At 40.2% G+C, this 72,089-nt stretch overlaps 3 protein-coding genes and 1 long non-coding RNA gene across 6 annotated transcripts in view; 3 read left to right on the forward strand and 1 right to left on the reverse strand.

Moving 5' to 3' along the window:
* LOC104108603 (uncharacterized) overlaps positions 1–510 on the forward strand; it is a 2,499-nt gene extending 1,989 nt beyond the window's left edge. For all 3 annotated transcript variants that reach the window (XR_011408641.1, XR_011408639.1, XR_011408640.1), the window contains one exon: positions 307–510. This is a non-coding gene — a long non-coding RNA (uncharacterized lncRNA). The remainder of the gene's footprint in view (positions 1–306) is intronic.
* A 14,064-nt stretch (positions 511–14,574) lies between these two features.
* On the reverse strand, positions 14,575–15,418 carry LOC104108602 (kunitz trypsin inhibitor 5-like). The gene has a single exon (XM_009617679.4). The coding sequence runs from the start codon at positions 15,356–15,358 to the stop codon at positions 14,729–14,731; it is 630 nt and encodes a 209-aa protein (XP_009615974.1). The 5' UTR covers positions 15,359–15,418; the 3' UTR covers positions 14,575–14,728.
* Positions 15,419–21,895: 6,477 nt separating this feature from the next.
* LOC138894166 (uncharacterized) lies at positions 21,896–27,242 on the forward strand. The gene is made up of 5 exons (XM_070178848.1): positions 21,896–22,153; positions 22,511–22,770; positions 26,208–26,772; positions 26,858–27,009; positions 27,188–27,242. The coding sequence occupies exons 1-5, from the start codon at positions 21,896–21,898 to the stop codon at positions 27,240–27,242; spliced, it is 1,290 nt and encodes a 429-aa protein (XP_070034949.1).
* A 5,043-nt stretch (positions 27,243–32,285) lies between these two features.
* LOC138894167 (uncharacterized) lies at positions 32,286–33,731 on the forward strand. The gene has a single exon (XM_070178849.1). It carries the CDS (start codon positions 32,286–32,288, stop codon positions 33,729–33,731), a length of 1,446 nt encoding a protein of 481 aa, XP_070034950.1.
* Positions 33,732–72,089: the final 38,358 nt, after the last annotated feature.

Below are 72,089 nucleotides of genomic sequence, written 5' to 3' on the forward strand. Positions count from 1 at the left end.
AGTCCGGAAAACTGGTTTTGGTACCAATCTTTACGTGACTTCCTCTCTTGTAGACTTATATTGTCTTCAACTAATTAGGTTACAGAAAGAATGTGTGTTTGAATTATATGGAAAGTTGGTTATTCTGAATGTCCGCCCATTTGTCTTATATGAAATAGAGCTATATATAATAATGTACACAGCATCATTAGATATTATATTCAAATTTAAATCATGATATCTCTAATAGTTTGTTTGCAATTTTCTCTTTTCTTTTTAATTTTGTTTTCTACCCTCTAAATATTGTTATACCTTTTAAATTTGTAGGTGAAGAAAATGAATAAATGGGAGATGAATGCAGTGAAGACCTTACTTAAAGAGCATTGGTTGATCTACACCTTCAGACATTCTAGGACTGTTCATATTTTTGAATATTTTGCAAACTTATATGTATGCTAACTCTTGAATTGTTAGCCAATATTTTATATTTTCTCTTATATATAGATAATACTAGTTGGATATTTTGAATTATGATTTTGTTGATGAATATAGTTTTCTTTCATGGTTTGCATAAATTTCAGCAGATTATATTTTACTCCATTACAATAGCTCGTAAACATTATTGCAATAGCTTGTAATAAATGTTGCAATAGCTCGAAGAATCGTTGCAATAGCTTGAAATAATTGTTACAATAGCTTGTAATGACCATTGCAATAGCTCTAATAACCGTTGCAATAAATAAGCTAAACTATTTCAACAAACTGTTCCAGTAGGTCTATTCCATCGGTTTTATGCCGTTACATTAGTCGTATTGCAATGGTTCATAATCGTTGTGACAACTTTTAATAATCGTTGTAAAAGACCGCAGTAAAACCGCTGCGATAGATACAACTATGACCACGGATCCAAAACCGTTGCAAATAACCGTTGCAACAGACAAATTGCAACGCCTTAACTTGCAACGGAGCCAAAATCGACGCAATAGGACTACTGCAAAGGTTTCTCTATCTTTGGCAACAGTTTTATTGATGTTGCCATAAGCCTGTTTTCTAGTAGTGGGATATCACATTTGCGAACTAGTGTTCCCAAATATGACATCTACATTTGGGTAAAAGAGGAGAAAATGGGACTTAACTCATTTTATACTATTTTTTAACCGTAAGCTCTCTAGAGGCAATTTTTGAAGAACCTTTTCTTCCCAAATTCATTGGCAAGCATTTTAAACTAGTTTTTAATCAATCTACATTTTCTGAGTTTTTAACATCAAATCTAAGAATTTTATGGTAAAAATTAGGGGTTTTGGATAAAATTTTGTAAAATTGAGATTTAGACATCAAATTGAGGTCGAATTATGAAATAAATCACATAACCGGACTCGGGGGTGAATGGGTAATCGGTTTTTGGTATGAATCTCGGGTTTTGACCAAGTGGACTTGCGGTTGACTTTAGTTAAATTTTTTAATTTAGCTAAAGATTGAACCTTTTTCATTCGTGGGTAGTTTCTAAAGCTTATTTTGGATTGTTTGAATAATATTTGGCTAGATTCGGTTGGTTTGGAAGCTTATTCTATAGGAAAAATCGTGGTTGATTGTTCATTTGATTGCAGAAAGAGGTAAGTGTCGTGTTTAACTTTGACTTGAGAGAATTAGGACTTATTGGTCTATCTGCTACGTGAATTATATGTGGAGACATTGTATATGCGAGGTGGCGAGTATATATGCGTTGGCATGGGTTAAAGCATGCGGGATGGGTTATTTACCTTCATGTCATTGGTTATGCCATGTTATGTCTCGTTATTTGCCTTGATTGCTAAATGTCATTAACTTTTAATTTTTCCTTATTTGTTATTTGTCATTTAACTGTTACTTGTTCTTGTTACTTATTCCTTGATCAATATTTGCATACCTGCTATATGTTTTCACCTGTACTAGTTGGATATTTTTACTATTTCATGCCTTTACTTGCCTTTATTGTCCTTACCTTACTTGTTGTACTTCATTACATTGTATCCAACTTTGTGAGTCATTTAGCTATTCTTGTGTTAATGAATTGTTGAGGTTTCTGAGTACGATTTATTGGTTATTCTCTGTTATACTAGTAGATCCTTGGTTCTTTGTATGCTTTAGTACCTTTTGTGTTAGGATTACATTATTGGTTGTGTTGAGTTGTTCATGTTAATGAGTTGATATTGAGAATGGGTCGCGCACCACAACAGTATTGGAAGGGGATTGGATTGCACGCCTTAACAGATATTGATATGATACTGGGATTGGGTTACACGGCGCAACAGATATTGTGATATTGTTGGGATTGGGTTGTGCACTAGAACAGAGTATAATGTGTTGTATTGATTGTTGCTGTAATGTTCCATTCTAGTACTGTGATAGTAGGATTTTTGGATAATGTTATTCCGGGGGCCTCTGTTAGTTGACCTTCGGGTCTCGTTCTTATGAGTTTACTTGCTTTGCCTATATTTCTATTGTGTTTTATTATTATTCGTACAGGTTTATAGTGAGTGTCTTGTCACAACCTCATCACTACTTCGTGGGGGTTACGCTCGACACTTACCAAGTACATGGGGTCGATTGTACTCATACTACACTTCTGCACTTCTTGTGCAGATCCCGGTGTTGGTCCTCGTAGTGCGTAGAGGAGTTCACTCGGATCTGACCTGCCCAGGAGACTTGAGGTAGAGTTGTTTGGCATTCGTAGTCCCTGTAGTTTCCTTCTATTATGTCTTTACTATTTATTTTGCTTCAAACAGATGTATTTTACTCAAACCATGTGTGTAGTATTCTAGTCGCACATGTACTTGTGACTCTAGATTTTTGAGATTAGAATAGACCGTGTTATTTATGGATTTATCATATGCAATTCGGATTTTACCAACCGTTAATTATTATTATTCGGTTTTAAATTGTAAAAGAAAATTGGTTAATTCTATGTCACAACCCCAATCTTCGGCCGTAAGATATTGTGATGGTACCTAGTCTCTAAGAGTAGGTAAGCCTAACATGCATGGAGAAATAACAAAAATAATAATAGAGCTTCAAATTTAAACCAACTAGCTATCATAAAAGAACTCAACAATACTGCTGATAATAATTCCCAAAATCTGATGAGACTGAGTCATAAGTTCTACACGAATATACTATAAAATTTCTAATGCATCACAGTCTAAATAAGAGTAAGCAGCAAAAAAATGAGGATAGAGGGTGACTCTGAGGCCTACAGACGCTAGTAGGTATACCTTGAAGTCTATGAGATATATAGCCAATCACTGATGCCTAACCTGATGTGAAATACCTGGATCTGTACAAAAAGATATGCAGAAGCGTAGTATGAGTACACCACAATGATACCTAGTAAGTATCAAGTCTAACCTTGGTAGAGTAGTGATTAGGCCAGGTCAAGACACCTAATAGGACAAGAAAATGAAGCTGAACAAGTATAGTACAGTCTAACAAAAGAAACGATGAAAGTGAGGCTATAAAGAAATACAACAAGATAAGCTACAACTGAATTTAAAGCAATCAAGGAAATAAGGAAGGAACATATAATAAGAACCTCAAGAAAACAATGCGGACAAATACAAGTGAGGTAAATGAGAGATAACAACAAGAATCACAACTGAGGTACCACCTCGTTATCTCATTTCACAATCATAATCATAATCTTTCCTTATATCACCGCGGAAGCCTTACATTTAGTTTTGAAAATCATTTTCCCTGAAATAGCTACCCGCGTTTTAGCCCACCTTATTACACCGCGTGGCTTCAAGTAGTTCTGCTACTAGCAACACGCGTATCAAGCCCACCTTATATCACTGCATGCCTATCAACCCTTAGCCTTATACCACCGCATGAGTATCAATATCACAATATATCACAACTTGTACCTCAAGTTCCCAAATGCCACAACTTGGCAAAAGAATCAACCATATCAATATTTCCACAACAAATAGCATATGGCTCAACCACAATGTGTATAAGAATCTCAATAATAACAAAATAATGGTGAATAGCTCAACAAGAACGATATCTCAACAATTAACAACCTCGTGTCAAGTGATAACGGCTTTTACAACTTCAACACCAAAAACTCAACAAGAAGATATTCCAAGAAATGACAACTTCAAGTAAGGTAACTCAACAATTAAATAATTAACAAGGCAATAAGGAAAAATTAACTTCAACTAAGCACGCATGGGCAATTAACAATTAACAGATGGAATAAGTGTTAACAATGTCAAATAAAGCATGTAAGGATGGATTAACACATGTAAGGTTAGATTAACAATGAAAGATATAACATGTTACGACAATTCGATTAAAGGCATGAAAAGAGTTTAAATAGCATATGGCTCAACCACAATGTGTATAAGAATCTCAATAATAACAAAATAATGGTGAATAGCTCAACAAGAACGATATCTCAACAATTAACAACCTCGTGTCAAGTGATAACGGCTTTTACAACTTCAACACCAAAAACTCAACAAGAAGATATTCCAAGAAATGACAACTTCAAGTAAGGTAACTCAACAATTAAATAATTAACAAGGCAATAAGGAAAAATTAACTTCAACTAAGCACGCATGGGCAATTAACAATTAACAGATGGAATAAGTGTTAACAATGTCAAATAAAGCATGTAAGGATGGATTAACACATGTAAGGGTAGATTAACAATGAAAGATATAACATGTTACGACAATTCGATTAAAGGCATGAAAAGAGTTTAAATAGCCTAAACCAGTCAAGTACCATATATAACCCGTGTACCCACTCGTCACCCTGCGTACATGGCTTTCACATATCACAATATAGCACAATCAACCCAAATCCTAAGGGGTAGTTCCCCCACACAAAGTTAGGAAAGATACTTACCTCAAACAAGATAACTCAATCCACTAATAAGCCTTTTCCGTGAATATCTAACTCTGGACGGCTCGAACAAAGCCAAAATAACTTAATACCATAATTACAAAGCATAGGAAACTATTACGGATAATAAAGTTGCAATCTTTAAAGAAAATCAAAGAGGTCAACTCAAAACTCCAACCCTGGGCTCGCGTCTCGAAACCCGACCAAACTTACAAAATCCAAACACCCATTCAATAACGAGTCCAACCATACTAAAATTATCTAATTCCGACCTCAAATCAATCTTCCAATCCTCAATTTATGGTTTAGGAAGTTTTCACAAAATTCCACAATTTTTCCAACTCAAAACACTAATTAAATATTAAAAACATTGATGGATTCATGTAAAATAATCAAATCCGAGTAAAAAAATGCTTACCTCTGATCAACTCCTTGAAAATCCCTTCCAAAATCACCCAAAATCAAGCTCTCTAACTCAAAAGATGAAAAATAACTCAAACACTCGATTTGCCACTTTTTCTGTCCAATGATTCCGCATCTGCGGACCAACAACCGCTTCTGCGGCTCTGCACCTACGGAAAATCCATCGCACGTGCGGCTTTTCATTAAGCAGCTAATATCGCTTCTACGGACTATTTAGCGCATCTACGCTTGCGCTTCTGCGGAAGGAAGCTGCCTAGCCCAAACTCGCTTCTGCGGCTCACATGCCACTTCTGCGGTGCCGCACCTGTGGCCTAAAGTGCGCAGGTGCGATCGCACCAGAACCTCAGCTCGGCAGAAATTCCTCCAAGTCCAAAATGATTCCGAATTCAATTTGAATCATATCTGGGGCCCCCAGAACCCCATCCAAACATACCATCAAGTCCCATATCACATAACTGATCTACTTGAGGCCTAAAAGCACATCAAACAACATCCAATCTACAAATCGCACCCCATTTCAAACCTATTGAATTCATGAACATTTAAATTCCAAAACTAACGCCGATTCATACCAAACCAACTCCTATTGACCTCAAATTTTTCACACAAGTCATAAATAGCAAAGTAAACCTATTCCAACTTTCGGAACGAAATTCAACCCCGATATCTATAAAGTCAACTTTCGGTTAAACTTCTCAATCTTCCAAACCTTCAACTTTCTAACTTTCACCAATTCAATCCAAAACGACCTACAGACCTCCAAATAAATATACTGGCATACACTTAAGTCCAAAATCATCATATGAAGCTATCGGAAAACTCCATTCCGGAGTCATCTAAACACAAAAGTCAAACTCTTGTCAACTCTTCCAACTTTGGAACTAAGTGTCCCAATTCACTCTGAAACTCACCTGAAACCAAACCAACCACCCCGGCGAGTCTCATAACTATAATATAACATAGATGAGTCAATAAATAGGGGAACAGGGCTAAAATACTCAAAACAACCGGCCGGGTCATTATAGCCTCCCCCTCGTAAAACAAACATTCATCCTCGAACGAGTATAGAGACATACCTAAAGTGGTGAAAAGATGAGGATAATGGATACACATATCATGCTCGGTCTCCCAAGTCGCCTCATCGGCTGGTTAACCCCTCCACTGAACCTTCACTGAAGCAATGTTCTTTGACCTCAACTTTTGGACCTGCTTGTCCAAGATGGTCATCGGCTCCTCAGCATAAGTCAAATCCTTGTACAATTGGACTGTGCTGAAATATAAAATATGGGACAGATCATCGTGATACTTCCTGAGCATGAAAACATGGAACACCGGGTGAACTGTAGATAATCTAGGTGGCAATGCAAGCTTGTAGGCCGCCTCTCCCACTCTCTCAAGGATCTCAAAAGGGCCAATATACCTAGAACACAACTTGCCCTTCTTTCCGAACCTCATCACACCCTTCATGGGTGAAACTCGGAGCAAAACCCACTCTCCAGCCATAAATGCTACATCACGAACCTTCCGATCAGCATATCTCTTCTGCCTAGACTAGGTTGTACTAAGCTGATCCTAGATCAACTTGACTTTCCCCAAGTCATCTCGAACCAAATCTGTGGCCAACAACCTAGCCTCTCCCCGCTCAAACCAACCAACTAGAGAACGACATCGTCTCCCAAATAAGGCCTCAAAAGGAGCCATCTGAATACTCAATTGGTAGTTGTTGTTGTAGGTAAACTCCACAAGCGGTAAGAACTGATCCCAAGAGCCCACGAAATCCATAACATAGGCACGAAGCAGATCCTCTATTATTTGAATGGTATGCTCGGACTATCCGTCCATCTAGGGGTGGAATGCGATACTCAACACAACCTGTGTGCCTAACTCATGTTGTACAGCTCTCCAGAAGTGTGATGTAAACTGCGTGCCACAGTCAGAGATAATGGATATCGAAACGCCATGAAGTCAAACAATCTCGCGGATATAGATATAAGCCAGCTACTCTGAAGAATAGGTAGTCACCACTGGAATGAAATGAGTTGACTTGGTCAACCTATCCACGATCACCCATACAACGTCAAATTTGTTCAAAGTCCGTGGGAGCCCAACAACGAAGTCTATGGTAACACACTCCCATTTTCGCGGGGGAATCTCAAGACTCTAAAGCAAGCCGCCTGGCATATGGTGCTCATACTTCACTTGCTGACAATTTAGGCACCGAGCTACATACTTCACTATGTCTTTCTTTATTCTCATCCACAAATAGTGTTGCCTCTAATCCTGATACATCTTAGCGGAGCCCGAATGAATGGAGTACCGCGAATATCAAGAAAACTCCGAATATCAGTAGCTGAAGACGGTATGGGCTAACTCTGCACTGCTTCAATATTCTTTGGATCTACCTTAATCCCCTCACTCGACACCATATCACCCAAAAACACCACTGAATCAAGCCCGAATTCACACTTTTAGAATTTTGCATACAATTTTTTTTCTCTCAAGGTCTGGAGCACGATCCTCAGACGCTGCTCATGATCCTCCCAACTGCAGGAATATACCAAGATGTCGTCAATAAACATAATGAAGAATGAATCAAGATATGGTTAGAATACATTATTCATCAAGTGCATAAATGTTGCTGGGGCGTTGGTCAGCCCAAATGACTTCACAAGGAACTCGTAGTGACCATACCGAGTCCTAAAGGCGGTCTTCGAAATATCCGGATCCCGAATCTTCAGTTGATTATACCCTGACCATAAAGCAGCCTTTGAGAACACTCTGGGACCTGTAGCTGATCAAATAAGTCATCAATGCACGACAATGGGTACTTGTTCTTCACTATAACCTTGTTCAACTACTGATAATCAATACACATGCGCATTGAACCATCCTTCTTCTTCACACACAAAATCGGAGCACCCCAAAGTGACACACTAGGCTGAATGAAGCCCTTATCAAGGAAATCTTGCAGTTGCTTCTTTGACTCCTTCAACTCTACCGGTGCCATATGAAATGGTGGAATAGAAATGGGTTGAGTGTCGGGCAACAATTCAATACCAAAATCGATATCTCTATCGGGCGGCATGCCCGAAAGATCTTCCGAAAATATATTTTGGAAGTCTCTAACTACCGGAACAACTAAACACAACCGATACACATGGTCCACAACAATAGAATCTCCCACAGGCGTGGACACATATACAGGAGAACTCAATGAATCACAAGATATATCCAAATATGGAGCAAAGTAAGATGACACATATGAATAAGTGAAGCCTGGATCAATTAAGACTGATGTATCTCTATGACAAACCAGAACAATACCTATGATAATTACGTCTGATGTGACCTCCTCCGTCCTACCTAGAAAAGCATATCATGTGGCCTGGCCTCCCCTTCTAGGGAGACCTCTACCCGCCTGTCCCCCACTCCTAGCTGGCTATGCGGGTGGAGCGATAACCATGACCCGTTAAGTCATTGGACCAGGTGGAATCTGTGGAATCTAAGTAGTCTATGGAGGTGCACCCCCTTGAGTCTGGGCAGTCCCTCACCATATGATGGGTATCACCAAACTTAAAGCAAGCTCTCGGTAGGCGTGGCTACTAAAATTGGCTCGGGCTTGGTCGGCTGGACTGACCACTGAAAGAATCCCGTGCAAGAGGTATACTAGCTAGTAGCGGTGCATAATGGGCAACCTAAGACTTGGAAGTAGCCGGAGTACCACTAGAAGCTGGATGTGCTGAATGAATTGGACGGCTCATATAGCCTCTTTCATGACGGGCTGTAATTGAGGCGCGGGTACCACTATATCCGCTAGAATCTCGAGGCTTATTGGCCTCCCTGTCCTCTCTCTCTCTCACGGCGCTGCATACCCTCCAACCTCCGTGTAATCTCTACCACCTGCTAATATGGGGTATTTGTCTCCAACTCTCGAGCCATGCTGAATCTAATACCATAGTTGAGCCTCTCGATCAATTGACAGACTCGCTCTCTAACTATAGAAACCAAGGCTGGTGCATGTCAGGACAACTTACTGAATCTGACAGCATACTTTAACACTATCATAGTATCCTAGCGCAGCTGCTCAAACACCGCGCGCCATGCATCCCGAAGACTCTGGGGAACAAACACTCTCAAGAACATCTCTGAAAACTAAGTCCATATGAGTGAAGCTGCATCGGCTGGGCTACCCTCTTCGCAAACCCACCACCACTGATACGCTGCTCCTAACAGCTAGAATTTAGTAAAAGCAACCCTACTCGTCTCCACAATGCCCATGGTGCGGAAAATACTGTGCCACATCTCTAAAAAGCCCTGTGCATCCTCTATATCTAGGCCGTTAAAAGTAAGAGGGTGATATTTCTTGAACCTCTCAAGTCTAAGTTGCTCCTCCTCAGATACCACTGCCCTAACCTCGGGCTAAACCAGAACAATAGGCTATGCTGGCATAACCTTTGGGACTTGATCAACATGGACTCGCTGCTCTAGAGTACGGGCCGTGGGAGGTTGAGCTCCTCCCCTAGCCTGGGATGTGGCTGGGGCAAGCGAAATCAACCCCGCCTGAGCTAGAGTAACAAATATGCTCAATAACTGTGTGAGGGTCTACTAAAGTATAGGGGTGGCAACAGGCGCCTCGGGTGCCTGCCCCTCCCAACTGGAGCTATAGGTGCCTCGTCTGGCGCAGCTCGTGCAGGTGCTCTAGCTTCACCATGTGCCCCTTCTCAGCCTCTACCCCGACCCTGGCCTCTCGTGGCTTTAGCAGGGGGCGCGGGTGTCTGACCGCCTGATCCAGCAGTGCATGTCCCCATCATTTGTGAGAGAATAGAAAGACAAAGATTCAGAAATTCGAAGTCAACAAATTCGCACGATAAGGAATCAAAGAAGTAAAGTTTCCTAACATTTTCGTAGCCTCTCAAAGATAAGTACAAACGTCTCCTTACCGATCTGCAAGACTCTACTAAACCTACTTATGACTCGTAACACCTATGAACCTTGAGCTCTACTACTAACTTTTCACGACCCCAATCTCCCACCGTAGGATGTCGTGATGAAACCTAGTCTCTAAGACTAGGTAACCCTAACATGCATGGAGAAATAACGAAAATAACAATAGAACTTCAAATTTAAATCAATTAGCTATCATAAAAGAACTCAACAATACCGCTAATAATAACTTCCAAAATCTGGTGAAACCGAGTCGTAAGCTCAACACGAATATATTATAAAATCCCTAATACATCACTACCTAAATAAGAGTAAGCAGTAGAAAAACGAGGACAGAGGGTGACTCCAAGGCCTACGGACGCCAAGCAGGTATACCTTGAAGTCTTCGAGATGTATAGCCAATCACTGATGCCTAACCTGATGTGAGGTACCCGGATCTGAACAAAAAGAAATGGAGAAGCGTAGTATGAGTATACCACAACGGTACCCAATAAGTACCAAGCCTAACCTCGGTAGAGTAGTGACGAGGCCAGGTCAAGACAGCTACTAGGATAAGAAAATGAAGTTGAACAAGTATAGTACAGTCTAATAAAAGAAACAAGGAAAGTGATGCTATAAAGAAATACAACAAGATAAGCTGCAACTGAAATCAAATCAATAAAGGCAACAACGAAGTAACACATAGTTAGAACCTCAAGAAAATAATGCGGACAAATACAAGTGAGGTAAATGAGAGATAACAACAAGAATCACAACCAAGGTACCACCTCGTAATCTCATTTCACAATCACAATCACAATCTTTCCTTATATCACCGCGGGAGCCTTACATTTAGTTTTGAAAATTATTTTTTTCGAAATAGCTACCCGTGTTTTAGCCTACCTTATCACACCGTGTGGCTTCAAGTAATTCCCCTACTAGCAACACGCGTATCAAGCCCACCTTATCTCACCGCATGCATATCAATCCCTAGCCTTATACCACCGCATGCGTATCAATATCACAACATATCACAACTCACACCTCGAATGCCCAAATACCACAACTTGCCAAAAGAATTATCAATATCAATGTTTTCACAATAAATAGCACATGGCTCAACCATAATGTGTATTAGAGACCCAACAATAACAAAATAATGGTGAATACCTCAACAAGAATGATATCTCAACAATTAACAACTTCGTCTCAAGTGATAACAGCTTTTACAACTTTAACACCAAAAAATCAACAAGAAGATATTCCAAGAAATGACAACTTCAAGTAAGGTAACTCAACAATTAAATAATTAACAAGCCAATAAGGAAAAATTAACTTCAACTAAGCATGTAAGGGCAATTAACAATTAAGAGATGGAATAAGTGTTAACAATGTCAAATAAAGCATGTAAGGATGGATCAACACGTGTAAGGGTAGATTAACAATGAAAGATATAACATGTTACGCCAATTCGATTAAAGGCATGAAAAGAGTCTAAATAGCCTAAACCAGCCAATTACCATATAAAACCCGTGTACCCACTTGTCACCTTGCGTACACAGCTTTCAAATATCACAATATAGCATAATCAACCCAAATCCTAAGGGGTAGTTCCCCCGCACAAAGTTAGGCAAGATACTTATCTCAAACAAGCTAACTCAATCCACTAGTAAGCCTTTTCCGTGAATATCCAACTCCTAAAGGCTCGAATCTAGCCAATATAACTTAATACCATAAATACAAACCATAGGAAACTATTTCAGATAATAAAACTGCAATCTTTAAAGAAAATCAAAACGGTCAACTCAAAAAGCCAACCCTGGGCCCGCATCTCGAAATCCGGCCAAATTTATAAAATTCGAACACCCATTCAATAACAAGTCCAACCATACTAAAATTATCTAATTGCGACCTCAAATCGATCTTCCAATCCACAATTTATGGTTTAGGAAGTTTTCACAAAATTTCACAATTTTTCTAACTTAAAAACTAATTAAATGATAAAAATATTGATGGATTTATGTAAAATAATCAAATCCGAGTAAAAAAATACTTACCCCGATCAACTCCTTGAAAATTCCTTCCAAACTCGCCCGAAATCAAGGTCTATATCTCAAAAGATGAAAAATAACTCCAACCCTCAATTTGCCCCTTTTTCTACCAAATAATTCCGCATCTGCGGCTCTGCACCTGCGAAAAATCCATTGCAGGTGCGGCTTTTCAGCCAATATCGCTTCTACGGACCATTAAGCGCATATGCGCTTGCACTTCTGCGGAAGGAAGTCGCTTCTGCACGTCCGGTTCTGCGGAGAAAGGACCGCACCGGCGGTCACAGCTCTCCTAGCCCAAACTTGCTTTTGCGGTTCACATGCCGCTTCTGCGGTGCCGCACATACAACCCAAAGTGCGAAGGTGCGATTGCACCAGTACCTCAACTCGACAGAAATTCCTCCAAGTCCAAAATGATTCCGAATTCAATTTGAATCACATGTGGGGCCCCCAGGACCCCGTCCAAACATACCATCAAGTCCCGTATCACATAACGGAACTAGTCGAGGCCTAAAATCACATCAAACAACATCCAATCTATGAATCACATCCCATTTCAAACCTATTGAATCCATGAACATTCAGATTCCAAAACTAACGCTGATTCATACCAAACCAACTTCGATTGACCTCAAATTTTGCACACAAGTCATAAATGATATAACAGACCTATTCCAACTTCCGAAATAGGAATCTGACCCCGATATCAATAAAACCAACTTTCGATCAAATATCTGAATCTTCCAAACCTTCAACATTTTAACTTTCGTCAATTCAAGCCAAAGCAACCTACAGACCTCCAAATAAATATCTGTACATACGCCTAAATCCAAATTCACCACACGAAACTATCGGAACCATCAAAACTCTATTATGAAGTCGTATACATAAAAATCAAACTCTGGTCAACTCTTCCAACTTAAGCTTTTAATTTTGGGACTAAGTGACCCAATTCATTCCGAAACTCACCCAAAACCAAACCAACTATCCTGGCGAGTCATATAACCACAATATAATATAGAGGAGGCAATAAATAGGAGAACGAGGCGAAAATACTCAAAACGATCGGTCGGATCGTTATATTCTATGATCGGCTTGCCTAGCAAATGGATGCTAGGCGCCATCATGGCCCCATGATTGAGATTCCGGGTCGTGACACCAATGCCAGAGTTGATCAAATCGATTAGCTTAGTACCCGGAACCCCAAAATCCTGGATCCACCTATGAGTCCCCAAGTCCCAACTATTCAGAAAAGTTTATTCAACGAAATTCAGGAAAATATGTATAAGAAAAAAAAACACCATATAAATATGGCTTTTGAGAAAAGAGCTTCTTAGAAAACGTTCTTAATAATAATACGAAAAACTGTTCGCTTGTATATTTTTCTTCTTGTGATTCACTTGTTTAAATTAATGTGTTTGATGTGTATTTTATTAATATGATCTTACTATAGTAATGTTTTATTAGTTTACGTTTTAAAATGTGGATACCACTTATCTAAAATTCTGTATATGGCCCTGCTTGTGGATTGGATATGCATGAAAAATATTGAGCATTATTATCCAACCTTCACACATAAAAATGTCCAAGATAGTCACCAACGATAATTTTGAAATTTGGTTTACTGGTCTTTGTAAGATATGAAAAGCTTTCCTAAAACCGCAGAAGGCTATATACATAAACAGTGGCAGGACAATAATTGAACAAAGGAACTATTTGTGCATACTTTTTAAGACCTAGTGGACGCCCAACATTGCAGTAAAACAAAGGAAAAGGAAAGATGATGGTATGTATGGTGTAGACAAGACTTAGTTATGCATGTGACATAAACAGTGGGAGGACAATAATTGAATAAAGGAACTATTTGTGCACACTTTTTAAGACCTAGTGGACGCCCAATATTGCAGTAAAACAAAGGAAAAGGAAAGATGATGGTATGTATGGTGTAGACAAGACGTAGTTATGCATGTGAAGTTATGAACACTTTGAAGTTAGGAGTCGCCTCCTAATTTTAGATAACGTTTTCATATTTTGATTGAATTGCAATAGCTGACATTTGACTTTAATATTCTCTTTGTTGATTTCTTTTCTTATTTGAAAAGAACATATATATCAAATTTTACATTACAAATTAAATTTTATTTTTCTAAAATTTCGTGTCCAATTAAATAGGTTTACCAAATTTAAAATCATTCTGACACTTACAGTTGCCCGATACAATTCCATCTTTTACAGTTTATCCTTTACAGCATACGACAACCTTAAAGTTTTTACCACATGATCATTTTATAGAGGACCTATGGTAGAAATAGAATTATATGAAGCAGACTACTATTTATTCAAAATCTGAGAAGACTGATGTTCCAATTAACGAACACAAGCAAGATTACATTAGAAAAGTAAAACATTAATTATTGGAAAATAAAGCTCCCAAGTAAGCATGAAACTGGAGAAAAAAGCAGGATAAATTAGAAAGTCTTCTTGAACATAACCCTGAAGGGAGTGTCACTGAGAGCCAAAAACCTGACTCCATCCTTAGTGTATATACCAACATCTTTGCAAATAACCTTGCAAATCTTGCACACACTTGGACAGAATAGGAACTTGTAATCCGTTCCAAGTTTCTCAATTTTAAACCAACTGCTCACAGTTTGAGGCCCTGGGTTTCCTTCAACTCCACCAGTCACTATGAAATATTGCTTCAACTTGTCATCATAGGTCCCAAGTTTCCAAATAGTTTCTCTTGCACAAATAGTTGGAGTATAAAACCTGACGTTAAGATCAGTTGAAAGACGAACAACACCTTTTTTGGCATCAAAAGGTGTGAAAACCACAGGCAAGCCTTGTTGGACCTCATCGGAATTTTGGATAATGTCCCTAGGACACGTATTGATTTGCTTAACGTTGGAAGGTAAGAGTCCGCCGCCTCTTCCTCGGATCACTGGAAGAACGAAATAGTTGGAACCAACTCGAACTTTGTCGCCATTGATGTCAAGAACTGGAGATGGCGATGAACCTGCTAAGAATCTTGAGGGATTGGGTATACATAGGGCTAAAGGGATAATTGAAAGAGAAAGTAGTAGAAGTAGGGTGTTCATTTTTCTTAATTCGTGGAAATTGAGATGTCTTACACTACACTGTGCAGTTGATATGAGTCTTCCTGGCAAGTGGATGCCAATTTATAGGTGATGATTTTTGCACGTGGGTGATCTCCAATCTCCATGCTCGTTTGTTTTTATGACATGTCTATAATTTAATACTTTTAATTTAAGTGAATTTATTTGACACGACTTATTAAATTTATCATATTAAATATGTTATAATATTTTGTGTTCTTAATATTTTGTAATTTATATGTTGAGTTCTTAATATATATTTTAGCTTTCATACATGTAAGACCAATTCAAAGCTAAAATAGTTAATTGAATTCACGCCGCAATGTGATTTGCCACTTAAGTGCGCCAGAGGGACATGATGCGGCTTTCATGAAATACATCAAAAAAAGTAATCATTTTTGGAACGAAATGACTTCGTCAAAGGCCTTTACGCGTTTGAAAGATAGTGCATATTAGAACGACATTTTTGAATTCTGACCCTATAATGGTATTCATCTGTAGTGAGGTGGGATTCCGTGGGAATAGGATTTGAAAATTTGGTTTTTTTATGTGTTTGGGAAAGTATTTAAAAGGGAAAGGGTTTGAATTACCCCAAAATAAAGTAATTATGCCTTTCGTTTGATTTGGTATAAAAAATACCCTCATTATTACTGAGATAGCTTAATTATACCCCTCCCCACTAACTGTCTCCAACTAGGATATAAACTCACTTTAAAATATATTTTGCCTAGTCAGAATTCCACGTTGAAAATAATATTCACCATTCAAAAAGACCACTGAAAAAAGACGGAAAAGAACCATCAGTGACGATGACCGAAAAATTCTCCGGCGACCACCCTTCTCTCGTTCATCTCTTTCGGCAGCTTTTTGTTTTTTCATTCAAGCTATCCAAAAATGGACATAATTCATAGTAGTAAAAGTAAAAAAGGTCCATCATTTATTAGATAATAAACTAAAACTGATTCAAAAAATTCTTAGACAATAACAAACAGATTAAAAAAAGAAATCCAACAATCTAAATCAACAAAGATAATCAGGAATCTTGATAGGAATAAATAACACACGCAATAACAATAAAACAACACCAGCAGAAGCTTATAAAACTATTAACACCCAGAGTTAAATCCAATCAGCACAATCCAACAACACTAAGCTAAGGACAACTTAAACATAAACCCAGAGGAGGTGTAACAGGTGAAATTTTCTTGCATTGGTTCAGTAACCGATGCGATGATCAGCGAATTGGGTGATCATGCCGGAAGTTGATGAGGTAGTGGTTACTGATTTGGGTGGCATTTTCCGGCAATGAACACTAGCGAAGTGGTGATGGAGGAGTAATATTTGTTCCTCTACTTTACACTGAAGATGCTATGGAGAACTTTTTATGTATTGTTCATTTTTTTAAACAAAATCCATTTACTTTAATAACTTTCAAGTCATCAACTTTACATTTGAAACAACACTTTGTATACGGTAAAATTGGTTCAACTAGACGAATAAAGAGATGCCACGTGGAGTTGAAGACGGGTAAGATGTGAGTCAGTAAATAGTCGATATCGGGTGCAAGCATGTGATCAGTGCTGGATGAATTCTGAAGACAGAGTAGCCGATGACAAAAATTCAAAGTATTGACATCGGGTAGCATTCAACGAGCAGCCGTTACAGAGAATATCTGCAGTTATAGCCAACCGTTATGCAGCCATCAATGAAGGTTTTATTCTAATTCAAGAAGAGCTTGATTTAGGGATCTTGTCTTCCTAAATAGGGCTAGAAATAGGAGAATTAACATCTATCGTAGAGAAAAAAACATTCTGTACAAAAAAGCTATAATCTGCTCTTATTCTATAGAATTGCTTTCTTTATTTTATTCTTAATTTTGTTCTTGCCACTACTATCGGAGAAGATAAACACTTAGCCAGACTTGTATTACCTTTAATTTTTTTTCATAATTTTATTTCTGTTCTTATTTATTTCGTATTTTTGGATCAAATCGATTCACTTGTCTATACACCATGTTACAAATTCAACTGTACAATTTTACGGGTAAATAGTTTGACGCCCACCATGGGGCATAGACAATTGTGTAATTGCTTTGATCCATTCATCTGATACTAGCAAATTTTGATTCCCTCCTTAGTAAAAGAAAAATCAGGTATGGCAGCTAATGATGTCAACAATGTCTACAACGTTGGAGCACATAATGAACAGGAATATGTGTTCCAACATGATGATTCAACCAGCGAAACCCGCAACGAATGAGATGAAGCAACCCCAGTTCACGAAGGCCAGTATCCTCGACATATGAGGGGACCAACTCCTGATGATGCGGATGATGAACACGTTGTTGAAACGGTCAAAATCTTGAGAGAACAACAAAAGACGATTATGGATCACCTCTCAAGGCAAGATCAGGTGATGACAGAATTGAAACAGGTGTTATCGGGTGCTTCCAATAATGCTAATGGAAGGGCTCTGATTCCTCCCAGTGTTTTTGCGAATCAAACGGTTCAAAGAACCGATAACGACACTCCAAGGGAGGAAATCGGTTTTGACGAGGCAAGAGGTACCAGTAGTGGATCTGGGAACAACAACTTAAATGACCTTTTCAAAATCGAGCTCATGAGATTTATGAGAGAAATGATGAGCGAAGGGACCAAAATGCTAAAGAGTTCCATGCTCGGATGGGTCAAATCCCGGAAGCTCCGTCAGTGTTAAAGGGACCAGATTCAAAGAAGTATACGCTGTCACGACCCAAAATTCACTATAGATCGTGATGGCGCCTAACACCACCGTCAGGTAAGCCAACGGTAATTTACCAATTTGATTGCTAATTTTATTACTTTCGAAATCACAAATTTTAATAAGAAAAGGAGATTTACACTTCCAAGTCACGGGAACATACAATATTTGTAATTTATAAAAGAAATGAAAGGCGATAATAATGTACGAAATCCTAAGCATCAATTAGTATAACCCTAAAACCCGGTGTCACAAGTGCATGAGCATTTTCTAAGGGAGTACAATAGTAATATAACATCTGTCCAGAATGTAAATAAGACATAATAAAATAAATAGTACGATGGTAACTCGGTGGACTGCGATGCATAGCCTGAATTGCAGCTCACATAAAGTCTTCTCAGCAGATGCGCCTACGCCCATGATGATCACCAAATGAACCTGTCAGATCCTGCACATTTAGTGCAGAAGTGCAGCATGGATACGTAAATCAATGCGTACCCAGTAAGTATCTAGTATAACCCCGGAGAAGTAGTTACGAGGGGTCGATATCGACACTTACTAGGACCAATAAAATAATATAATAATTCAGAACATATATAAAGTGCACAACGATAGTGGGGTAAATCTGTAAATTTTATAATATTCCAAATATTTTTTTTAAAGTATAAATTTCTCGATCTTGTATTCAACCTTAATAGCTCAGGAAATTTCAAGTGTCAAAATCAAATAACTAAGGAATACCATAAAAATGTCGGGCATCAGTGGAAGGTTTATCTCGTGAATATTCGGACTACTAGCGATATAACACACGATTCTGCCGAGGTCGTTAGGCCCGATCCAGAATAATGTGTACACTGCCGAGGGTCAAGCGGCACGAACCATAGATGCATCTATTATACTGTCGAGGAATTCGGCCCGCTCCACAAGGAAGGAAGGAAGTTACCGAATTACAAGACACGTGTTTACAATACAGTATATGAGCATAAAACGAATATAATCTTTATCGTTTCTCAAATAACTCACCCACAACTCAAAGTGTTAAGGCTCAGCCTATTATACATATATTTATTTCTAAATCAAATTCAGTTATAACTTTGATTAGTTAAGCCAGCAGAACGAGTTCAAATAATTCAATTATTACATGATAAAGTCCTAAGTCTACCCGAACATAAATACGCTTTAGCTACGTACGTACTCTCGTCACCTCGTGCGTACGTAGCACCCACAACTAGTTGCACATAACAATAAATATCACCTAGGGGTAGTTTCCCCCTCACAAGGTTAGACAGGAGACTTACCTCGCTCTGAAGTTCCATAACCGGTTCCAAAGCCTCTACAGCACCTCAAACTGATGCCCTTCAATCCAAAACTAGTCAAACAATGTGCAAATCCATAAATATATACTATATTACCCATAATTAATCAATTTATAACAATTTCCAACTTTGTTCGAAAAGCCAATAAAAATCAACTTTCGGGCCCACGTGCCTTCTCAAAGATAAACTTTACCCACAATATTACGAACCCAAATATATGATTTATTTCCATATCCATGTTCAAAATCATGGTAAAAATCCAAAAATACGAATTTCTAGATTTTCCACTAAAATCCCAAATTTCTATAAATTCTCATGCTAAATCCATATATAAACCATGTATTTAACTCACAATGTGAAGAAATCACTTACCCCATAATAGATGATGAAGATGGCACTCCAAAATTGCTCCAAAATCGGCTCCCATGGACGAAATAAAGTGGAATTGAGCCAAACCCCCATTTTAAAATAACACACTGCCCAGCCCAGCCCAACCTTCGCACCTGCGGTCCATTAGCCGCTTTTGTGGCTCCGCACCTGCGGAAATTCTCATCGCAGGTGCGGTTCCCACTAAGCACAACCAAGTTCGCTTCTGTGGACAGAACGTCGCACCTGCGCCGTCGCTTTTGCGACTACTCCTCCACTTCTGCAAAAAATCCCCCAACACGAAGCCTCGCACCTGCGGAAATATTCCCCGCTTTTGCGGCATCGCATGTGCGAGATTCTTCCGCTCCTGCGCCTTCACCCGCTTCTGCGCCCATGGTTTCGCTTCTATGCTTGCGCAGATGAGGCCAAAGCTCTGCACCTACGGCCCTTCTCCTGGCTGGCTTTCTCCGCTTCTGCGACGACCCCTATCGCACTTGCGTGTCCGCACCTGTGACCAAACCACCGCAGGTGCGGTGACACCATATTTCAGCAGTTTCCAACATTACCTCAAATCCAAATTTCAATCTGTTTCAAACCCAAGGCCCCCAGGACCCCATCCAAACATTCCAACACATCCCCAAAATACGACACGAACCTACTCGGGGTCTCAAATCACACCAAACCACATCAAAGTTGCGAATCGACGATCGAAACCTTTCTTTAATCTTTCAAAATTCCAAACTTCGACGAACGCGTCTGATTCATATCAAAACATTATGGAATGACACCAAACTTTGCACACAAGTCATAAATCATAATACGAACCTATTCCAAGGCTCGAAATCCCAAACGGACATCAATAACACCAAAGTCTACCTCAAACCAAACTTAGGAAATTCTAAAGCCTTCCAAATGCCAACTTTCCATAATAAGCGTTGAAATACTCACGGGTGATCCGATACTCAACCTGAACCTACGCCCAAGTTCGAAATCATCATACGAACCTACTGAAACCTTCAAATCCCGATTCTGAAGTCGTTTACTCAAATGTCAAACCTTAGTCAATTCTTCCAACTTAAAGCTTCCGAAATTAGAAATTTTCTTTCCAAATCAACTCCAAACTTCCCGAAATTCAACTCCAACCACACGTACAAGTCATAATACCTGAGGTGAAGCTACGTAAGGCCTCAAACCGCTGAACGATATGCTAGAGCTCAAAATGACCGATCGGGTCGTTACATTCTTCCCCACTTAAACAAACGTTCGTCCTCGAACGTGCTAAGGACTGCCTCAGAGTTGTCCAAAATCACTGTTTAACACCTCGTGCATCTACCCGTACTACCACAACCCAGTTGAACAATTAGCCCGAGCCATATTAAAGATTCTCCCTTTTATTTAGTCGAAAAGCCTTAGAACCAAATTCCATCCTCTGAATTTCTCTACAAAACCTGATTCTAACATACGAACACCATATCAATCACTACACATTGTACCAAAACATGATCGTACACCTTTGCTGAATTCACATCATGCACCGAATAATTCACATGCCCATAATACATCCTACGACCACAACAGTTGAAATCTCATGAATTAGATGCCCGCAACACGCCTCATAACACATATGAGCCCTGTTTCAATTCTCGCAATATTGCCACGATGAAAGAGACGTCTACCTCAAACAAAACTTAGGAAATTCTGAAGCCTTCTGAATGCCAACTTTTCACAATAAGCATCGAAATGCTCCCGGGTGATCCGATACTCAACCCGAACCTACGCCTAAGTCCAAAATAATCATATGAACCTATTAGAACCTTCAAATCCCGATTCCGAAGTTGTTTACTCAAAAATCAAACCTTAGTCAATTCTTCCAACTTAAAGCTTTCGAAATTAGAATTTTTCTTTCCAAATCAACTCTGAACTTCCTGAAATTCAACTCTGATCACACGTGTAAGTCATAATACCTTAGGTGAAGCTACTCAAGGCCTCAAACCTCTAAACGATACGCTAGAGCTCAAAATGACTGGTAGGGTCGTTACATACGCAGTTGCCGCTTAAACCAAGTGCGGCTCAAGAGTTGATCCCAAAGAGGTTTAAGATGCCAGATATACCAAAATATGATGGGACTTCGGATCCACAGGAACACATCACAACTTACACTATGACAGTAAAGGTAAATGACTTGGTCCAGCATGAGATCGAATATGTTTTGTTGAAAACGTTTGGCGAAACTCTGACAAAGGGTGCCTTAACTTGGTATTCTCTCTTTCCTGAACATTCCATTGATTCTTTTGAAATGCTTGTAGATTCATTTATCAAAGCTCATGGTGGAGCAAGAAAGGTCCAGGAAAGGAAGGTGGATATATTTAGAATATCTCAGGGAAAATTCGAACTGTTACGAGAGTCCGTGATCTGGTTTTAAAAGGAAAAGATGTTGTTACCAGCACTACCGGATGAGTGGGAAGCGGAGGCATTTACAAAGGGTCTCTACCCGTTGAGTTCCACTGCATCCTAAAAACTGAAGAAAAGCTTGCTAGAATTTCAGGAAACCACATGGGCAGATGTTCACAATCGTTACGAGTCAAAGATCATAATAGAAGATGATCAACTTAGCTCCTCGGTGTCTTCAAAAGGACGAAATCATGACCGAAATAAAGATAAATTTAAAAATAATTTTGATGCAGATCGGAGGTACTCTATATGTTATTTTCAGCCTTACGAGAGGACTGATGGGCCTGGTAATAAAGGATTCCAGTCATCGGATAGGTTCGCTTCCTATAAAAGGGCAGATCATGGTCGGATTAGCAGATCGTTGCAAGAGAAAGAGGCGTCGGGGTCTCGAGATTCACCATATCCTAGGTTATATGATTATAAGTTTAATATCAGCCTGGTAGTATTGGTGTCGGCTATGAGAAATATTAAAGAAGCTATGTTCCTGAAACCAATTCGATTAGATCCTAGCCAAAGAAATCTGTAATAACCCGGCCGGTCATTTTGAGTATTTTAGCCCCGTTCCCCTATTTATTGCCTTCTATATGTTAAATTGTGGTTATGTGACTTGTCGAGGTAGTTGTTTTGGATTTCGGGTGGGTTTTGGAGTGGTTGGAATACTTAGTCCCAAAGTTGAAAGCTTTTGTTGAAGAGTTGACCGGAGTTTTGACTTTTGTATAGACGACTCCGGAATGGAGTTTTGATAGTTCGATAGCTTCGTATGGTAATTTTTGACTTAGTCTTATGTTCGGATATTGATTTGGAGGTCCGTAGGTCGTTTTGGCTTGAATTGGCGAAAGTTGAAAAATTGAAGGTTGGAAAGTTGAGAAGTTTGACTGAGAGTGACTTTATTGATATTGGGTCCGGATTTTGGTTTCAGAAGTTGGAATAGGTTCGTCTTGTCATTTATGACTTGTGTTCAAAATTTGAGGTCAATCGGTATTGGTTTGATGCGTTTCGGCATTGGTTTTAGTATTTGAATGTTCATTGATTCTATAGGCTTGAAATGGGATGCGATTCGTAGATTCAAATTTGTTTGATATGATTTTTGGCCCCGAGTAGGTTCGTTATATGATTTGGAACTTGACGGTATGCTCAGACAGGGTCTCGAGGGCCCCGGGTGTGATTCGGATTGAAATAGGGTTCATTTGGACTTGGTTGATTGCTGAAAAGCTGCTTAATCTGGTGTAATCGCACCTGCGAACTTTGGGCCGAAGGTGCGGCACCACAGAAGCGACCTCTGAGTCGTAGGTGCGAAGAGGAGCTGGGTTGAGCTAGTATTGCAGGTGCGGACACCTGGGTGCAGGTGCGCACCCACAGAAGCAATTTTCTTTATGTAGAAGCAGATCTTGGTCAGCTGCATAAGGACCGCAGGTGCGGTCGAACGTCCGTAGAAGCGATCACCTGTCCGCATAAGTGGTTTATATCCACAAAATCGGATTTGCCTGGGCTTAATGAAAAGCTACATCTGCGATGGATATTCCGCAGGTGCGGAGCTGCAAAAGCGGAATAACTATGCAGAAAAGAGATGGATCGAGGGTTTTGTTCCATTTTTCATCTTTTGAGTTAGAGAGATCGATTTTGGGCAATTTTGGAAGGAATTTTCAAGGAGTTGATCGGGGTAAGTATTTTTGACTCATATTTGCTTATTATACATGAATCTATCATTGTTTTTATCATTTAATTAGTGTTTTGAGTTGGAAAAAAATTGGGGAATTTTGTGAAAACTTTCTAAGCTATAATTTGAGGACTTGAAGGTCGATTTTAGGTCGGAATTGGATTATTTTAGTATGGTTGGACTCGTTATTGAATGGATGTTCGAATTTTGTGAGTTTGGTTGAGTTCCGAGATGCGAGCTTGGGTTTGATATTTTGAGTTGACTCTTTGATTTTCTTTAAAGATTGCAACTTTATTATCCTGAATAGTTTCCTATAGTTTGTATTTATGGTATTAAGTTATTTTGGCTAGATTCGAGCCATCCGGAGTTGGATATTCATGGAAAAGACTTACTAGTGGATTGTGTTAGCTTGTTTGAGGTAAGTATCTTGCCTAACTTTGTATGAAAAAATTACCCTTTAGGATTAGAGCTGTTTGTGATATTTGTGATATGTGGAAGCCATGTACGCAAAATGACGGGTGGGTACAAGGGTTATATGTGGTATTTGACCGGTTTAGGATATTTAGACTCTTTTCATGTCTTTAATCAAATTGGCATAGCATGTTATAACTTTCATTGTTAATCTAACCTCATATGCTTTATTTGAAATTGTTAACACTTGTTCCGCCTCGTACTTATTATTTTTCTCTTCTATGCTTAAGTTGAAATTATTGCCTTCCTAATTGTCTTGTTATCATGTTTGTTACTATTTGATGCTACATTTTCTTTTACTTCTTCTTCTTGTTGTTGTTGTTGTTGTCTTTTTCTCCTTTTCCTTATTGTCCTTTGTCTCCCTTTTCTTTCTTTCTCCTTCCTCCTTCGTCTTCGTCTTCTTCCCTTTTCTCTCTTTTCACCTTTTCTTGAGTCGACGGTCTATCAGAAATAACCTATCTACCTCGCTAGGTAAGGGTAAGGTCTACGTACACACTACCCTCCCCAAACCCCATTTGTGAGATTATACTGGGTATGTTGTTGTTGTTGTTGTCTTATTATATTGTTACTTCATTAATTATGGAATTTCTTACTTGAAGTTGTTAATTAATGGAACATATCTTGTTTATCTATTGGTGTTGAAGTTATGAATGTCATTATCACTTGAGACAAAGTTGTTTATTGTTGAGATATCTCTCTTGCCGAGCTATTCACCATTATTTTGTTATTGTTGAGACTCTCGTACATATTGTTGTTGATCCATAGGCTATTTGTTGTGGAAACATTGGTATTGTTGATTCTTTTGGCAAGTTGTGGCATATGAGCACTTGTGGTGCGAGTTGTGATTATGTTGTGATATTGATATGCATGCGGTGGTATAAGGCTAGAGGTTGATACACATGCGGTGAGATAAAGTGCGCTTGATATGCATGTTGCTAGTATGAGAACTACTTGAAGCCACACATTGTGATAAGGTGGGCTAAAACGCGGGTAGCTATTTTGGAAAAAATGATTTTTAAAACTAAATACAAGGCTCCCGCGGTGATATAAGAAAAAAATGTGTTTGAAATTGAGAAATAAAAATACGAGGCGGTACCTCGATTGTGATTCTTGTTGTTATCTCTCATTACCTCACTTGTATTTGTCAGCATTATTTTCTTGATGTTCTTATTCTGTGTTTCTTCCTTGTTGCCCCTATTACTTTAAATTCAGTTGTAGCTTATCTTGTTGTATTGCTTTATTGCCTCATTTTCATTGTTTCCATTATTATACTGTAATATACTTGTTCAGCTTCTTTTCTTATCCTTGTACGTGTCTTGACCTGACCTCGTCACTACTATATCGAGGTTAGGCTTGATACTTACTGGGTACCGTTGTGGTGCACTCATACTACTCTTATGCACATTTTTGTGCAGATCCAGGTACCTCGACCCAGGCTAGGCACCAGTGAGTATAACATTCAGTTCAGAGACTACAAGGTACACCTACCCGGCGTTTGCAGGCCTTGGAGTCACCCTCTGTCCTTATTTTTCTACTGCTTACTCTTATTTAGACAGTGATGTATTAGGGATTTTACAATATATTCGTGTAGAGTTTATGACTCAGTCTCACCAGATTTTGGGAATGACTATCAGCAGTATTGTTGAGTTCTATTATGATAGCTAGATGGTTTAAATTTGAAGTTCTATTATTATTTCTGCTATTTCTCCGTGAATGTTAGGCTTACCTAGTCTTAGAAACTAGGTGCCATCACGACATCCTCCGATGGGGAATTGGGGTCGTGACAGAATCCTAACTTGTGGTGTTAATTCCATAGGACTCATATCCATAGGACTGGGGACTGCCGACATCTTCGTGAAAAGGTGACAACGTTGTTGAAGAATGTTCACCTCAAAAAATGTTTAGGTGGCCGCGCCAAAAACAACTATGGAAGATATCGGGATGTTGCAGAACCATCAAAACCGGCTATATGGTCACCTTGGATGATGATAAACATGATCTTCGGTCAAGATGAAGTAAATGGGGTGACATTTTCGGCAGCGAAGAAGACGAAGATATGGGTGACTCATGGAAAGAGGATCCGAGAAGTCTCAGAAGATGACATCACCTTCACAGAAGAAGATGGTGATAGACTTCTTTTACCGCATAACGATGCTTTGGTAATTTTTCTTAATATTTTAGATTTCAAAATTAAGCGTGTTTTGGTTGATCCAGGAAGTTCAGCCAACATCATACAATGGAGAGTTTTGGAGCAAGCGAAGCTAATCGGGAACATCATTCTGGAGACAAAGCTTCTAGCTAGATTCAACATATCAAGTGTGACAACCCGAGGAGAGATTTTGCTGCCCACACATGCCGACCTGTTCGAAGTGGTAGATGGCAACATGGGCTATAATGTAATCCTCGGAAGGCATTGGATACATGAAATGAAGGTTGTACCTTTAACATACCATTAACTGTTGAAATTTCCGACTCCTGAAGGGATTAAGCAAATCAAAGGAGATGTTTCTAGTAGCAAGGGCAAAGAAACGAGTAAATAGCAATCACAGAAACTGTTGCCTTCCTCCATCTCAATCAAAGATGATAAAGACGAGAAGACATTGGAATTATATCAGGTACCAAGGTCTTTCCAGGTACTGGAAGAGAGAAATGAGACCAAATCAACCGCAGAAAAGCTTGAACGAGTGGTTTTTTTTTGAAGAGTTCTTGGAAAGAAGATTCCATTTCGGGACGGGGTTAAGTCCCGACTCAGGTTAAAAATTATGGATTTTCTAAAATCTGACGTTGATTGTTTTACATGGTCGCATTCAGATATGACATGTATTCCATTGGAGGTGGCGGTCCACAAGCTAAGTTTGGATCCTAATTTCCATCCGGTAAGGCTAAAGAAACGACCGATAGCAGAGGTCAGAACAAGTTTATTAAGGAAGAGGTAACCCGATTACTAAATATAGGTTCAATTCAGGAGGTAAATTAGAATGTGTGTAGATTATAAATATTTAAATAAGGCATGCCTAAAGACTCTTTCTTGTTGCCAAACATTGATCAAATAATTGATGTTACGGCCGGACATGAGTTAGTGAGTTTTCTTGATGCTTATTCTAGGTATAATCAAATTAGGATGGACCCGGAAGATCAAGAGAAGACCTCTTTCATCACAAATTTCGGCACATATTGCTATAATGTGATGCCTTTTGGGCTTAAAAATGCCGGAGCCACTTATCAGAGGCTTGTTAATAAGATGTTTGAAAAACAAATAGGTAAGATAATGGTAGTTTATATTGACAACATGTTAGTTAAGTCTCTTGATGCAGGAGATCATCTGAAACATCTCCAAGAGACGTTTGACATTCTGAGAAAGTACAATATGAATCTCAACCCAGAGAATTGTGCCTTCGGAGTGGGTTTCGGTACGTTCTTGGGGTTTTTGGTCTCACAAAGAGGAATCGAAGTAAACCCCGATAAAATCAAAGCCATCAAGGATATCCTGGACCAGCTGAAAAGCATGAAGGAAGTACATAGGTTGACCGATAGATTGGCAGCTCTAAGCAGGTTCATCTCGAGGTCTTCAGAAAAGTGCCATCACTTCTTTTCGCTTTTGAAAAAGAAGAACGATTTTATGTAGACTCTAGAATGACAACAGGAACTGAAAGACCTAAAAAGGTACTTGTCTAGCCTTCCATTGTTTTCAAAATTGGAAGAAGGTGAGAAACTGTTGATTTATCTGTCGGTCTAGGAAGTAGCGGTAAGTGCTGTTTTGGTCTGGGAAGAAGAAGGTATGTAATTTCATGTTTGTTATGTTGGTAAAATATTATCGGGAGCGGAGACACGATATCCGCACCTTGAAAAGTAGGCCTTAGCTCTTGTGGTTTCCTCTCGAAAGCATAGACCTTATTTTCAATGTCATCCAATAGATGTCATGTCAACCTTTCCCTTTGAGGAATGTCATTCATAAGCCTGAGTTGGCGGGTCATTTGCAGTCGAAGTTACTTAATTTGACATTGAATACAAGCCCATGATTGCAATCAAGTCACAAATTTTGGCCGACTTTGTGGCCGATTGTAGTCTAGGATTAATGCCTTTAGCAACTAAAGAAGCAGTGTTGGTATCGGGAGTTTGGACATTGTTTACGGATGGGGTTTCCAACTTAAAATGTCCATTCTCGGGGTAGTATTAATCACTCATTCGGGGGAAACACGGAGATACGACATTAAAACTGTGCCATTAACTAACAATGAAGTCGAGTATGAGGTTTTAGTTGCAGGACTCGAACTAGCCCGAGGACTAGGTTCCGATGTCATCGAAATAAAGTGCGACTCCCAGCTGGTGGTGAACCAAGTATACGGAATTTCGACACTAAGTAGGAGTGCATGTAGCAATACTTGAATAAGGTTTCAAGTATTACTTTCCCAGTTCAGAGAGTGGTCAATCATCCACATTCCAAGGGAGGAAAATATGGAGGCAGACGCATTAGCCAATTTAGATTCATCCACAGAAATGAAAGGATCTGATTTTGATGTGGTAGTTCAATTGCTGCATTCTATATTGGATGTGGACGGCTACTGTGAAGTTAATTCAACCAACTTAATCTGGGATTGGAAGAACGGATTCATTGAATACCTAAGCATGGAAAATTGCCTGAAGACCCGAAAGCATCGCAGGCTACGGACCAAGTCAGCTCGTTACTGTCTTGTTGACGAAAAAATATATAGGAGGTCGTTCTAAGGATCATTATCTCGGTGATTAGGGACGTCGGAGGCTGACTACGTGATGAGGGAAGTTGATAAGTGTGGATTTTAACCACTTATTAGTACCTTCTTGCTTTAGTTTTAATCTGAAAGTAGTGAATTTTGTTTCCAAAAATAATGAAATCATGTGAATTGCAGGCATGTTGGAGGATTGGAGCTTAGCGAAGAAATCTAACTCAAAAAGGAGTATTCTAGCTCAAAAAGGCAAGAAAGAGAACTGTAGGCAGAAGTGTGGTCTGCATAAGTAATACTGCGGCCGCATAAGATTACGCGATCCGCAAAAATAAATATGCGGCCACAGAAGAAGCCCTGAAGCCTCGGAGAAGTTTTGAAGAAGCACAGTCCGCACACCAAATTGTGCAACCGCAAAAGCTAGTCGTACTGACAAGATTTGAAAAGTTCATAGAAGGTGCAAAAAGACCAAGTGTGAAGCCTCGTGAAAGTGCGGTCCGCAATCAAATATGCGACCGCGGAAGCTGAAGTGCAGCCGTAGATGGAATTATGCTGTTGTAGAATTCCTCCCAATTCAAGAGAAGAAGAAAAGTGCGGTACGCACATGAAATTGTAGGGCCGCAGAACCTCCCGAAGGGCATCTTTATCAGCGAATTTCTGGGAACTATAAATAGACAGGAAACACTTTTTTAGGGAAGGTTTTGTATTCCTAGCAGCTGTAGCGATTATATTTTACCTTTTTGGAAAATTTGTGATCAAAATTGGAGAAAACTCATTAGTTTTATCAATTAATTGTAGTTTATGGATTTAATTACTTCTTCTACTTTGTTTTCTTTGATTTCTAGCATTAGTAGCTAGATTTTATTTAGGGTTGTGACCCAACCCTAGTGTGTAAATCTTATGGGTTAATATATCTAATATATTTTTATGATTGGGTGTTTATTATTTAGCTTTGTTTATGCATTATTTCTAGAGTTAATGGTTGCAAACATTGATTCATACCTATTTGACTTAGTTCTTGCTTGAGAAAGCAGAACCTAGTCTTGGAAAACTTGGCTAACAAGAAATTGAGGTAGTTAATATTTTGGCTAGTTTGATTAAAGGGGTTGAACTAGAGATAGGGAAAACCCTAACTTGGACTCATATAAATTGTTTGCATTGCTACCCAATTGGACTTGAGAAAGCCAATTGGGCATAACAACTCTATAACCGAGAGGTATTGAGTGGGTACTTGAGAATTGAGAGTTATAATACACCCCGATCTACAAAATAAGCATTAACTTAATATACCCATTGGGTTTGAACCTAGGTGAAGTTTACTTACCTAGGATTTTCCCCATTTGTTTAAAAACACCAAAAATAATTTACTCTCTCTCTAGTTGCTTTTAATTAGTTTAATCTCTTAGTGTTAATTTGGACAACAATCACTCTTTGTTTGGAAGTATAATTTAGTTATTTCACGTTCTCTCAAGTATCTACCTCAACTCCCATTATAAACTCTCTAAGGAAATCGACCCCGACTCTAGTTGGATATTATAATTGCAATGATCGTTTTCACTCATTATTGAGTACTGATTGGACGTTGATCAATTTTTGGCACCGTTGTCGGGGAGTTTTTATTGTGTTAGCTATATATTTGAGTGTGTTCTTAAAATATATTATTTTCCTTCCATGTTACTAATTTGTTGAAGTAATCGTAGGTACAAAATGGCAAACAATGATCTCGAAAATTTGTCATTGGGCGAGGTGGACGACGTGGAGGAACAAATAGATGACGTGCCACAACCAAATTGTCGAGGCCGTGGTCAACAAAACAACGTGCACGCACCTCCCCCACCTTAACCACAACAGCCACAAGCGATGCAACACCGAATTTTGCTCAATAAAGTTTACGCAAGTGCAATAGTTCCCCGTCGTATTAGGGCGGGAAACTTTAAAATTACCAGTGTGACGCTCACTTTGCTTAAGCAATGAGGCTTTTTCACCGGGGCGCCAAATCAAAATACTTATAAAAATTTGAAAGGTTTTATGGGTACGTGGAGGGGGAGCAAACAAACAAATGTTTCAGAGGATGCTTTGATACTAAAGCCTTTTCCCTTCTCTCTATGGGGTAAAGCTTTAGATTGGTTGGAACGCTTCCCAAATCATTCGATACATACTTGGTATAAATTGGCGGCAAAGTTTATTGTTAAGTTTTTCTCTCCCGGGAACATGTCTACTCTTAGGGATGAAATATTAGCTTTCAAACATGAGCCCAATGAACCATTGCAAGAAATTTAGGAGCGGTATCGGACAATGGTAAAGTAGTGCCTAAATAATGATATGACTGACAACATAATCCAACAAATTTTCTATCGTGGTATTAATACTACGAACCAGTGTGTGATCAATCAATTGGCTGGAGGCAACTTTATGACAACACCTTATGCGAAGGCATGTGAGATTCTTGATGAGATGGCGGCAACGTCTTTGGCTTGGCAATCCTGAGCTAATGCTCCATAAGGTGATCCCAACATGATTCATCTACATAAAGAGTTGCAAGACTAAGGGCAAGCCATTTTCGAATTGACAATAACTATGACCCAACTCGCCAAGGCCCAACTTAATCAAGTTCAAGCTGATAAGCAAGTTCATGCTATGGAAGGGTTAAATGTGTTGGTCAACAAGAAGAGGACCAAGGGTTCACAATTTTAATCCCGATTGGAGAGTTATGTACAAGATGGTGGTAGTTTTGATCAAGCTGATTCTTATCATGAGCAAAAGGAAAAGGTACAATTTGTGAACAATTACCAAGGAGAAAGGAACAATTTCCAAGGCTCCAATCAACAACAATGGCGACCACAAAATAACCAAGGTAATTGGGGTTCTAACAATCAAGGGAATTGGAACAATAACAACAACCAAGGAAATTGGGGAGGCAACAATCAACGTAGTTGGGGAAATTATAATAATCAAGGAAATCAAGGATCGGATTTTCCAAGGCCCCCAATGTATCAAATAATGAAATGGGTCGTATTGAGAAAATGTTCAAGAAAATGATGGAGAAGAGTGCTGATTCGGATGCCCAACTTGCCTCACATACCACATCAATCCATAATCCTGAAGTTAAAATAGGGTAAATCTCTCAAGCTCTTAATACTCGTCCTAAGGGTGAACTACCAAGTGATACGGTGGTAAATCCAAAGGATGGTAAAAACACGGGGCATGCTATGGCGGTTTTCACAAGAAGTGAAAGAGGCGGGAATGCACCCACCTTAAATGAAAGGCGACTTGTGGATGATGACCAAGTGGTACAAGAGTATGAAATTGCAAACAATAATGTTCAAGCATGTGATGAGGTTCAGATTGACATTGATGATAGTGTGGAAGAGACTCAAGAGGAGGTAAACATGTCTAGGTATCACATTATTGACATACCAGAGCCGGTAATGCAAAAGGCTAAGGCACCACTGCCTAAGCCTCCACCTCCCAATCCTCAAAGACTTGGGAAGCAAAATGGTGAGACTCAATTCAAGAAGTTCATTCAAACGATGAAAAGTCTCTCAATTAATGTGCCACTGGTAGAAGCTTTGGAACAAATGCAGAGTTATGCCAAGTTTATGAGAGATCTTGTGACCAAAAAGAGGTCGATAAATTTGGAAATTATCAAATTCAGTCATCAAGTGAGTGCAATTCTTCATTCTATGGCTCCTAAGTTGGAAGATCTCAGTGCTTTCATGATTCTTTTTACTATTGTGAGTGCCAATTTTGCTAAAGCTCTTTGTGATCTTGGGGCGAGTATCAATTTGATGCCATACTCGGTGTTTATAACTTTGGAAATTAGGAAACCAAGACCCACATCTATGAGGTTTCAAATGGCCGATCATACCATGAGGAGGTCGTTAGGAGTGATTGAGGATGTTCTAGTCCGGGTTGATAAATTCATTCTTCCGGTGAACTTTGTTATACTAGACCGTGAGGTTGATTATGAAGTGTCTATTATTCTTGGGAGACCTTTCCTTGCTACGTGTAAGGCTCTTTGTGATGTGGAAGCTGGAGAAATCACTTTCTGGGTTGGTGATGAAAAGATGATATTCCATGTGTTCAAGTCTATGCGGGAACCAAATAGCAATGAGGTGTGTTCTTTTGTGAACTTGGTATCCTATGTTATTGTTGATGATACAAGTGCTACAATCAATGTTGTTGATATGTTGGAAGTCATTTTACTAAACTTTGATGATGATGAGATGGATGGTTTCATGGAATGTGTGAACGCTTTGCAAGAAATGGGGTCGTACAACTATGCACCCCAAAAATTATCTTTGGATCTTGAAAATAGGAAGACTCAGCCTACAAAGCTTTCTATTGAAGAGCCACCTACTTTGGAGTTGAAACCATTTCCACTACACCTTCGATATGAATTTCTTGGCCCTCGTTTAACTTTACCGGTTATGTTTTCCTCTTGTTTGACTAACGTACAAGTTTATTCCACATTGGCGGTGTTTCAAAAGAGAAAGAAGGCTATTGGGTGGACTTTGGCAGATATTTGGGGTATAAGCCTCGGATTTTGCATGCGTAAGATCAAGTTGGAGGATGGTGCTAAACAGTCCATTGAACATCAAAGAAGACTCAATGAAGCCATGCAAGAAGTGGTCAAGAAGGAGATTATCAAGTAGTTGGATACCAGGGTTGTCTACCCCATTTCTGATAGTTCATAGACCTCTCTGGTTCAATGTATCCCAAAGAAGGGAGGTATGACGGTTGTTACCAATGAGAAGAATTAGCTAATTCCCACAAGAGTGGTGACCGGTTGGAGAGTTTGTATGGATTATCGTAAGCTCAAAAAGTCACAAGAAAGGATCACTTTCCACTTCCTTTTATGAACCAAATACTTGATATATTTTCCGGTCGTGCTTTCTATTATTTTATTGATGGGTACTCGGGCTACAATCAAATTATTATTGCTCCAGAAGATGAGGAGAAAACAACCTTTATATGTCCTTATGGTACTTTTTCTTTCAAGAGGATGCCGTTTGGTTTGTGCAATGCACTAACTACTTTTCATCGGTGTATGATGGCTATTTTCACGGACATGGTGGAGGACTACCTTGAAGTCTTTATGGATGACTTCTCAGTGGTTTGGGATTCTTTTGATGATTGTCTTGCAAATTTGGAGAAAGTGTTGCCTAGATGTGAAGAAACTAATTTGGTACTCAATTGGGAGAAATGTCATTTCATGGTTGAGTAGGGCATTTTACTTAGCCATAAGATCTTAACGAATGGTATTGAAGTTTACAAGGCGACGATTGAGGTTATTTCTAAGGTTCCACCCCTCACTTTGGTAAAGGGTGTGTGGAGTTTCTAGGGCCATGCGGGTTTCTACCGGCGCTTTATCAAGAATTTATCTAAAGTGGTGAACCCATTGTGTAAGCTCCTTGAGAAGGATGCCAAGTTTCATTTCAATGATGATTGTATGCGGGTTTTTGAAAAATTGAAGCTCAAGCTGACAACTAATCCTATCATTACCTCTCCAAATTGGAGTTTGCCGTTTGAGCTCATGTGTGATGCAAGAGATATAGCGGTTGGGACTATTTTGGGGCAACAAATCAATAAAGTTTTTCATCTGATTTACTACACTAGTAAGACCATGAATAGTGCCCAAGTCAATTATACCGTTACGGAGAAAGATCTCCTTGCTATTGTATTTGTAATTGTGAAGTTCCGCCCGTACTTGATGTGTGACAAAGTTATTGTCCACACGGATCATGCGACACTTCTCTATCTTATGAGAGAAAAGGAATCTAAGGCTTGGTTGATGAGAAGGGTGCTCTTGTTGTAAGAATTTGATATTGATATTCAAGATAAGAAGGATAGTGAAAACCAAGTGGCAGATCACTTATTTCTTTTGGAGGAGGAGGGGAGGCCACATGACGACCTTGAAATCAATAACTCTTTCCTCGATGAGAAAATTTTGGCACTATCAATGAAATAGGTATCGTAGTTTGCGGACTTGGCCAATTTTCTTGTGAGTGGTATCATTCCGGATGAGTTCTCTTCAAACAAAAGAAAGAAGCTCAAAAGAGATTGTCAAGATTACTATTGGTATGAGCCATACCTTTTTTGAATTTGTATGGATGGGGTGATTAGGAGGTGTGTGACGGAATAAGAGCAAGGTAGTACTCGTGGAGCTTGTCATTCTTCGCCATATGATGGTCATCATGGTGGAGCAAGAACAGTGGCTAAAGTTCTAAGTTGTGTTTTCTATTATCCCACACTATACAAAGATGTAACTGATGTAGTGAAAATATGTGATGAATGTCAACGGGCCGGCGGAATATCAAAGAAAAATGAGATGCCTCTCACAACCATCTTGGAGATTGATATTTTTTATGTTTAGGGCATTGACTTTATGGGCCCTTTTGTGAGTTCTTGTGGAAACACTTACATTTTGATCGTGATGGATTATGTGTCCAAATGGGTTGAGGTTGTCGCCTTACCCAACAATGAGTCTAGAAGTGTAGTGGCTTTCTTGAAGAAGAATATTTTTACAAGATTTGATACTCCACGTGCAATCATAAGCTATGGGGAGTCACACTTTTTCAACAAGGCTTTGACATTTTACTTAGCAAGTATGGTGTTACTCACAAGGTCACAACTCCCTATCATCCACAAGCTAGTGGTCAAGTGGAAGTTCCCAACAGGGAAATAAAGAGTATCTTGACTAAAACAGTGAATGCAAATCAGACGGATTGGTCAAAGAAGCTTGATGATGCGTTATGGGCATATAGGACGGCTTATAAAATACCAATCGGAATGTCTCCATACCGGTTAGTGTTCGGAAAAGCTTGTCATCTTCTGGTGGAACTAGACCACAAGGCAATGTGGGCCTTGAAGAAATTGAATCTTGATTGGGATATAGCCGCTAACTTGCGCGTTGCTCACTTGAATGAATTGGATGAGTTCCGGTACCATGCTTATAAGAGTTCATCCTTGTACAAAGAAAAGATGAAATATCTTCATGACCAATACATTTGTGAAAAGGAGTTCAAGTCCGATTATCTAGTATTGTTGTTTAACTCAAGGTTAAGGATATTTCCCGGAAAGCTTAAGTCCAAGTGGAGTGATCCATTTGAAATTGTTGGTGTGACAACCTTCAGTGTATTGGATTTGAAGAACAAGAACAATGAAATATTCTGAGTCAATGGTCACCGGTGAAGCACTACTTGGTAAACTTTATAGAGAGCCACGTGGTGGCTGTTATTTACTTCACTTGAGGATGCTATGACATTGCATTGTGCCACGACGTTAAATAAGCCGCTTCTTGGGAGGCAACCCAAGTTCTTTTCCTTTTTTCTCTTTTTAGTTAGATGTTATTTGTTGTTTTTAACTTGATTTGAAGTGTGCTGCAGGATCAGTGTTAGATGAGAAATGCTAGACAAGGTTGTGTCAACCAAACAAGAAATGCATACCGTACTTTTTCTTTGTGCGACCACAGAAAAATAATTCCATCGCAGAAGACTTTGTGCGGCCGCAGAATTCATCTGTGGACTGCACTTCCTGGAGTTAACTTAGATGGAAAATGACAGGTCCTCTAAACTTTTACCTGTCAGTGCGGGGAAAAAGTGCAACCTTTGGAGAATTGTGCGGCCACACTTGAAATTGTGCGGACCGCACAAGAGTAATAGACCACTGAAGTCCAGGTAGCAGATTGCGCCGTACTTGAAATTGTGCAGCCGCACTCGTATCTTTACTCTCTCAAATTCTCTGAGTATAAATAGAACTTAAGGCCTCATTTTACACTTTTCACACTCTTGAGAAATTACTGTTGCTTTGAGAGTCTACGTGATGATCTAGCACTTTCAAACACACACCGCCATTTGCACCCACTAGGATCTTTGCACACTTACATCATCTGGTATGCTTCATTTCATGGTACTTTTGTTTTATTTTAATTTTTGAATTTATTTTTCCTTTTTAGCTTATTTTTAGGCCATCTGTTATTATATTCCAACACTATATCCATTTAGGGTAGTTTTCTACTCAGTAATTGATAAAGCATGCTAGAATGGGTTGGGTTAACTGATTTCTATGTGTATACCATGTTGCCAAGTAGATTTGAACAAGTTTTTGCAAAACCTAGGTAAAAATTAAGACATGCCTGTTACGTTCTTGAATATGAAGCCACACTTGGATTTGTGTGGTCCGCAGTTTGCTTATTAAAGTAGCTTTGGCTGGATGGTGATTCTGCGGCCGCACTTTAATTATGCGGACTACAGAATTTCTAGAGAGGTCGCACAAATGGTCCGCACTGTCTATCAGAGGCTTGCCCTCTGAGCTTCGAAAGTGCGGACCGCACTTCAATTTGTGTGGGCCACAGATGAATTCTGCAGCCGCACATGACCTCAAAATTGTCTATTAGAGAAGAAGCATCATAGCCCCTTGCACATCTGTGCAGAAGTGTGGCCGCACTTGGAATTGTGCGGTCCACACTTCCATTCTATGGGTCGTACATCAAATTGTGCAGACCGCACTTCACATATTTCTTCTGAATGTTTAACCAACTGAAACCTTACTGCTTCTATATTATTCTCACTCACTTACATGAGTCATAATTGCGTTGAACCATGATTTGCAACTGACAATTCTCTTTATGTTTATACAAATAATGGTACGATCACGTGGTCGAGGTGAATCTACCAAAGAAAGAGGAGAAACTTCAAGGGGTCAAGGCAGAGGTGCCTTCCCCCAAGTGTACATAAAACTATATCGAAGAATGCAACAATAGTCTGAGGGAGAGGTAGAGACCTCTCCGAGTCTAGATCATAGGCCCATCTAGGAAAGCCTCCGAGGGAAACTCTGTGTCAATTCCGGAGGAGCACACTGAGGATCAATCCAGGCCACAGGGGCGTCTTGAGCCTCTGGATGTGCCTTCTACATCCTATAGCACTTCACAGGGTTCGGAGAGTGCCGGTTAGGAGTCCGATGCAGCTGTTGCGGGGTCTGATTCTGAGGATGCCCCTGATGATGGGAGAGGGGGAGCAGTTACACAGACAGGGTTAGCTAGGTCAAAGAAGAAAGAGGATTGGGAATATAGATTTGTGAGTCTCCAGGCATTCTCTTATTTTTGGATGTGGTGGCATGTGAGGTCTTTGATTCATGAGCGGCAGTTCTTATTGAAAGATCTAGACAAGTATAATCCAACTTTTCTGGATCAGTTTACAAAGAGGAAAGGGTTTATGCAATTTACATAAAAGCTTGTGGATGTAAAGGAGCACCTTGTACAAGAGTATTATTCCAACACAATACATATTCTCAAAGGGACAAAGGTCACCAAAGTGCGAAACTTATAGGTAAAGTTTGATCAGCATACCCTAAATACGTATTTGGGGTTTGAGGATATGCAGCCAAAATAGTATTTAGAGAAGTGTGCTTTGAAGGAAGAAGCTAGACCGTGGCTTGTGGAGATTCTAGCATTGGGGACCACTCCCCCTTGGATTGCTGCTGGGGTGCCTATCCTCCAGAGCACCCTGAGTTTCGAGGCCAAAGGGTGGAAAACCTTTGTACGAAGCAAACTTGACCCGTGCTTGAATGAGAACAATATGCCCATCCCCCAAGCTATTCTGGTGTCTTCTATTATGGCCGGGGACCCGATCAATTTGGGTGCCCAAATGTCGGCCAACATCTCCTTGGTGGCATATCAAAGAAACACCCCTTACCCCTACCCCAGCACTATTACAGAGTATCTGATAGACGCCAAGGTTGAGCCCAAGTCATTTGACACCAAAGTCAAGACGACGGGGCCGTTTGATTGGTACAAGCTGCAGGATCTGCGAAACCCGAAGAAGAGTGTTCAGCCTTCTACTACTACTGGCCAATCTGATGAGCCGGTAATGATAGTTTTTGGTCCATCTGATATTCCATCCACATCAGTTGAGCCTTCTACCAGTGCAGCAGCTGCTATGCCCGAACTACTATCTTCAGCTCCCTCTACAACTCCTATTGTGGTTCCTACTCCAGCTCCGAGACACGTGCCCATGCCTACAGTCCCACTATATGCTTTGCGAGTCTCCCAGATATTGGCGAGTCTCAACAACTGGATGTAGGAAGCTACTTCAAAGCTACCTAAGATTTCCAGTGCTATTGCAGGGCAGACATGTACACAGGCACCCCGAGATCCCTTTGACACTAATGAGAAACTGAGCAAAATCTTGGACTATCAGAAGGTGATTATGGATACATTGGTACAATATAGTGTTGTGATGGAGAGGATGAACAAGAAGGTGAAGAAGATGAGGAAGTCTCAGGCCAGCATGAAGTCAGTTGATGAGCTTCGAACTGAGGTGACACGGCTATCTACAGTCGGAGATTTGCCATTTGACATGCTGCTTGACCCATCCCAGCCCCATCCAACTCCATCTACACAGAATGATCCCACTGCTCTGACTGAGGAGTCGTGCATTGCCCCAACACTGTTGATGCAGTGTGTGCGATGTTCACTTTTTCCAGCCACTCCCGGACTTGATGATGACATTTAGTTGGTTGAAATAACTAGGACTGTTGCTACTGGGGACACAATGATGGCTGAGGACACTTAGGGAGTTTCTTCTCCCTCTCTACTTTTGCTCTTATTTTGTTAAGCATTGGGGACAACGCTTATTTTTATTTGGTGGGGGGAGGGGGTGGAGCTTATTTGATACGTTGGATACATTTGGATAATAAGCCTTTAGCTTTCTTAATGCCACAGTTCTTTTCACAGGTGGTCTTTTAGTGTGAACCGGGTGACTCTTCCCGAGGATGGATGATGTGACAACTTTCTTAAGAGAATGAGTTCATTTTGTGTTTAGGTAATATTAGTAGTAAGTAGTAATGAATAAAAGCCCTAATGAAGTCATTATCTAAAAAGAGTTATTCATGATTTATTTGGCACCAACACACTTAACTGCATGCTTATGGTTTGAAACAAGGTTTTTGGAAGAAAATAGCTCTAGTTCGTGACTTTGAGGTTCTTGAGTTGACTTTGATATTCATTAAGTTATTGATTGGACCATAATGATCTTTAACTTGATTTTTATCATTTTAGGCTTTAGACTCTATCCTATTTTATGGTCTAGTTGCATGAGAGGTGAGGTGATTTTTGTTTCTAGTCCAAGTACTTGAGTGGATAGTCTAGAACTTGCCTCGAATGTGTTTCAAAGTGAAATTCTAAGTTTGCTTGGTTTGGAAGATGATTGTAGGCTTTCCTTGTTCCATTTAAGCTTTCTATTGTCACCCTATGTTTGTTATCCTCAATCAACCCCTTTGAGACTTTAGCCTTTCTCTATTGGTAACATGCTACAAGCCTTTACCCGTTTTGTCTATAATCCTCTCTTGGCACCCGGACATTCCTTAACACTCTTATGTAATAAGTGGCTTAAGGCATAAGTTTGGGGGGAAAGTTTAGGAATCTAAAAAGGTATCAAGGAACCAAAAAAGAGAAAAGAAATGATCTCTATGAAAAGAGAAGGCAAGAAAAGAAAGAACAAAACAATATGCCAAAAAGAAAATAAAAAGGGAGATTGAAGAAATATAACGACCCGGCCGGTCGTTTTGAGAGTATTAGCCCTGAACCCCTATTTATTTCTCCCTCTATCTCATTTTTGGGTTTTGTGACTCGTCGGAATGTTTGGTTTTTGGTTTCGGGGCGAAACGGGACACATATTCCCTAAAATGAAAGTTTAAGTCATAGGAATTGACCCTAGGTTGATTTGAGTGAAGAAGGCTCTAAAATGGAGTTTAGATGATTCCAATAGCTCCGTAGGGTGATTTTGGTCTTAGGAGCGTGTCTGTATGTTGATTTGGAGGTTCGTAGGTCATTTCGGCATTAACTGGCGAAAGTTAGAAAATTGGATAATTTTTGGAAAGTTTGACCGGAAGTGGAGTTTTTTTATATTGGGGTCAGATTCCAATTCCGGAAGTTGGAGCAGGTCCGTAATGTCAATTATGACTTGTGTGCAAACTTTGAGGTCAATCGGACTTGATTTGAAAGGTTTCAGCGTCGGATGTAGAAGTTCGAAGTTTTAAAGTTCAATAGGATTGAATCGTTGCGCAATTCGTGTTTTTAGCATTGTTTGATGTGATTTAAAGGCTCGGCTAAGTTCGTATGATGTTTTAGAACTGGTTAGTATATTTGGTTGAGGTCCCGGGGGCCTTGGGGTCATTTCGGTAGGTTAACGGATCAAGTTGAAGCTTAAAGAATGACTGAAGTGCACCAATTGTGGTGTAACAGCACCTGCACAAGTTTGACAGTAGGTGCGGGCCCGCATAAGCATGAGGCCAAGTGCAAAAGCGAGTAGTCAGTGGTCGTAGATGCGACATGAAGGCCGCGAAAGTGGAGCCACATCAACGGAAGGATGATCGTAGAAGCGGAGGGTGAGGAAGCCTAGGGGCGCGCATATGCGGAAGTATATCCGCAGATGCGGATGCGCATCTGCGCATGAGAGATCGCAGAAGCGGAAGTGGGCTGGAGGTCCTGGATCGCAGAAGTGATGGAAAATCCGCAGAAGCGGGATTGCAAATGCGGTCAAGTGATCCACATAAGCGAAAGCCCTGGGCAGATTATATTAAATCGAGGGTTTGCCATTTTCTTCAAATATTTAGATATAGAGCTCGAATTGAGGCAAACTTTTAAGGAGTTTTTAGAGGAAACATTTGGGGTAAGTATTCTACACTCATTTTTTATTAATCTCCACTAAGATATCATTTATTCTTCATTTAAATTAAGTATTTGGGTTGTGAAATTTGTGAAAAAGGTGGAAACAATCCTTAGGCCGAATTTTCAGGTTTTGATCGAGAATTTTGTATCGGATTTGAGTAATTTTGGTATGGGTGAACTCGATATCAAATGGGTGTTCGGATTTTATGACTTTTACCTGATTCCGATACGTGGGCATGGGTCGACATTTTGGGGCGATTTTTCGATTCTTTGCTAAACTCGTAGATTTATTATTTAAATTAGTTTCTTGTAGTTGTATTTATAGTATGTAGTTACTTTTGGCTAGATTTGGGTCATTCGATGTCGGAAAATCGAGGGAAAGGCATTCTTATTGACTGATTGAGCTTGGTTTGAGGTAAGTGACTTGTCTAACCTTGTGTGGGGGAACCTCCCCTTAGCTTTTGATACTGTTATGATATTTACAATACGTGAAGGCCGTGTACGCGAGGTGACGAGTGTGTACTCGGGTTAAATGTTGAAAAATCTTGTTCTTGCTGAGTAGTTTTCTTTTAATTCCTTAACTGAGTTGCTCTAGCCTGTGTAGTCATCATGTTTATCCTAATGTCGCATGCCTACGTATCTTAACTCTTACTTGAAATTTTTGCAACATGCTTAGGTGAATTACCTGCTTCCTTGATCTGGTATTCAGTCTTTAACTGTATGTTTCCTTGCTATAAACTCGTTGTTCCATAGGTTATGAGTTGTGTATTTACTTTTGGGACTATGAGGCGGTACCTCGAGAATGCCCATATTGCATATTTACTTTTGGGACTACGAGGCGGTACCTCAGGAGCTCTCCCTGTTGTGTATTTACTTTTGGGACTATGAGGCGGTACCTCGGGAGCTCCCCCTGTTGTGTATTTACATTTGGGACTACGAGGCGGTACCTCGGGAGCGCCCCTGTTGTTTACCTTTATTCGCTGTGTTGTTACCTTTCTGTAACTTCTTATTGTTTAAATTCTCCGTCATTTCATTATGTTGTTATATTTTCTGCCTTGTTTCCTTTTTATTCCAGTAGGGCCCTGACCTGACCTCGTCACTACTCTACCGAGGTTAGGCTTAGCACTTACTAGGTATAGTTATGGTGTACTCATACTACACTTCTGTACATCTTTTTGTGCAGATCCAGGTTCTTCCTACCAGGCCATACCAGTGAAATAGTCGTGCGTGGAGACTTTAAGGTACTTCTGCCAGCGTTCGCAGACCTCGGAGTCCCCATCTATCCTTATTATGTTGTTTTCTTCCTTATTTTCCATAGACTTTGATGTATAGATACACGACAACTGAGGCCACCCCATCTATCCTTATTATGTTGTTTTCTTCCTCACAAAAAATACTTGTGTTCACGACAACTGAGGCCACTGCATCTGGTCTGGCTGGAAAAGCATAGAACCTAGCTAGAGCGCCACATGACTGGCCTCCACCTAACTGGTCTCCACCACTAGGACGACCCCTACCCACCTGCCCTCCAGTTGAAAGGTGGTAAAGTCCACCCCGTGTGACTATAATATTCTCATGTTGTGCAGTATGTCCCTGCAACGATCAACAAAGTCCTAGAGGTCCTCATGTCACTCACCTCCAAATACAGGAGGATGTAGCCTAGACCATCTATCCAATAGCTTTTGCGGCTTGCCGACCGCAGCTGGTCTGGGCTCAGGTATAGCTACTACAACCGGCTGGGCTCCGCCCATGGGTAGTTCGACCGAGGTCTAATATACGGCAGCTTCATGCCCAGGAGCCTGAGCGGTAGGGGTCTATACTCTTGCTCCCGCCTAAGATGTGGCTGGGTCTGCTAGAAAAAAACTAGCCTGAGTCATAGAATCCATGAACCGTAGCATACGGCCCATGACCTCCTGGAATCCTGGTGCCGATATGAAATCCGTTGGGACTGGCTCCACTGCAGGCACCGCGTCGTGCTTCTCAAAAGCAGGATCCTCCACAGGATCCACTGGTGGCACAACTGGAGCAACTCTGGGACGTCCTCGTCCTCTACCATGAGCTGGAGCCCTCCCTCGGCCTCTGCCTTAATCTCTAGCAATAGGGGGAGCAACTCCTCCATGGTTGGGTACATCCGCCGCGCGCGTTCTCACCATCTATGAGAGAATAAGAGAAAGATACTTAGTACAATATCAACGGCACAATAGGAGATGAAGAAAGAGTAGTTTCCTAACATCCTATAGCCTCTCGAAGATAAGTACAGACGTCTCCGCACCGATTCGCAAGACTCTATTAGGCATGCTCATAACTTGTGAGACCTACGTGAACCTAGTGCTCTGATACCATGTTATCACGAACCAATGTCGCTGCTAGGCAAGCTAACGGTGAACTAGCCTTGTATTTATTCTTTTTAACCATTTCAAAATAGTTGACTTGTATTTATTAAGTAAATAAGAGATGAAAAAGTTAATAAAATAAAGCGTAAACAAATGTAAGAGCAAGTGTGGTGTAATAAATACTCAAAAGCCATCAAATGTCTACTAGCATGTTTCCAAGACCTGGTGTCACAAGTGTACGAGCAACTACTAGAATATACAAAACACTAAACTACTGTCTGCAATAGAGTAAAAAGAAAGAAAAGGCAAAAGAGAGACTTTGGGTGCTGCAGAACGGACTTGGAAAGCAGCTCACCACTAAGCCTCGGGGTATCAGGGGTGCGCGTCGGGATGACTGCCAGATGCATCTGCCTCAAATCTTGCACAATTAGTGTAGAAGTATAGCGTGAGTACATAAATAACATGTACCCAGTAAGTATCCAGTGTAACCTCAAAGAAGTAGTGACGAGGGGTCGACATCGACACTTACTATGGGCCAATAATAAAATGCAGGAATTCTAAACAGGTATGGAACATGAAAATAATAATAATAATAACACAATAACAAGCAGTGAATAAATGATTCCTTAACTGATAATAAATTCCAAAATCTCCATCTAACACATACTAGTTCCAAATCACTTTGGGCCATTAAATTAATTATACCTCTCAAGCCATAACATAATATCAAGTGTAATCTGGTTCCGAGTATTATCACGCACGATTTATGCCAAGGTCGTACGACCCGATCAAAAATATTGTGTGCACTATCGAGGGTCGAACGGCATGAACCATAAATACATCTATTATACTGCCGAGACGAACGGCCCGCTCCCATGAAAATAGAGAAGTTTTCCTCGCTCGCAGAAGTACTTGCTACGCGAGAGGACATGGATTTCTCAGAGTTATTAAGTATTCTTCAATTCTTTCCCCAAAATAAGAAATCTAGCTTGGAAGTTTTCAACTTTAAAATCTCTAGTCTCAGCTCTATTTAAAATAATAAATATGCACAACAAACATGACAGTACAATTAAAGTATGATATAAATCTAAGACTACCCGGACATCTCATGGAATATAGCTACACACGGACCCTCGTCACGTAGTGCGTATGTATCTCCCCAAACAAGTAATTCACAACAAAAAAGAATACACCTAAGGGGATGAGTTCCCTCTTACAAGGTTATACAAGAGACTTAACTCATTCTCAAGCTCACTTCCGGTCCACAAATCCGCCCTAAATCTTCAACTTGGTTCCAAACAACCCGAAACTAGCCAAATACTATATAAATAAATCAATATATACTCAAAAGTTCATAATCTAACTATTGAGGCAATTACCCAACACAAATTGGAAGATTCCTAAAATTCGCCCCCGGACCCACGTGCCCGGATTCCGGAAAATTTTGAAGATAAATGTTATCCATAACCTCACGAACTCAAATATATAATTTTTACCCAATTCCATAATCATTTTCGTGGTCAAATCCCATTTTTTATCAAAACCTAGGTTTTTCAACTAAACCCATAATTTCCACCATCTTACATGTTAAAATCTACCCATAATCTATGTATTTAACTTACATTGGATAGAAATTACTTACCTCCAATAGCTATGTGAAAACCCCTCTTCCAAGAGCTCAAAATCGCCCAAGAGATGAAAGAAATGAGCCAAAATAGCCTAAGTCCCGACATAAATGCACCATTCTGCCTCACAATTGTTCCGCTTCTGCAGAGAATCGACCACTTCTGTGGCTCCACATCTGCGGAAAAAGCATCGCAGATGCGGCCCTCCCCAGCTGGCCTCCTTACGCTTTTGTGGCGCCCTCATCGCATTTGCGGGCTCGCAGATGCGGTCGAGACCTCGCACCTGCACCACTGCCCCTCCAGCTCAAGGCCTCTTCTGCGGACCAGTGATCGCTTCTATGGTCGGGCACCTGCGCACCCATGTCCGCACCTGCGGACTCAGCCCACGGAGCCCAAATTCGCACCTGCAGCTAACCATCCACTTCAGCGGTGCTGCACCTGTGGCCAATTCTTTGCAGGTGCAAACGCACCAAAAGCCCTGCTGCTTCAGAATTCTCCCAAGTTCAAATGAGTTTCGCGCATCGTTTGAATGGCATCCGAGGCCCCCGAGGACTCTCCCAAACATACCAACAGGTTTGCAATCATAAAACGGACTTGCTCGAACCCTCGGAACACTTGAAATAACATCAAAACTAAGGATTACACTCCTAATCAAATCAAATCAACTTATGAACTTCAAGTTCTTCCAACTCACTCCGAACGCGCCGAATCATACTTAAACTACTCATAATGAAACCAAATTTTGCGTGCAAGTCTTAAGTCACCATACGGAGCTACTCCCAGGCTCGAAATCCCGAACGGACCTCGATAACATCAAAACCAACTTCAAACCAAATTTAAAGAACTTTAAAATGTTGAACGCGCCAACTTTCAACTTTATGCGCCGAAATGCTCCCTGGTCATCCAAAACTCGATCCGAACATACGCCCAAGTCCAAAATCATCATACAAACCTATTGGGGCCATCAAATCCCGGTTTCGAGATTGTTTGCCACAAATGTTTACCAAAGTCAAACTTAACCCTTTTAAGCCAATAATCAGGAACTAAGTGTTCGGATTTCAACCCGAACCCTTCCAAACCCGAACTAACCATCCCCGCAAGCTATAAAATAGTAAAATCATATACGGGGAGTCGTATTTAGGGGAATGGGGATCTAGAACACAAAACGACCAGTCGGCTTGGTACAGACTAGTCCATATATATTTTTAGATTGTATTATCCCAAGTCCACGTAATCCGAAATGTTTGATTGATGTATATTTGCAACCTTTGATTGATGAGTTAAAATAGTTGTTGTATGATGGTGTTAAAATATATGACATATCAACCAAGCAGAATTTCAACTTGCGTGCTAATTTGAAGTGAACTATTAACGATTTTCATGCATATGGAATATTGTCTGGGTGGATGACTGCTGGGAAGCTAGCTTGTCCTTACTGGATGGAAAACTATAAAGCTTTCACCTTAAAACATGGCCAAAAGCAATCATGATTTGATTGTCACCGTCAGTTCTTGTCTGCTGATCATGAGTTTAGAAGGATGAAAAATGCATCCAAAAAGAATAAAGTGGAACATGATTGCCACCTTCGATACTTTCGGGTGAGGAAATTTGGGAGAGGGTGCAGAACTTCACTAAAGTTACTGAGGCTCCACCTTCTAGATTCCTCGAATATGGTGACTAATAATTGGACGAAACAGAATATATTTTGGGAGTTGCCTTATTGGAAGGATAATCTTCTCCGACACAACCTTGATTCCATGCATATTGAGAAGAATTATTTTGAAAATTTGTTCAAAGCAGTGATGGATGTTAAAGGACAAAAGATAACTCGAGGCTAGAATAGACTTACAAGAATATTGCAGGCAACCTGAATTATATTTGCAGACATCGAACAATGGTAAGGTGTTCAAGCCCAAAGCAAGTTACACATTCACTTTGGAGGAGAGACGACAGATTTTAATTAGGTTACGAACTTGAGGTACAAAAGTACATCAGCTGTCACGACCCAAAATTGACTAAAGGTCGTGATGGCACCTAACCCCGCCGTCAGGCAAGCCAACGGTGATAGATCAACTTACCTACTCATTTTAGTATTTTGAAATTATAATTTTCATTAATTAAATAGTATGAAATAAAATTTACAGGGTAAAATGATAATAATTATGTGCACTACCATACCAAACATCCAGAAGAACCCCCAAAACCCGCTGCCACAAGTGCATGAGCATCAACTAGGAAACATAATAAAATGCAATATCTGTCTGGAATACAAATTAGACAGGAGAATATAAATGACTCTGATGGAGACTCTGCATGCTGCACATTGTAACATGGAATGCAGCTCACAATAACATCCCCGCAATGGCCGCACTTTTTCGCCCAAAAGACCACCAGGCATATATGTACATTCAAAATAAGTGCAGCAAGTGCAACATGAGTACGTAAATCAAAGCGTACCCAGTAAGTATCTACCCTAACCCCGAAGAAGTAGTGACGAGGGGTCGACATCGACACTTACTAGTAGTCTAATAAATCATGTACAATAAGAAGTAAACAGATGTGAGGCAGAGTAAATAAATAAAATAAACAAGTATAAATACGTGGTACAATCCTCCTCTCGACAATAAACTCAAACTGTCAATTAGGAGTTACCTCCTCAACCGGAGCATATATATATAATGGACCTCACCAAATAGGTCGTCACAATCGAAATCAAGAAAACTCGCAGATACACTAGTTTCTCATCAAATATTACGCACGATTCCGTAAGAGTATTTTATAGAAATGTCGAGGCATACAGCTCGATCCCATCAAATTGTGTGCACTACCGAGGGTCAAATGGCACGAACCATAGATACATCTATTATATAGCCGAGGCGAATGGCCTGCTCCCATGAGAGTGTGATACATAATCCTGCCGAGGTGAACGGCCCGATCCCATCATAATGTGCGCACTGTCGAGGGTCGAACGACACGAACCATAGATGCATATATTATACTGCCGAGGCGAACAACCTGATCCCATTAGAATAAGAAGCTTTAACGGGTCCTTGACCCCACTCACGAATAAACATGTGAGATATAAATTTCTAAGGAAAACCTTTCGATGAAAACGTATAGCGCGGTAAATTCATAAGAGAAGTACAATTATTCCTCGGCTAATCATGAAGCCCGTCAAATCTCAACTATAACAAGTCTATCACTCTACGAAAATCTAGTCTCAAGTCGTAACGTAAAATAAAGGAATATAATAGGCAAGGGACAACTCAAATAGTACAGTTATAGCATGGCAGGAACCTAAGTCTACCCGGACATAACATGAATCTATCTACGTACAGACTCTCATCACCTCGTGTGTACGTAGCTCCCGCAACAAGTAGTACATATCAAATACATCACCTAAGGGTAGTTTCCCCCTTACAAAGTTAGACAGGAGACTTACCTCGCTCCGAAGTTCCATAGCCGGCTCCAGCGCCACTCTAACACCTCAAACCGATGCCCATCTCTCCAAAACTAGTCAAACAATGTGCAAATCCATAACTATATACTCTATTACTCATAATTAATCAATTTATAACAATTCCTAACTTCGCTCGAAAAGTCAATAAAGTTAACCCTAGCGTCCACGTGCCCGGATTCCGAAACTTTTCGAAGATAAACTTTACCCATAACAACATGAACTCAAATATATAATTTATTCTAATTTTCATGTCCAATTTCTTGATCAAATTCCAAAAATACCAATTTCTAGGTTTTTTACTAAAATCCCAAATTTCTACTAATTTCCATGTTCAAATCCACATATAAAGTATGTATTTAACTCACAATATGTAGGAATTACTTACCTTGACATAGATGATGAAAACCTCCACTTGAAGCTCTCCAACAATCGCCCAAACCAAGAGAGAATGAAAGAAAATGGGCCAAATCCCGTATAAAAATCCAATTCTGCCCAGCGCTTCCTCGCACCTGCGGAACAGTAGCCGCTTCTGCGGCTCCGCACCTGCGGAAAATCCATCGCAGGTGCGGCTCCAACTCAAACAAACAGCCCTCGCTTCTGCACCCCCCAGTAGCGCACTTGCGCTTCTGCACCCGCGCACCTGCGCGACCATGTCCGTTTCTACGGCCCAGGCCATCTTGGCCAACCTCCGCTTCTGTGCTCCAGTGGTAGCATATGCGATCACGCAGGTGCGGGAATTTCACATTCCCAGTTTACCTCCAGATGCTTCTACGGTTCACTGCCTCGCTTCTACGAGGTCTCTTCTACGATGAAACTTCCGCAGAAGCGGTTGAACCAACAACCATAATTCTCCAGCTTTTCCTTAAGTACCAAATTCAATCTGTTAACCATACGGAATCCACCCGAGGCCCCCCGGAACCTTGACCAAATATACCAACGCGTCCCGAATCACGTACGAAACTACGAATCGATGATCGAAATATTTCTTTAAACTTTCAAACTTCGACGAACGCGTCTGAACCATATCAAAACATTTCGGAATGACGCCAAACTTTGCGTGCAAGTCACAAATCAAGATAATACCGAATCAACTCTGAGCTTCCCGAAATTCAATTCCGACCACACGCGCAAGTCATAATACCTGAAGTGAAGCTACTCAAGATCTCAAACCGCCAAACGACACGCTAGAGCTCAAAACGACCAGTCGGGTCATTACATTCTCTCCCACTTAAACATACATTCGTCTGCGAACGTGCCAAGAACTGCTTCGGAGTTGTCCAAAATCAATTATTAACACCTCGTGCACCTACCCGTACCTCCACCACCCATTTGAGAACATTAAATCGAGCCAGACTGAAGATCCTCCCTATAACCTTAACTAACAAGCTTTAGAACCAAATTCCAACATACAGAATTTTCCACGAGACCGATTCAAACATACGAACACCGCATTAATTACCAGACACTATGCCCAGCATGACCATGCTCCTCCGCTAAAATTACACCATGCACCAAATAAATCGCTTGATCACAATAACATCCTCCGACCATAATAAGTGTAATTCTACGAACCCGGTGCCCGCAATACACCTCATAACGTATATAAGCCTGATCCAACTCTTACAATACTGCCACAATGGAAGAGATGCATAGAAACTCATTACCACCTGCCGAATCAACAAATCACGGAGTCTCTCCTCCTGACAAGGACCATTACCTCATTCGCATTTGAATAACGATATTTGCTCTTTAATATACTTTATATAGATTTGATTGCACTGATTTCAGGCCCAATAACCTCGTCTCACCCAGTACAAGTTTCCCAGGCAATAAGCCACCCCATACACTGCCCAAGATTTCATACGACGCCATCGATGCGCCAATAAGCTACAACACGAATATGATACATAAGGAAAAGCAATCTCTGGAAAGGAACTTCCCAGCCCGCGTAACAAATAAAATGGTTGAACAGATGCTATGAACCCTTATTAGAGAATGGGAATAAAAAATATACATAAACAAGTATATGGAACCGTACTCAACATCTCAATGTTGCGGCGTGCAACCTGATCCACGCATGGTACCGTTGTAGCGTGCAACCCAATCCGAACATGATACCATTGTGGCGTGCAACCCGATCCAAACAACATACCCATGGCGGAGTATCACCTGATCCACACATAACAATAAATAAGGGAATACCCATCAAGCCAACATGCTTATATCTACGAAATGCTGAATATTCACCACAAGCACGCCAAGTGCAAAAATACAACCCTGGGGAGACGGATAGCGCCATACACTACAAAACCCAAGCACAACTAAGGTGCGATAAATGACCTGCATCTCGAGAGCCATCCTGCTCATTTAACACCACAAGCTACACGGGACCACAACACATATGCAGATAATCAAGTTGTCTCACAACTCACATAGTACAATAGAGTATTACATGGAATAACAGACGACGGGAATATCATCCAATGTCCTAAGTCTCCTCCATAGGCAACGCTATACTGACTGAACATATCCGGCCTGATGTAGAGCACACATTCACATTGTACCCATCAACGGACCTCGAGCCGATTCTGATCATACCGTACTGGGCTAATAACCTTTCAAGGATCCACAATAACCTTTTCTAGAACACATAAGAACAACCGTCAAATTCGAAACAAACTCACACAGTCCACAGCCCAAGGAATAGAACACCTCTCAGGCATAAACTCTCACATTTGCGATAATACTATAATCTCTATACTTGGTTTCAATCCTTAACAATCAAGTGACTAACATGTCACGCTTACACAATTCTCCTGTGGGATACGCTCACACGACCTTCCGCACCAGGTAGCAAAGTCTGCACCTCCACACCACCAACCGTACTAATTTCTGTAAAGCCAACCAAGAGTCCCCAATTCAATACACAAAGCCTCTTACACAAGACACTATTCTCAGGTGACACTAAAGAAAATTTCAGCTTACTCTGAACTTCTGTATCCTTTCCCCTGCTCCTCCGAGCTTGAGACATTCTCATCAAACTGAACCGTAACCTTGATCCTCAACCTCCGATTTCCATAACTGCAGAAAATACAAACCTCAAGTTGTGGTCTAAATTGCCATAACTCTTCGGGGATCCATATACATATAACAAGGCCATTGGAATCGAATACCTCCCAAATCAAGCAAATTACGGTGACCGTTAAGCCAGTACATACAACCACAAACCACTTGTATAACTTAACACGCTGAAGGAACTGATCATTGCCATAATCATCCTGATTCAACCATTTCTAACCGACCCAACTCCTTCCAATTAACTCTCCCCTTGCCTTAGAAATAATAATAGCTCCATTCAAAAATATAACGAACTAAATCTGCACTCATCCCGAATGACCTGAATCACGAAACCACCTCATCTCAATACCCATGAACCATCTCATACCCTCCTCAAGCGCACAATAGCATCTCCAATTGGCACACCCATTCCGCAAGACCTTCCGTAAATCTGAAGCTATCTCTCCCTTTCCTCTAATACTGTATTGCAGACCCGATGATAACATATAAAACTTTAAGCCCCTTTTATAATCCACTGCAAAAACTCAATTCTTAACCACACCACGGACCCGAAGACCTAAGGCATTGCACTCTAATTCTTGAACCCAATCGAACCATTGTTGAGAGTCACCCACTCTAACCTGGTCCCAAATATAACCAAACTCCAATGCTCTGCTAGCATATGAACGCCCTATCAAAGAAGCAATCAGCTGAATTCTTTTCGTTGTACATTACATCTACAAGAAGCATAAACTCTAAGTCTTCCCAAAACCTGCACCTGAATCGATAAGGCGAAGTATAGAACATATTCATCAACTTCCTTGCTCGAATTACCCCTGATGTTTTCTTTTCTTATTCATAAATAATCCACCCACGCATCGATAACCAGAAACCGCACAATCAGACAACCACGCGATCCAATCGTAGACGGTGGGCTCCCCCACTTAGCTTTAAGCTACCATCACATAATGTAGAGCCCACAACGATTCCTCCTTCTCAACTACCATGATCTCGCACCGTTAACCCACCAAATTTCTCGAAGTCTTTTGTTAAGCTTTTCATGAAACATTCTGAATTATCAGCCACGATCGCATACTCGACCTTCTGTTGGGTAGTAAGTAGAACTCTTCGTAGAAACTTCATCAAAATCATGCAACTGCTAACCTGCTCACAAGAGATAACCCACCTGTGGAATTCCATGCCGACATCTTCCAACGACGTTGTACCAGGTACAACTACAACGCGTTCAGTAAACCGTCATGAGCCCATGCTCGTCCACCAGCTGTACAAGGTTGTTCCTTCCTTATTGACATCAACCGAAAGTCCGACAATACCTTCCAAATTCAAAGTCATGTTGCATCCGAAACGATAATCAAATCATCACACCCCTCTTTATTTCAAGCAAACTCCTTTTTGCCATATTCAATCTTCCTCGGTACAGTAGCCACCATTCCAAATAAAATCCATAGACCAAATCACCTTTCATCACGATTCCCAAATCGCCCTAAACTTTCTCAAGGCAAGTGGCTTTCCTGCCACAGAATCCATATGCTACTCTGCCACCCCCACTTCGGTTAAACCACTTCCTTTAAGCAACTCCTCAACCTCTACTCTTCATACTTTGACCTGCTAGTAATTCAACCACCGCAAGACACCTCCCACATGTCCTTCCTCATTCTTCACTTCCCAATTGCTGCCTCAAATCAAAATCCATACATGTAGCACCTGAACTAATAAATTTCTACCAACTCTAAACCTCCTAGAAGATCATCTTTCCCGAACTATTAACATTAGAAACACCAATTCGATTTTCGAAACCGCTACACACCGCCATCTATAACAACCGCTTCTCAGGCACCATTTCACAACACCCTGCCCCGAAGGCAAATTGAAGAAGACCATAACACCGGTGAACCTTAATGCATTCAAACAAGGACGATGAAACCATATCACAAATCAGAATTCCACTATGCTCAAAAATATCAAGTCTCATTATTCCATCACCAAGGCCTGAACATCCATAGTCTGATTGCCTTTCCTCTGCTGGAATTAAATGTCAAACCTCTAAGTCATGCATCGAGAAATCCTCCTTTCAAGTCATTCACTACCTCGACACATAAACGAGCACCCTACCATTTATATCAACACTGCACGATAACAACGCGCGATCATCATAACAATCAATGCACAACCTCAAAGCCATAGGCAATACTAATACCGGGTCGAGATGACAGAACACCCTTCCACAAGAAGACGATAATAACCCACTTGAATATGCAGGGAGAAACATCCTGCTCTACGTTTGTAGTACCACTGCAACTCCTCGATGCCTAATTGACACGAGCGCTCAACATCCTATAAGAATGAGAAGGAAGGGAATGAAGGCATAAGCTTAAATGGAAATGAAATTGCACGACAAGGAATCAAGAAGGGAAGTGCTCCTAACAGCCATGCAACCTCTCGGAGATAAGTACAGACATCTCCGTACTGATCCGCAAGACGCTACTAGACTTGTTCATGACTCATGAGACCCAAGTGAACCTAGAGCTCTTATACCAAGTTGTCACGACCCAAAATTCAGTAAAGGTCATGATGGCGCCTAACACCGCCGTCAGGTAAGCCAACGGTTATTGATCAACTTAATTACTCATTTTAGTATTTTGAAATCATAATTTTCATTAATTAAATAGTATGAAATAAAATTTACAGGATAAAATGATAATACTTGCGTGCACTACCATACCAAACATCCAGAAGAATCCCCAAAACCCGGTGTCACAAGTGCATGAGCATCAACTAAGAAATATAATAAAATACAACATCTGTCTGGAATGCAAATTAGATAGGAGAATTTAAATGACTCTGATGGAGACTCTGCATGATGCGGATCGTAACATGGAATGCAGCTCACAGTAAAATCCCAGCAATGGTCACGCCTTTGCGCCCAAAAGACCACCAAACATATATGTACTGCATAATAAGTGCAGCAAGTGCATCATGAGTACGAAAATCAATGCATACCCAGTAAGTGTCAAGCCTAACCACGGAGAAGTAATGACGAGGGGTTGACATCGACACTTACTAGTGGTCCAATAAATCATGTACAATAAGAGGTAAACAAATGTGAGGTAGAGTAAATAAACGAAATAAACAAGTACAAATACGTGGTACAATCCTCCTTTCGACAATAAACTCAAGCTCTCAATTAGCAGTTATCTCCTCAACCGGAGCATATATATATAATGGACCTCACCAAATAGGTCGTCACAATCCAAATCAGGAAAACTCGTAGATACACTGGTTTCATGTCAAATATTACGCACGATTCTGTAAGAGTATTTTATAGAAATGCTAAAGGCGTACGGCCCGATCCCATCATACTGTGTGCACTGCCGGGGGTTGAACGACACGAATCATAGATACATCTATTATATTACCGAGGCGAATGGCTCTCTCACATGAGAGTGTGATACATAATCCTACAGAGGCAAATGGCCCGATCCCATCATAATGTGCGCACTGCCGAGGGTCGAATGGCACAAATCATAGATGCACCTATTATACTATCGAGGTGAACGGCCCGATCCCACTCACGAATAAACGTGTGAGATATAAATTTTAAGGAAATCCTTTCGATGAAAACGCATAGCGCGGGAGAAATTCATAATAGGAGTAAAATTATTCTGCGGCTAATCATGATGCCCGCCAAATCTCTACCATAGCAAGTTTATCACTCTACGCAAGTCTAGTCTCAAGTCGTAACGTAAAATAAAAGAATTTAATAGGCAAGGGACAACTCAAATAGTACAGTTATAGCATGGCAGGAACCTAAGTCTACCCGGACATAACATGAATCTAGCTACATACGGACCCTCCTCACCTCGTGCATACGTAGCTCCCGCAATAAGTAGTACATATCAAATACATCACCTAAGGGTAGTCTTCCCCTTACAAGGTTAGACAGGAGACTTACCTCGCTCCAACGTTTCATAGTCGGCTCCAGCGCCACTCTAACACCTCAAACTGATACCCGTCTCTCCAAAACTATTCAAACAATGTGCAAATCCAAAAATATATACTCTATTACCCATAATTAATCAATTTATAACAATTCCCAACTTCGCTCGAAAAGTCAATAAAGTCAACCCTCGCATCCACGTGCCCGGATTCCGAAACTTTTCGAAGATAAACTTTACCCATAACACCACAAACTCAAATATATAAGTTATTCCAATTTTCATGTCTGATTTCGAAGTCAAATTCCAAAATACCAATTTTTAGGTTTTTTACCAAATTTCTACTAATTTCCATGTTCAAATCCACATATAAACCATGTATTTAACTCAATGTATGTGGGAATTACTTACCTTGACATAGATGATGAAAACCTCCACTTGAAGCTCTCCAAAAATTGCCCAAACCAAGAGAGAATGAAAGAAAATGGGCCAAATCCCGTATAAAAATCCAATTCTGCTCAGTGCTTCCTCGAACCTGCGGAACAGTAGCCGCTTCTGCGGCTCTGCACCTGTGGAAAATCCATCGCAGGTGTAGCTCCAGCTCAAACCAACAGCCCTCGCTTTTGTGCCCCTAGTAGCGCACATGCACTTCCTCTTCTGTGGGCCTCAGGCGCTTCTGCGCTCGCGCACCTGCGCGACCATGTCCGCTTCTACGGCCCTGGCCTTCTTGGCCAACCTCCGCTTCTGCGCTCTAGTGGTCGCATCTACAATCAAGCAGGAGCAGGAATTTCTTTGCACCAGCGGCCTCTGCCCAGTTCACTTCCAGCCGCTTCTGCGGTTCACTGCCTCGCTTCTACGATGAAGCTTTCACAGAAGCGATTGCACCAGCAACCAGAATTCTCCAGCTTTTCCTTAAGTCCAAAATATGATCCGTTAACCATTCGGAATCCACCCGAGCCCCCCAGGACCTTGACCAAATATAGCAACACATCCCAAAACACATTACGGACTTAGTCGAGGCATTAAATCACTCCAAACAACATCGAAACTATGAATCGACGATCGAAATCCTTCTTTAAACTTCCAAACATCGATGAACACGTCCGAACTATATCAAAACATTCTGGAATGACGCCAAACTTTGCGTGCAAGTCAAAAATCATGATACAAACCTATTCCAAGGCTAGGAAACCCAAACAGACATCGATAACATCAAAATCCACTTTCTACAATAAGCGCCGAAAAGCTCCCAGACCACCTGATACTCAACCCGAACATACGCCCAAGTTCGAAATCATCATACGAACCTATTGAAACTTTCATATCCTGATTCTGAGGTCGTTTACTTAAAACTCAAACATTAGTTAATTCTTCCAACTTAAAGCTTCCGAAATTAGAACCTTTCCATCTGAATCAACTTTGAGCTTCCCGAAATTCAATTCCGACCACACGCGCAAATCATAATACCTGAAGTGAAGCTACTCAAGACCTCAAACCATAGAATGACATGCTAGATCTCAAAATGACTGGTCGGGTTGTTACACCAGCAATACAACATAATTGAGGTTAATCATACGAGGGAGTATGATCGCTATGATCCTTTCGTAATTACACATAACGTGAGGCAAGTGTATTATGCTCCTTATCCATTGAGGCGGAGTAAGTCCAATTGGTGGGTGGTAATCAAAACTAAGTCTGTGGGTAGGGTGGAAGTCGAGAATGTGTTAGATGTTGCATATCAAAATAATATCTCTAGTGTTTACCAAATAGTGGAGGATCAGTTAGAAAATGATTTGGAGCATCCTAAACACATATTAGAAGAAGTTGATATAAACGAAGTAACAACTATAGAAAATGAGGACAAAGAATAAACTAATAAAATTGAAATAAGTGAGGACGAAGAATTCTCGGATGAGGAACAATACGTCGACGAGGATTAACAAGTTGGATTTTTAAAGCACTCTCGTGTTATAACTAGTTTCTTATTTTATCATTCTAAATATGTATTATATTATACAAATGGCAGGCAAGGGTCAAGGTAACAATAACCCTACTAGTTATTGAGATCGAGAAATAGGCTAGGAAGGCAAGGAGGAGGGTAGAATCTAAGAATAGTACTACTCCCTCATTTCCAGCCTCTTCACAGATGCCTATGTCTTTTTCTCCACCACAGGGATATACTGATCTTCCACAGTAGCACCAGGATTAAACTTTCATGCAGACACCGACTCTTCCATCACATGGCCATAGGACTATACGTCCGTCATATAGTCCAGCTGCCTCATATCCACTTAGATCATAGCCATCTGCATCACAGCCACATGGATCGTAGCCATCCATATCACAGCCACATGGGTCATAGCCATCTGTATCACAACCACAAAAATCGCATCTAGCTATGTCGTTGTCACAGGGATCGCAGCCATCTTCATCATCTACTCCTTCATTTCAGGACTTCGTCTGCGAGACCGTAGCTCTGAGCCCCCCTCTACACCGTCTACACATGCCTATGATACACATACTGAGGATGATGTTCCAGAGGTAGTGCATTATGATGTTAAGGTAGGATCCTAATAGTCCCTGAGGGGAACGGGTAAGAGTTATTTATTATTTTTTAGTTTATTGTTTATCATGTTTTAACAAATATTTTCATGAATTTTTATTGTTAAATTACAGGCTCAAGCTGGGCAAGCAGACTATGAAGATAATCACCAATGCCATAAAAAAGCTTTATGATGGCCCCTATGCGACTTGTAGTTGTAACGACCCGGAATTTCCACCCTCGAGACCGTGATGGCGCCTAACATTTCACTTGCTAGGCAAGCCTATGTTAGCTATATATATTAACCATTTTTAACAATTCCAAATTAAATGACAACAATAAAACTGAATTTTCTGAAGTAAGGTGATAAACTAATAAACGACGAAATCCAAATACAATCCCAGAATAGGTGTCACGAATACATGAGCGTCTAGAGTACTACAAATAATAGTCTGAATAAAATAACATAACTGTCTGAATTAAAATAAACATATAAGATTATATAGAAGGGGACTTCAGGGTTGCGGATGTCGTGCATCTACACCTGAAGTCTCCACTGATAGCTAGATCCAAGCAAATCTCACTCAGCGCTGTTGGGACCAACTTAGGTATCTGCACAAGAAGTGTAGAGTGTAGTATGAGTACAACCGACCTCATGACTCTGTAAGTGCGATCCTAACCTCGACGAAGTAGTGACGAGGCTAAGGAGGGTCACTTACAATAACCTGTATGCAAAAATAATAATAACAGAAAAGACAGAAATGGAAATAAAGCAGTTAACTCATAACAACAAAGTCAAACTCCAACTACCAGAGAGCCCAGAATAACAAGTATATCGAGGCAAATCCAACAGTCACAAACAAATACAACTTATACAATATGTTGCGGCGGCATAACCCGATCCCACCATATCATCATCTATCAATATCATAATCCGTTCTTATTCCACCATTTCAATTCATTACCTTTCAATTTCCGTTGCGACGTGCAACCCGCTCCCCAAACAATTTCAATCAATAATAGCAATTCAACAAACAAAATTTACAATAATTTCTACATCAAGAGAGTAAATATACGAGGCAATAAAGAATCACATAACAATCAAAGAATCTCTAACAACTCAAATGTCTCAACTTTACCAACTCATCGATATCTACCAATTAACAACTCATACAAGTGAAACGATGTTATAGAAGGCAACCAATTTTACAAAACTATAAGACAAGTAAGACATATAAAAATTTAAATATGCAAGTAAAGCAAGTGGAGACAAATGGCAAATAAGCATGGAATCGTGGAAGAGATGGACAATTTAATGCAAAGATAACTAAATGTCAAGTAATAATTATGGCATGGAAGTCAAAAAAGCATGTATCAATTAAGGCATGAAACAAGATATATTATGAAGTAACAAAATCATGAAAGCAAGTAACATAATGGCGCATATACACCGTCACCTTGCATATACGCCGTTTCTCATGTAATTCACATAACATGTAGATCAAGGGTTCCTAATAACCTAAAATCAAGGTTAGACCGAACACTTACCTCACTTTGCAACTCAAGCAATCAATCAACCAATGGCCTTGACATTTGAACAAGCCTGCAAACCAACCAAATCTAGCAAATTATTGACCAAATAATTCAAAATAAGCTTTAGAAACTACCCACAAATGAAAGAGGTTCAATTTAGATCATTTTTGAAAAAGTCAACCTCGGGTTCGCTTGGTCAAAATTGAGGTTCGGATCAAAACCCAATTACCTATTCATCCCCAAGACTGGTTATGTGATTTATTTCGAAATTCGACCCCAATTCGAGGTCTAAATCTCAATTTTACAAAAATCCCCAATTCTACCCAAATCCCTAATTTCTACAATGAAAAATCCAAAATTTGATGTTGAAATCTCATGAAATGTAATTGGTAATTGAAAAAAATGGATTAGAGTCACTTACCAATGAATTTGGGAAGGAACGTCTCTTGGAAAATTGCCTCTACAATATTTAGGGTTGAAAATGGTGTGAAATGAGCTAAGTCCCATTTTTTTCCTCTTTTACCCTGTTGCAGATGCCGCAATAGTGATGTCTTGTACGCAATTGCGAACATCGCAAATGCGAGACAATGGTAACAAATGCGAACCCTGTCACAGAAGAGCAGAAATCGCAAATGCGACACAAAGATCACAATTGCGAAGACACCATCATCGCAAATGAGGTTAAGGACTTCGCAAATGCAAAGCAGACTCCAGTGGTCAGTGATCGCAAATGTAAATAATTATTCGCAAAAGTGAGGCTCGCAATTCCAATACAGACTTCGTAATTGCAAGATCTGCAACTGAGCACTAGAATTGGTATTGCACCAGTAGTCCTACATTAGCCAAACCCAACTGAAACACGGCCGAAATTTACCGAGCCCCCCCCCGGGTTCCAAACAAACATGCACACAAGTGTAATAACATCATACGAACTTGCTCGCACAATCAAATTACCAAAATAACATCTAAATATACGAATCAATCCTCAAAACGGAAAAAATTCCAAAGTGAAACTCAAGAACACTAGAATCACATTTAAGCGTCCAAATCAATTCCAAATTGAACCAAATTTTGCAGACACGTTTAAAATAGCGATACGGACCTATTCCAAGTTTTAACATCAAAATCCGAACCCGTTAGCTAATAAGTCAACTTACAGTCAAACCTAGTCATTTTAAACTTTCAAAACTGCTAGGTCTCCGAATTCAATTATGGGCATATGATCAAGTCCCCAAATCACGATACAGACGGGATCGTTAAAATACTGATCCGGGTCCGTTTACACAAAATATTAACCGTAGTCAACTCAAATAATTTTTAAGACATAAATTCACATCTTCTTCAATTTTTCAGATAAAGACTTTCTGGAATAAGACACGAACTGCGCATGCAAATCGAGAAATACTAAACGGAGATAATCGAGTCTTAGGACATAGAAATAGAGGTTAAATCTTAAAATAACCTATCGGGTCATCACATGAGCGATATTTTATACTCGCTGAAGGAGAAAAATTTCAATCAGTATAAATGTTCCTTTAAGAAATTTAATAATTTATATTTATGATGTTTCCATCTAATATTTAACTTATGATATGCAGAGTAAGTATGTATGGGAAGACCGCTATAGTGAGACAGTGGCTACAAATTTTCATCATAAAGTCTGCAAGAGATTGGCGGATCATTTCTCGGATGTTAGAAAGAAGAACAAGAGGCCTGACTGGTGTCTGCAATATTTATGGAATGATTTGTTGAGGCAATGGCATACCGATGACTTCTTAAAGAAGAGTGAACAAGAAAAGAAAGCTCGCCCATCCGAGAAGGGAGGCTCCTTGCACACTAGGGGTGCTATCAGCATCAGGACAATAAGAAGAAGATAGGTAATTCCTTAAATTATTACATCTTTTTCTTTTCTAAGTATATCAATTATATTTATTAACCAAATTAATTTATTTTTAGAAAAAGAAGTATAGGCGTCCACTGCAGCAAGATGAGCTATTCAGGGAGACGCATATTTTAAAGAAAAAGAAAAAGGCAGATATAGATAAGTGGGTCGAGGACCGGGCAGAGACTACTTATGTAAGCTTTCAAATTTCCTTAAGAGTTATAATTTACTTTTATAAGATTTTTTATATACTAATTTAATTTTAAATAACGTAGGGTCGCTACCAAAGTACCGTGGAGGACCTAATTCATAGTCAGCTAGCTGCTGAATCGAGCAAGCCAACCCAACCTTTGGACGAGGATGATGAAAGAATATGGTTGGAGGTTGTTGGCATTCCAAAAAGGGGCAAGGTATACAGGCTTCTTGAGAAAACATTCCATCGCTACAAGTGTGAAATGCAAGGAATAAGGACTTCCTCACAGGGCGAGGCACTTAATAGGGAAATCCTCTCGGCTATGCAGGAGAAGGTGACAAGGCTTACATCCAAGCTTGAAGCGGCCAAGGAAAGAGAAAGTCTTAAAGATGCACAATTCCTTGGTATGCAAGCTCAGATCAGAACTCTCCATTCCACCGGAGCTTTTCCATTACCTCGGTCTCGTGAGTCATCGCTGGAGGCCCGACCTCCACGTGATCATTCTTCCCGTCCTCCACAAGAATGTTTTTACCGTCTTCTAGATGAAAGTTCATCAGATAGTGGTGATGAGGTGGAAAATACCCCTTGAATAATACTTTGATATACTTTGAACTAGACTAATAGAACTTGTTTTGAATTCGAATGAACATTTTTGAACTTGTTGTAATTACTTAATTTTTGATTAGTTTTGAATTGTAATTTTTAATTGAACTTGTTTGTTTTAAAGTATTGATTGGGATGTTTGGTTGGATATGGGTGGTTAGATTTGTGGTGAATTGGGGGTTATTGGTATGTTGAATATATATTTTTATTTGGCAGGTGATGTAGCTATCAAAACAGGTATTTTTTGCCAAATTTATGCGGAAAAAACCGATCGACTTCGGTCGATAAAGAAAAAAAATTAAATTGAAAAATACCGACCAATGTTGGTCGGTTAATTCACGTTAATTACCAGAAATTCAACAATACCGACCAATATCAGTTGGTAAATTTGCTGCCAATGTCCAGAAAATCAAGATTGTCGACCAACTTTGGTAGGTAATCTTAAATTATAATTATTTTAAAAAAAGAAATTTTCTTATACCGACCAACATTGGTCGGTAATTAAAATATTATTTGATTAATTTATTTTTATTTACCGACCAAAGTTGGTCTGTAAAGATAATTATTAAATTTAGCACACCGGCCAAATGTTGGTCGGTAATATTAAATTATTAAAATAATATATCGGCCAATAGTGGTCGGTGGGTCACTTAAATTGTTAGATGGTCGTTTACACTGACCGACTGATGTTGGTCGGTAATTTTCGATCGACTTTGGTCGGTATGCTCTACCACTATTGGTCGCATTTTGGGCGGCTATTGTCCATTACCGACCGAAATCGATCGGTTGTTTTGGATAGTTTTAAGTGGATTTTAGTAGTGTTGTGATATTCCATTGTGAGAGAAGAGTGAATCCTTCATTGCTCTAGAAATTGAGTGTTAATTCTTGAATTCAGCATGGCAAATGAAGGTAGAGGAGGAAGAGTTTGGAGTCCACCATGATTTACATGATAGAACAAGAGTCCATGATGAGTGAAGTCAATTCTTGAAGCTCAAATGTCACACTAAAGTTATATGCACGTAACATATGTTTTGTCACCTTGTTGAAAATACATGAGTATTGTGGGTAATTGTTGGTCTCAACTGAGTATGAATGGCTTACAATTGACTCTTTGAAATGACCTTTCACTTAGAGGAGGTGGAAACTAATCTATTTTCTTGAGCACAAGCGAAGACTTAAGTTTGGGAAAGTTGATAAGTGTGAATTTTAACCACTTAGTAGTACCTTCTTGCTTTAGTTTTAGTCCAAAAGTAGTGATTTTTGTTTCCAAAACTAATGAGACCGAGTGAATTGCAAGCATGTTGGAGGATTGGAGCTTAGCGAAGAAATCTAACTCAAAAAGGAGTATTCCAACTCAAAAAGGCAAGAAGACGAACTATAGGCAGAAGTGCGGCCCACAGAAGTAATTCTACACCCACAGAAGATTACGCGGTCCGCAGAAACAAATATGCGGCCGCAAAAAAAGTCCTGAAGCCTCAAAGGAGTTTTGAAAAAGCGCGGTCCGCACACCAAATTGTGCGTCCGCAAAAGCTGGTCGCACTGACAAGATTTGAAAAGTTTAGAGAAGGTGCAAAAAGATCAAATATGAAGCCTCGTGAAAATGTGGTCCACAATTAAACTATGTGACCATAGAAGCTGAATTGGTGTCGCAAATGGAATTATACGGCTACAGAATTCCTCCCAATTTAAGAGAAGAAGAAAAGTGTGGTTCACACATGGAATTGTGCGGCCGCAGAACCTCCCGAAGGGTATTTTTGTCAGCAAATATTTGGGCACTATAAATACACAGAAAACACTTTTTTAGGGCAAGTTTTGTATTCCTAGCAGCTGTAACAGTTATATTTTACCCTTTTGGAAAATTTGTGACCAAAATTGGAGAAGACTCATTAGTTTTAACAATTAATTGTAGTTTACGGATTTAATTACTTCTTCTACTTTGTTTTCTTTGCTTTCTAGCATGAGTAGCTAGATTTTATCTAGGGTTGTGACTCAACCCTAGTGTGTAAATTTTATGGGTTATTAATTCTAATACTTGTTTATGATTTGGTGTTTGTTATTTAGTCTTGTTTATGCATTATTTCTAGAATTAATGGTTGCAAATATTGATTCATGCCTATTTGACTTAGTTCTTGCTTGAGAAAGAGTAACCTAGTCTAGGAAAACTTGGCTAACAAGAAATTGAGCTAGTTAAGGTTTTGGCTAGTTTGATTAAAGGGTTTGAACTAGAAATAGGAAAAATCCGACATGGACTCATATCAATTGTTTGCATTGCTACCCAATTAGACTTGAGAAATCCAATTGGACATAACCACTCTATAACTGAGAGGTATTAAGTGGGTACTTGAGAATTGAGAGTTACAATACACCCCGATCCACAAAACAAGCATTAACTTAATATACCCATTAGGTTTGCACCTAGGTGAAGGTTACATCCCTAGGCTTTTTCCCATTGTTTAAAAATATCAAAAACAATTTACTTTCTCTCTCTAATTGCTTTTAATTAGTTTAATCTCTTATTATTAATTTGGACAACAATCACTCTTTGTTTGGAAGTATAATTTAGTTATTTCACGTTCTCTCTTCAAGTATCTACCTCAACACCCATTATAAACTCACTGAGGAAATCGACCCTGACTCTAGTTAGGTATTATAATTGCAACAATCGTTTTCACTCATTATTGAGTGTTGTAATGACCTGACCGGTCGTTTTGAGCGTATTAGCCCCGATTTCCCTATTTACTGCATTCCCCGTATTTAATTCTGCTTAAGTGACTTGCCGGAATATTTTTGGTTTCAGAGTGTTTTGGGAAACTTAGTCCATAAAACGGAATCTTAAGTCTCAACATTGACCGCAGTCGGAAGTATGTGAAGACGACTCTAGAATGGAGTTCTGTCAGTTCTGTTAGCTTCGTTGGGTGATTTTGGACTTAAGAGCGTGTCCGGACTGTGAATTTGAGGTCTGTAGCTAATTTAGGCTTGAAATGGCGAAAGTCAAACTTTTGGGAAGTTTGATCGGGGGGTTGACTTTTTGATATCGGGTTCGGATTCCGATTCCGGAACTTGGAGTAGGACCGTAATATTGAATATGACCTGTGTGCGAAAATTTGTGGTAAATCAGATGTGGTTTGGTAGGTTTCAGCGTCGTTTGTGGAATTTGAAAGTTTAGAAGTTCTTTAGGCTTGAATCCGGGTGTAATTGGTGTTTTGATAATGTTTTGAGTGATTCGAAGGTTCAACTAAGTTCGCATGGGATTATATGACTTGTTGGTATGTTTGGTTGAGGTCCCGGGGGCCTCGGGGGTGTTTCGGATGCCCATCGGAAGGAAATTTGGACTTAGGTATTGCTCGTTTCTTCTGGTGTTCTGGTGTTTCGCACCTGTGGTGGGAGCCCACAGGTGCGGCCCCGTAGAAGCGAAGAGGAGGACGCAAATGCAAGCAAGACTGGGTTAGACTTAAAGCGCAGTTGCGAGGTTAGGAGCGCATCTGTGAAACCGCAGATGCGGAAAAGGCCCGAGTGGGAAGTATCGCAGAAGCGGGCAGGGCCCGCATGTGCGAATATGTGACCGCAGATGCGGAATCTGGGAGCTTAAGTGGGATCTGCACCTGCGATGGAATTTTCGCAGGTGCGGCATCGCAGATGCGACAGGAGGTCCGCAGGTGCTGTTTTGCTGGGCAGAACCTATAAATAGAAGACTTCGAAATTTTTCACCATTTTCACATTTTGGAACTCGGATTTTGGAGGATTTTGAGGAGGATTTTGAAGTGTTTGCTGAGATAAGTTCCTTGTGCCTATTTATCTTCAATAATGGTGTTTACCAACTAATTTTACACCTAGTTGGTGAGTGTTTGAGGTGAGATTTGGGAGATTAGGGCTTGGGAATTGGAGAGTGAACTTTGAGGTTTTGGAGGGGCAAATGATGTCGGATTTTGATAAATTTGGTATGGTTAGATAAATGAATGGGCTTGCGGGTTTTGTGACTTTTGTCAAATTTTGAGGCGTGGGCCGGTTGTCGGTTTGAGCCTATTTCGGATTTTGGCTTATAAATTCGTGTTTTTCTTGTGGAATTGATTCTTTTAACTTATATTAATTATATCGTACTGCTTGTGGCTAGATTCGGGGCATTTGGAGATTTATTCGAGGGGCAACGGCATTGTGGAGTAGGATTTTGCGCGATTTGAGGTTAGTAACAGTTTTAAATCTGGTCCTGAGGGTATGAAACCCCGGATTATTGGATTATGTGAGTATTTTGGAGGTGACGCACATACTAGGTGACGGGCGTGTGGGCGTGCACCGTAGTAATTGGGACTTGGTCCATTCCGTGAAATTGTAAAGTTGAATAACTTGTTGCTAGTTATATGCTCTCCCTGTGTTATAGAAATTTGACTGCAAATCATGTTAGAAATCATGCTTATGCTATGTAATGGTACTGTTGGGACCTGCAGAGGTCGCGTACTTGTTGAATTACTTGCTGATTGATGTCTTATACTCAGTCATAGTTTTACTTGCGTATCATATCTTAGCCTCTTCTTGATTCTTGTTGATACACTATGTTATCTTTGTTTGGGCCGATATTTGTGATTTCCGAGAGCCCGAGAGATTAGAGAGGCTGATGACTGAGTGAGGCCGAGGGCTTGTCTCTGAGGTATTGATACTATATCACGTGATTTGTCTGTGCAGCATGTGATTTGTCCGTACGGTTCCACATATTGATACTATAGCATGTGAGTTGTCCATGCGGATATAGCGCTTGGGCTAAAGGAGCCCCTCCGGAGTCTGCACACCCCCAGTAAGCGCAGGTACCTATTGAGAGTGAGTACTGAGGGCTGAGAGAAGAGTGATTGAGCTGTCGTGACGAGTTGAGTGGCTGTTGCCCTGAGAAGTTGTACTTTCTTTTTAATTTATTTATGCACTTAGTTGCTATCTATCATTGTCGTGAAATTTGTGAAAGATTTTATATCCGGATTTACCTGCACTATAACTGTATAAAACTGATTTGATTTGAACTGCCGGATTTGAAAGCATGTCTATTCTTTGCTGGAATAATTGAAAATAAACTGTATTTGAATAGCTTGTCACTATCTTCTCAGTTCCTTATTTATTTCTGTTACTTTTGAGTTGGATGTACTCATGCTACACCCTACACTTCATGTGCAGATCCAGGTGTGTTTGATCACGGAGGTCATTGAGTTCGTGCGCGATCGAGTACCGGAGACTACGAGGTAGTGGCCGACGTCCGCAGACTTTGTCTCTCCTTCTATGCTTTCTTTCTTTCCTGTATTGATACATAGTCATCGTTTTTATTATACTAGATATCTAGATGCTCATGACTTGGTGACACCCCGATGTTTGGGGCTATCTTTCCACATTTTATTTCGAATTCAACTTCGACTTTTGTAAAAAAACATTTAGTGTGAAAAGCTTTGAATTATCCTTTTTATGAAATATTAAAGAATTTTGAAAGTGTTGTGGAAAGGTCGGCTTGCCTAGTATCACGATAGGCGCCATCACGACGGGTTAGGTTTTGGGTCGTGACAAGTTGGTATCAGAGCCTAGGTTACATAGGTCTCACGAGTCATGAGCAGGTTTAGTAGAGTTTTGCGGATCGGTACGGAGACGTTTGTACTTATCTTCGAGAGGCCATCGAACCCTTAGGAAAATTTTACTTTCTTGTATTCTATCGTGCGGAATTAATTCAGCTTGAAATATAACTCTTTAAATTCCTTCCACATGTTCGTGTGCGCATGTGAGCACTCGGTATCAGTTGTGCATCGTCGGCTTATGATTCCATGATCGAGGTTCGAGATGAGCATTCTGTGTTTTGGTGATGGTCCAGTCTGGAGGACTCGAGGCCAGGGTTAGACCGCAGCTTAAGTTCGGTAGTTTCGGTTAAGAGAACTTGTGAGATTGGACTCATGCGACCGGTAGTGTCCCTATGAGTTGAAAATTATGGCTTGATGAGCGGTCGAATGGCTATATGATGAGTATAATGTGACTGTCGGATGTGTTCAGATGGTTTGAATGTGACGAAAAAAGTTTACTTGTGACTCAAGACCTTACTATGGGGTATTTGATTTTTGTCTTGATTTGACGTATAGTCTCGAGCTATGAGTGTTTTGGGGGATCGTTAACACTGTTTAATTATGGTTGCGAAAGGGTATAACAAGATGCCAATTTGAGGCTAAGCAAGGGGTTATCTCTTGCAGAGTAATCTATGTAGGTGTGTTCCTTGTAATGTTGAGCGGGAGAGTTTCTATTCTACCAGCTGAGTGTATGTGAAGAGATTTGAGTTTGAATCTAGGTGAGAAAGTTGACTTGACTGTCAAGAGAATAAATGCAATTTTAGAGGATGATTGAGGTACTTTATGGTTTGTATTACCTGAGCTCGTGAAGCATCTTCGTTGAATCGACAACGGGATTATGATAATAGCACAGTATGGTTATGGTGAATTATCAGATGTTTTATTATATGGCTTTGAGCCAAGTGGGGGAGTCTGCTATCTACAATTTGATTGCACGATTATGTGCTGTATTGGTCTTTGCCCGAGGCATACTGGTGGATTATTTATGACTTAAAAAAGTTGAAACTGAGATGGCTCGAGTAAGAAAATTCCTGAATACGGGCTACATTGCACTTTTTGAAAAATATGAAAATCATGAAATGAATAAGTTGTTATTTTGAAGAATGTAGTGCGCACGAAGTATGAATTTGATGGGTGATGTTAAGGCAGGGTTACTTTTTGGGGGTTGTTGTACTAATGGGGCTTGTGCCTTTCGGCCCGTTTGGGCGGTGCAATTTAGATTTGAGCAAAGTGGGTGACTCCCGAGAAAATTCTAATGGGTTTGAGAATTATATATATCAATTGAGAATGTTTCTGGACTGGTGTATGGATAAAATCTGAGATTTGCATTTGAAGGTGTCGGGACTTGCGGTAATTTTGTATGATTATGGATTCTACATTTCAGTATAAGAAAGGAAAGAGGAATAATTTTAAATTCACATAAGGTATTTTCAGAGTGAGTGTTACAGTTGTGGTATTTATGGAGATACTTAAGAAGAGTACAATGGCTTACGGACCTTATGGTGGTGTGGTGTTATGTTAGGGTGTCTTGTAGTGAGCTTTGGGTAAGGATCGTGGAGTTATGATAAGGAGAAGTATCAAATTGAGGTTAATTCAGAAGAAACTCGAAGTAAATAGGACAACTGGGTAGTAGGCTGGGCCAGTATGGTAATGGCATGCTCGGTTCTTTTGGGTAATAATGACGTGGAGAAGTTACAGATGTTTTGGTGGAAATATTCTTGGGCTTTAGTGACCTATATGGCTTGGGCGAGTTGGAGGAAATTAGTTCTAAAAGCTTGATTAGGTACAGATGGATTTCAAGGTGTTCTTGATAGTTTCTACCATAGTTTGAACCAGGTATTTCTACCAGTGTGGGGAACGTGTTGGGTATTGTGATTTCCTCCTGGAAGGAAGCAAGAGGAAGGTTTCTAACTAACCGGGTATGTAAATTGCTGGTGACTCAAAGTTGATAGTGATATTCTTGTGCTTGCCACATGATGGCATGATAGATGTGGTGTGTTAAGCAGGATTAAGATTTACATGTACAAGGTGACAGTTCATTCTTGAAGGCAAGTTCACGAATTCTGGACAGAATGGTCAGTGTTATATATTTAGATGAATGTTATAGTTGCTCGGCAATCCCTAAGAGGGGTGCGCGGTTGAAAGGGGCATTGTGTTTTGATTTACGAATGTTCATTGGTATTGCGGTACTCTCCTTGTTGATCGACTGCTGATATTCAATTTTGCTACGTGGCACGAAAATTTTTTAGGAGTATTCCCCGTGGGATGATCGTGTATGAGAGATGTCTTATACATTCAGGCGGTGGAGTTGGAATCAGATATGGGATTCATGTGTTATATGGATTTGGAGACTGGGAGTTCTCAAGAGCAGGTTGTTTCCATGGTTGTGGACTGTGAAGTCATGGCCGAAGCTAGCTAGACAATAGTATGTGTTATGATTCAGTCATTGTGGGCTTTCAGAGGGTTATTTATCCATGTGTGGTTGCCTGGAGTTGATTTGGGGGTCTATTGGTAGGCCTAATTAGGATGTGTATTCTACACCGAGTCCGATTGGTTGGATCTATACTGCTATTGTTGAGGGATGTGCCATTCAGTTGTCATTGAGCTTATTCGTGTTTTGATATGTTTGGTGAATTACTCTTCTATGCTACGAGAGGTTGTGATTCGTTAGTTGTATGCACCCACGGTGCAGTTCTATTGGGGGCCTTATAGCGAAAATTGAGTGAGATGGGTATTTAGGTGATGCATGAATGGTTGCGCATTGGTTATGTTCTTTTGGGTTTGTGTGGCATTGTGTCATTTGCTTCTCCAGGGTTATGGTAATGCAGTTTGAGTACTTGATGTTGGATTGCGCTTGGTTATTGATTTGAGCATGGTGGCTGAGGTATTTCATATGGATCAGTGTTTGGATGGGGTCGTGCATTGCGGCAGAGTTATGTTGAGATATGATCCTTGTGTTAGATTCGTGAGTTATGGTTCTACGGTGTGTGATTGGTTTTTAGCATTGCGTTGTGGTGGTACCCGTCAAGCTTGCGGGACGATTCTCTTGTTTGAGCCATTTTCGTGATTGAATACATTTGGAATGTTGCTTATTGGTGCACGGATTGCATGGGTTGTGGCTTTAGATAGTATTGGTGTGGCATGTCAGTAGAGTAGCTAGTATTTGATAAGATGAAGTTGTCGGATCTAGGATGGGTGCTATCAGTTTTGATTGTGGCATATTTGGAAGGATAATATTGAAAGTCGGCTTAGAAATTTGCTATGGTTCTTGTCGAAGGAGAGGGAGCTCCGCGACTGGTGGATCTGATTAATGGTTACGAGTTCCCGCGTGTCTGTTTCATCATCGGTAGTGTACGAAGGTTTTAGAATTGAGTCTTGTTTGGTATGAGGTTTATTACCGGCATGGGGTTGTTTTGAGCAGCTATTGTGATTAGAAATCATTGCTTCAAGCATTTGAGCTATGTGGTATTTGAGTTATGGTTACGGCTTTTGGTACAGCTTGTTCAAACTTATACAGTATGTGATCTTATAAGAAATTCTGGATGTTAGAAATTAGATTCTAAGGCATGTGGGCTAGGTT

This window comes from Nicotiana tomentosiformis, chromosome 6 (assembly GCF_000390325.3).
Source record: "Nicotiana tomentosiformis chromosome 6, ASM39032v3, whole genome shotgun sequence".
NCBI lineage: Eukaryota > Viridiplantae > Streptophyta > Magnoliopsida > Solanales > Solanaceae > Nicotiana > Nicotiana tomentosiformis.

Excerpts from the sequence above, each read along its gene's own strand:
- LOC138894166 (XM_070178848.1), top strand. The coding sequence starts at position 21,896 with ATGCCAGATATACCAAAATATGATGGGACTTCGGATCCACAGGAACAC. Across the intron at positions 22,154-22,510 it reads GAAAGGTCCAGGAAAGGAAG|CCTTACGAGAGGACTGATGG; the intron begins GTGGATATATTT and ends TGTTATTTTCAG. Across the intron at positions 22,771-26,207 it reads GATCCTAGCCAAAGAAATCT|GACTGGGGACTGCCGACATC; the intron begins GTAATAACCCGG and ends TCATATCCATAG.
- LOC104108602 (XM_009617679.4), bottom strand. The coding sequence starts at position 15,358 with ATGAACACCCTACTTCTACTACTTTCTCTTTCAATTATCCCTTTAGCC.
- LOC138894167 (XM_070178849.1), top strand. The coding sequence starts at position 32,286 with ATGGCGGTTTTCACAAGAAGTGAAAGAGGCGGGAATGCACCCACCTTA.